This window comes from Manacus candei, unplaced genomic scaffold (assembly GCF_025592945.1).
Source record: "Manacus candei isolate 608988 ecotype Guabito, Panama unplaced genomic scaffold, ASM2559294v1 h1tg000047l, whole genome shotgun sequence".
NCBI lineage: Eukaryota > Metazoa > Chordata > Aves > Passeriformes > Pipridae > Manacus > Manacus candei.
In genome coordinates, this window is record NW_026138095.1 from 9,466,145 (window position 1) to 9,536,964 (window position 70,820).

The window sequence follows — 70,820 nt, forward strand, 5'->3', positions numbered from 1 at the left end:
CACATGGTGGAAGACAGGAGGTGGTGGAAATGATGCCAACAATGCCACTGGAGAGTTCACAGAGTGAGTTAGGCTTAGGAGAACTAAAATCACAGACAAGTGGGTAATTTTGTGTTTTTTTCCCCTTTTTTCATAAACCTACCCCCTCTTTCCAGGTTGCTGCTGCCAGCAAAAAGAAAGCACAGCCTCCCAGTACCCGTAAACTTTATTAAATGTGTGCTTTTTCATTCTTAAATTAAATTGAAATCAGTCTGTTTCATACTGAAATGGCACCAAAGGGAGAAGGATGATAGTATCACCAAGAGAAGTGGAGGGAAGAGGGAAACCCCAGAAACTGTTTTATATACGATCAAGAAATTTTTTAATGGTTAAGAAAATGGGAAATTTCCCCCCTCATCTGGAGACCTGGCACTGTGTGGGTTAGTGGGGGAGAACCAAGGAGGCTGAGGATCAGTGTGGCTCAAAATCACTCTGAGCAGGGTGGGCAAGGCCAAATCATCACTGGGAATTTGACTTTGACCCCAAAGACCACCCTGAAACCGAACAGAGGAGTCCCCAACACTGATCTTCAAGGCACCTTGGTGGTTATATTCCTTCTAACTGTGTAAATTATTGACTGGCAGCATTTCCAGAGGAGTTGGTTAAACTCCTCATACCACAAAATCAGCTCCAAGGTCAACGTGGGCACAGCAGCCTCGTCCTTGCCTTTCCAGGAGTGGCAGCAATGGAATTTGCAGCAGCAGAGGGGCCTGGTTTTGTCTTGCCAAACTTCACTGGTAAAGAAAACCCCATTTCTGATATTTTTCAGGTGTGGCCAGTGGAAATAGAGTGCAAAGGACCTTCCCACAGCTCAGGTTTGGCTGGAAGCTGCTGCTGCACTGGGTTAAAGGGAGGTCTCATCTTCAATCGCCTCTCTGAATTTACAAGCCTGTCCAAAGCACGTCACCAACAGCGAGAAAAACAGTGATTTTTGGAAGACTTTGGGGCAATCCTTGTGCTCAGCACCCCTGAGCCCAAGCTCCTGGTGGTTTCAGTGCAGGAGGGCTGTGGTGCCATTTGTGGGGCTGGGCAAGGTGCTGTGCAGACCCCAGAGAGCCCCAGGGGCACTGGGACAGTGCTGCAAGTGGGGGAGATGGGGCTGTGTCTGTCTACTCAAAGATCATGGCATCACAGAATGGTTTGGGTTGGAAGGGACCTTTAAAAGCCAACTTGATCCTGAACATTTTCCAGGGATGGAGAATCCACAGCTTCTCTGGGCAACCTGTGCCAGGGCCTCACCACCCTCTTTGTAAAAAACTTCCTTGTGATGGATTTGGCATTTGATCCTGGCAGGATGCCCCGTAAATGTTGGTGGGGTTTTTGTTTTGGTCTTAAAACAAATGTTCTAAAATCCAAATGTCTCATGGCATATAAGCCTAAGCTTCATCAGTGCCTAATGGCAGATTTGATGATTGAGACCTCTGAAGCATTTTAATACACTCATTAGTATCTCATAGTTAATGTATAGATTTTTCTGCTCTAAATAAATAAATAAAATAAATAAATAAGCACTTTACAAGTCACCTTTTTATTTCTAGCTACTTTTACTTTCCCCTCCAATGCACATGCTCAGCACTGCAGGCCCACGAGGGGTGCTGTTTTCAACAGTTTACTTCCAATTCTTCTTAGGTTAAAATAATCTAAACTTCATGGCTGGATTTTCAAATAAGCCTAAAGAGTTTAGGGGCTTAAATGCTATTAGAGTTCAAAGCAATTTGGTTGCATGACCTCTTTTTAAAAGCCATTGTTCATACGTGGAAGGATTTTCAAAAATACTTAGGGCCCAGATCAAAACCAATCAATCACAGTCTCAGATCCCTAAATAGTTTTACAAGGTGTGCAGCAAGGGAATCAAACCCTCGGAAATGAGGGGAAGTAAAACATTCAAGCATTTAGGGGAAAGTATGTCTGTGTGGCCGGGTTCAGTGCGCTGGGAAGAGTGTTTTAAAGGCACATATGATGGCCTTGGGTACCATATCAAAGCTCTGCTGATTTACTGACAGGGATTTGGTGGCAATTGTAGAAACTCATTTGTATGAATGTGCTTGGTATTGCTGTGGCTTGTGAAATATGGGCAGAACGACCTGCAGCACTTTAAAGCTGCTTTATAGGAGTCTAAATGTGGCTGTATGGGAGACAACAGCAATATAACTATATTGATTTTTTTTTAAAATCATACCCATAAGTGATATTTATCCTTGTGTGCTGGTTTTGGCTGGGGTGAAGTTAATTTTGTTCACAGGAGATGGTATGGGACTAGGGTTTGGATTTGTGCTGGAAATAGTATTGATAACCCAGGGATGTTTTTGTTATTGCTGAGCAGTTCTCACACGGAGCCAGAGCCCTTCCTGCTCCTCACCCCACCCCACCAGGGAGGAGGTTGGGGATGGACAAGGAGCTGGGAGGGGACACAGCCAGGACAGCTGATCCCAACTGAGCCAAGGGACATCCCAGACCATATGGCATCATGGTTAATACATAAAAACAGGGAAAGAAGGGAAGAGGGGATTTTTGGAGGGGTGGTGTTTTGTCTTCTCAGGTCACTGTTATGTGTGATGGAGCCCTGCTGTCCTGGGGATGGCTGAGCACCTGCCTGCCATGGGAGGTGAGGAATGAATTCCTTGTTTGCATGCATGGCTTTTGCTTTACCTATCAAGCTGTTTTTATCTCAACCTGCAGGTTTTCTCAGATTTCCTCTTCCAATTCTCTCCCCCATCCCACTGGGGGAGCAAACGAGCAGCGATGTGGGGCTGAGATCCCAGCTGGGCTTAAACCAAGGAAGCTTGTCCAAGGCATGTACTTATTATCCCAACCTTAGTTCTCCTTAAAATACCAAAGAAATGACACCCTTAAACCTTTTTTTCAGCTGGGAAGACCTCAGACTCTGTGCCTCACTGGTGCTGGCACATTTTGGTTGTGCCTGGGAGTGAACAATGCCTTGTTCTCGCTGCCACCTTGACTTTTGCATTTGAATGGAAGAGCACAGAGTGGGAGGGATGGTGTCCATCTCCCATTTCTGCTCCAACAAGCTTTGCTTTCAGAATGTTTTTCCCAATAACTGCCCCCAATCCTTTTGGTTACACCATAAGCCCATTCCCCCCTGATCTGTCCAGCATGGGCAGAGAGCAGGTTGCTCCCCTCACCTCCAGTGACACACTGGGGAGACCATCACCAAGAGCCCAACAATCTTCCAGCTTCTTCTGATTTGAGCTGGAAGGGCCCACGACCCCATAGAGCCAAAGCTGTGTGACCATCTCTGATGTTCTTGTGTCATTTCTTGCATGAACATCGAGGGGCTGAAGGGAGGCAGGGAAGAGAAAGGTCTGTTGGGGGTCTGTGTGTGGTGCCTCGTGTGCCTTTCTGCCACAAGGTGTTTGCAGAAGGCAATCAGGCAAAATGTGTATCCAGATGAACGTTGCCAAAAAGGGGCTTAAAAAGAGGCACAGTGGAACAGGAATGGTGGGCAGGGGGTGAAGGGATCAGTGGAAGTAGTGAGGGTGGTACTGAGCCCTGCCAGGCTGAGCACAGCCCAGCTTTGGTGCCACCAACCCATCACTCCACCAGTCGGGACACAGAAACCTGGGCTCAGGTAGAGTTTTGGGATGACAACAGTGGGAGAAGCTCCTGGAGCCTTGCAACACTAGGGAAGTTATTTTAATTCCCTTGGGAAATGGGCCTGCCTTGGGAAACCCTGAGGGTTTGTGTCTTTAGGGGACAGGAAGGTCCCAGGACTCTGCATCCTTGGGAACAGAAGGAGGTGTATAAGGATGAGCTGGAAGGTGGCTTGGAGTAGCCAGGAGGGAATGTGGCTCAGCACCTGCAGTGAACTTGGTGCCATGAGGCTGAGTGGCATCCAAGCTGTTTTCCTTAACTTGCCAAGGTGGAAATGCCTCCCTCTTGGGTTAAATCATAATTTCAGATCAATTCTCTTTGGACTCCTTGAAATCTCTGCTCTGTTGTGATTTTATTAAGATCCTGGCTGGTGTGTAGGCAGCCAGTGAGCTTCATCCCCTGGCTTCTTCTTAAACCAGACTCCCAGACGATCCCCCACTTTGTTTTACCCCATCAGGGTCTTTTGAAAGCTGGACTCACCCTCCTGTTGTGTTTATGCAGCACCAAGAGATAATTGGGTACTCCTTTAGTCCAGAAAATGCTGAAGATCAAGAACCAGCAGATAAATGAGCTCATGGCAACACAAGATCCTGCTTCACTAATAGATTTCTGTCGCTGAGACATTTCCATCAGCCAAAAAAAGGTGATAAAGGAGATTGGTTTTGCCTGGCAATTTTTAAAGCCCTTCACAACCAATGCTCTTGTTCCTGCTTCTCACTCAGCTCTCAATTAGGAAAGAGCTATTGCCTTCTCATTCCCCTTTCTGGACATGCATTTTGTTGACTTTTTCCCAACCAACCCTTCTTCTACTGTATTTAAGACTGGCCCAACTTAAAATATTCATCATTATGGCTTAAATTGCATCTGCCAGTCACCAAGAAGTTTCCTACATACGTGTAGTGGAATGGTGGGTCCCCCATCACCTTCAAGACTGGTGTGCCACGAGCATCCTCTCACTGTGGACTTTCCCATCCCCAAAACCCCTTCAGAGGGGCCCCCTTGGAAAAGGATCCTGCTGTCAGTGTAGCAAAAGGGATGCAATAGGGAACTCTGGTTTAGAGCCAGCTCCTGTGAATGAGGTCTTTTGACTACCTGGCAATTTTCATCACAGAGTCAAAAGAATCATTTGTTTCCTTTCACTTTTGGCTACCAAAATTATTTTGTCTCAAAACAAAACAAAGGATTATTGGTTTTGGCTTCTATAAGAGGAAAAAGAAGTTCGGTTGATGAAAAGAGCTTGATTTAGTGGGGGTAAAGGTAAAACAAAAAATTGGATAAATGAAGAAAAATTGAACAAATGTTTCATGCAATAAAAAACCCCCTAGGGTAAGGTTTGGAAAGCCAAATTAGGTATTAAGCCTCTTTTGTTTTATTGTCAAAAGCGGCGAGGTCTGGCCTAAAATGGCACTTGCAAGCCAAAATCTGGATGACCTTTCAGGAAGACCCTGAGCTCCCCCAAGCACCCTCTCACTTCTAAGAACTTTACACCTGCATTTCTTTTACAGAGGCAGTGCTAAACCTTGGGCCCATGGAAGGAAGCAGCCAAGCTGCAGGTGATGTCGACAGGACCAGGTTGCTCTTCACAACCTCCTTTTTGTGGAGGGTGGACACACCACCTCTTCTCTGAGAGAAGCCAGAAGACAAAGCAGCGATAAAAGAAAAGAATAAATCAGAGCAAATCATGTTTCAGCACAACTATTATTTTTTTTTTCTGTATTTCGCCCCTCTCTACTGATACGTAAAAAAAATATATATATTATATTATATTTTCCTTTTCTTAAATTATTTTTTTTTTCAGCCTCAGTCCCAGCCAAAGTCCTGCCCCGTCATCTGGTAGAACTTCATGTTGAAGGGCCGGTAGAAGTCCCGCAGCCTCTGCACCACCTCCTGGTCGATGTCGGGGTGGGTCCTGCCTTTGGTCTTCCCCAGGCAGTGGGGTTTGCTGCTGCCTTCCGCCTTCTTCAGGCACGGGAACCCCTTGGTTTTGTTGAAGTAGAAGTGTTTGTCGGTGATGATCCTCTTGAGGCCCAGAAAGTCCTGGACCCTGCCCAGCTCCCCCGCGGGGTCGCTGATCAGCCTCTCCCCGCTGACGAAGAGGATCTGCCCGATGGGGAAGTAGAGGAGCCAGTTCTCCAGGTGCTTGGCGTAGATGCCAATCTGGATGGCGCTCCACGAGGTGTCGATCAGGCCCGTAGTCCTGTTTTTGAAGGTCAGGCTCTCAAAGGTGGGGATGTCGGGCTTCTTGGAGAGCGTCTGGGTGTAGTCCGAGATGGCTCTGGTCACGGGGTCCCGCACCACCACGATGAGCTTCGTGCCCTTGGACATGGAGGAGATGCGGGCGGGGGCCTCCTTGGTGACGAAGTAGCTGGGGGTCTTCTCCATGGTGATCTGCCCCTCCAGCGTCCTGGGCATCAGGTCCCTGGGATGAGGGGACAGAGGGACATGTTAGTGCCAGAGCTCCCTGGGTGGGGTGGGGGAGCTGGGTGTGGGCAGTGCTGTGGGCATGTCCCAGGTACCAAGGGGAGGATGGTCCTGAGCATCACATCTCCAGCCCAGCTCTTTCCTTCTCAGGAGACCCATAATAGTCTGATTCTGCAGAGATCTGAGCTTGTTCCTGATTTCCTGCTTCCTTTACCTACCCATTTACCTGGAATTAGACCTGAACTCACCTGGCCTCTTCAAGGCCTCCCCTCTTGATGGGATCCCATCTCCCTCATTGCAATGGCACTGTGAGAATACAGCACATCCCCACAGTCCTAATGCCCTATCCCTTGAAATTCCTCCCTGCCCACACTGGGCTTTCCTGCACAGTGGCTTAAATACCCTGGAATAACAGTGAATTCCTGGAATAACAACACTCCCTTCCTGCAGGACAGAGGGATTTTCAAGGGCCTGGATGCAAGACTTTATCTTTTGGTATTTTCCAGGTGGCAGCACATAAAAATGTGCAACATCAGCTCCCTGACCTCAGCAATTTCCTTCTTTCACCCCAAGACATCCTACACACAGGCTGCTTCGGGAAGCTGTCCTAGATGGGAGTGGGAGGGGACCTGGGGCTCAGGCCAGGGTCCATCCTGTTCCAATGTGCCTGTGAGACTTCAGAGCCCTCCTGGCCCAGGAATGGGTGTGGTTTGCTAAAGGACCACAGGATTTGGTGGCAGGGTAACCTGAGGCCCTCCGTGTTAAACAAGGCAAGGTGTAGGAGCCATATGAGCATCCGACTGCTCCTCCTGGGCACTCCCAGCTCCTCTCCTTGCTCCTCCTTGCCTGCCACACCACGTCCCATCCCCTCACACACATCACCCTGTGTATCACCCCCAGACAGGACCAGCATCTACAAAACACCAGTGATTCACACCACCATCAGCTGGTTACATGAACCCACCCCACCTTCCGGGCTCTCAGCAGCGTTTCCCTCTCCGCAGCTGATGTTCCGACGGTCCCGTCCTTCCCAGGGGGAATGGGAGATGGATGGCAGGTGGCTGCAGCACCAGTGAGGTTCACTGCCATGCCACCAGCAGTTCTTATGGCAACTGCAGCCCCCCACGCCCTGAGCCCTCAGCTTTGACCCCTCTGAGGCCGTGACACCCGTGCTCAGTGATGAACTGCTCCGTCCTGCAGCAGCAACAGCTGCTTTGCAAACCTGTGCAATATGCCAGCAAAATTAAACTCATCTATCAAAAAAGCAACAATGAAAAGCCAACAATGGCTAAAAACACCAATAACAACCAAACCCCAGGCTGTTATGTTACAAATGAGAGAGCAAGGAATGACCCTTCCCCAAAGCAATTCCCTTTGCAACCATATTACACAGAGGCTGAGCAAAGCCATGGTCCTAGAGAAGCCAGATCTTTGCTGAGGGTTTCTCTTTAGGGGAAACTCCAAGAATTTGGGCCACTCAGGATGGAGAATAAACGAGCTGAGGGGTATGAGAGAGCTCTCACACATCCTGAAGGCTGTGAAGCCATAAAGGGAATCACTGCTGAACTAAAGGTGGCCCTTGCCAAGCAGACACATAATTCTACGGTGGAATTTGCCATCACTTGATGCTGAGAAGGCCAGAAGCATAAATGGTTCAGAAACAGACTGGTCAAATTTATGGTGGCTGAAATAAAGTGGTGGCAATGAAATGTGGGAGACCCTGAGCCACTTGAGTCATGAGGAGCCCCCATCCCCTATTGCCCTCAACTGGGAGGAGGTAACAGGAGGAGACCTCCAATCCCCAGCCTTCATCCACTTGTCTGTGGACACCTGATACCAGCCACCATCTGGAAGGAGGCACTGGGCTGGAAGTGCCCTTGCTCTGGCCTGGTGCAGCTGGTTGGATGGGGTTTTGCTCAGGGCAGCCTCACTTTTGGCAAGGGCATGGAGAGATAGGACAAGGAGTGATGGCTTTAAAGTGAAAGAAGACAGGTTTAGATTGGATATTAGGAAGAAATTCTTCCCTGTGAGGGTGGGGAGGCCCTCAGGTTGCCCTGAGAAGCTGTGGATGCCTCATCTCTGGTTCAAGGTCAGGTTGGACAGAGCTTGGAGCAATCTGGTCTGGTGGAAGGTGTCCCTGCCCCTGGCAGGGGGTTGAAGCAAGATGATCTTTAAGGTCCTTTCCATTTTATGAATCATTCTGTGAATCATCTTTTTCCCCCAAAATGCATCAAACTCACATTTCTCTGATGTAGTGGTGATGCCCTGCAATGATTGAGTCATCTGGAAGCACCTGAACCCTTGGAAGGGCGAAGGAACCAGGTCATACCCCCCTCTCCACTGCCTGCCAGCTTAGTCCCCATTGGTCCCTGCCCCTGTAAGAGCCTCCTGCAACTCAGAGTTGCTCTTGAGCAAGAGCAGGAGCTGCTGAACCAGCAGCAGGACAAGGGCAGCAGGATGGCACTGACTTCTGTGTGTGTTCTGGTGAGTGTTGAAATCTCAGCTGTGCCTTCCCAAGGAGCAGATTAACCCCTTCCATGGCCAGGCTGCAACACAAAGTGTCCCTCAGTGCCCAGGAATGAACAAACACCTCCACTGCTGGGACAGCGGGCAGGGACACACCAGGAGCCCCGGGAATGTGCTACCACAGCACTGGGGAGATTAATTAATTACAAAGGGCATCTTTCATGGACATAAACAGTTGCCTGGAGGCCTCCTCGGACTAATGGCATCTGGGTTTTATTGCAAAAGAGCCACTTGAAAAGACAAGAACCACAAAAATGTTTCTGGCAAGAGCAGCCACCAGCGAGCCCTGCCAGAATAAATGGATTCTGTTATTTTAATTTTAGTAGAGCCCGGAGCTTTATTTAATTACTTAATAGGGGAGGAAGACTTTCCTCAAAGGGAGCATTTCAGCCAGGCATGTGTATTCATATCTGGCCTTCCCCAGGTCCACACTTTCTTCCCAGCACTGGTGTCCAAGGTCCAAGATGGCTCATCCTGTGTCTGGCCAAAGACCCTGGAGGTAGCTCATGAGGGGGGTTGTGACCCCTTCCTCACCCCAATGGGCTTTGCAGGACTTCATTTTGGTCATGAAACAGCTTGGATTTGCCTTTCCTGGGAGCTGCTGCTGCAGCAAAGCCTCCAGCCCCTGACCAGAGCAAGACAGGCACAGCCATAGGGTCAGCAGCCCCGGAGGATCAGGATGGGGTGGTGATGGGCAAGGGCTGAGCACCAGGATTAGGGTGACAGGTCCCAGTGATGCACATGGGGCTGCTCAGGGATCTTCTGATGCACTTGGTTTGCCAGTCCTCAATATGGGCACGTTAGTGCTGGGGTCACACTGGGGCATCCCAGTAACTGGCTCCAACCCTCAGGCACTCCAGATGTGGGAGCTGACCTTTGGTGCCATGTTTATTATGGCTTTTGTAGCTCTTTGTGGACTGTACAATGAAGCCTTTAAAAAGCTGGACTCTCAAGTTTCCCAGGGTGTTGGCTCAACCTCCACCCCAGAGATCAGAGTCCACAGAGATGCCCTCTGATCTCAAGTCTCTGTTCTTATCAAGAGCACAACTCCAGGGAAGAAATCACGTCAAAAAAACAGAATAGGATACGGGATTCCCTCCTCACAAGACTGAGCACCCAGGGGTTGTGTTTCTGGCAATTCAGCTTGGAGGAGCAGAAGCAATGATAGGTGTTGGTGGTGTTTGCCACCAGGTTGTGCTGGGAACACACCTCGGCTCCACCAGGGGCTGGGAAATGGGTCAGAACAGCTGGTTTGCCTCAGCTGACCTGTGCTGCTGTCCTGTCAGCTCCAAGCAGCAGGAGAAGCTGGTGACTGGCAAGAAAACAAGCACTGGTTGTTCCAGAAATGGGATTTTTGGAAGGGAACAGCCTGTTTCATGCAGGAGGAGCAGCCCTGGGCTGCTGTTTCCCACAGAGGTCGGAGCAGCTTTTGGTCACTGGATTCAGAAAACCCGACGTGAGTTTGCTGTTTGAAGTCCATCTGCTGCTTTGCTCCCAGCTGGACCGAGCCCTGTCCTGCTCAGGACCTCCTGGGCTCCTTGGCAGCAGGCAAGGCATGAAGAGCAGCTGTGGATGGACTTGCTGCAAACCTTTCCCACATAAATCTAGCCCAGATCTCTCTCCAAGGGAGGCTGACGTCAGTAGATAAGGGCAGCTCCTCACCAGGCCTGATGCCACTGCAACCCAGAGCAATAAATAAAGCTACTGTGATTACAGGTCAGCCCCATGGGCTCTCTGGGCTCCAGTAAAACCTGCCCCAACCACGTGCTAAGTGCAGGATTCATCTCCTCTTAACCCCAGAAGGTGAGTTCCTTCTCCCTGGCAGTCCTTGTATGACTTTTTAAAAATAATCAACCTGCCAGAGCCTGGGTATCCAGGCTGGATGGACTGAAAGGATCTTCCAGAGGGAGGTGTGCCAAGCCTGATGCCATAGAGAGGAATGATGGTGTCATCTCCCTACCCTGTGCTGGCAGGGTCAGCACTGCCCTGCATCAAAGGGTCTTGTAGCCCCTCCTGCATCTGAGTGCATGGCCAGGTCTGCCTTGAGCCTGTGCACTGCCTGAAATGGTAATTACAGTGTCACTGGGGAGGAGGAGGATGCAGGGAATGGGTCTGGACCAGCATCCTGGGGTTTGCATCCTGCAGCAGGGCAGGTCCTCAGTGCCAGAGCAGGGAACAGCTCAGGGGGAATGAGCAGTGAGGGAGAAAGATCATCAAATGCTGACGTCCTGGTCCCAGCAGCAGCAAGCTGGGGGTGGCACACGCTCCCCCTGACAGCCTCTGCTGTCCCCGGGGCAGTCACAGGTCACTGGGTGCAGGACAGGGGAGCAGAGGGATCTGCAAGCAACACAGCACAGGTACAGCCTGAAGGGCAAAACCACCACCACCGAGTCCTGAGATGCAGAAAACTCCACAGCTGGGGCATGTGCCTGGCAGTGGCAGCTCAAGGACAATGCCTGTGTCCCTGGACCCCTCCAGCAATGCTGCTGGGCCACCTGAGTGCTCTCCCCACCCACCTGCAGCAGCAGCGAAGGAGGAGCTGCTGTGGCCGAGCCCCTTCTCCCCACACTGATATTTACCCTTATCTTTGGCCATGTTCCTGCTGCTCTGGCCTCAACCCTCAAAGGGCACACAGGACAGGAACTATCCACAGGATAAAGGATGGGAATGAAACAGAAACATGAAGCCAGAACTCCGCAGAGTCTGTTTACACAGCCCTGGGCTTTCCCAAAGGTGCTGGTGACTTGGCCTATCAGGATCTTCCCATTACACAGCCCAGGGGGTGCTGTGGGGTTATGAGACACAGTAGAAGCAGGAGGACACTGCTGACCCCTACCCTACACCCCAAGATACCTTCCCTAGCCAGCCTGGGGCACTTTGATCCAGCCTCAAGGTGCTTTTTCCATCTTTGCCAGTAGCCTGAGCTACTGGTCCAAGCAGTGGGATACACACAAAGAAAGGGTGGGGAAGGAAAACCCCTGGGCAGGTATTAGAACATCTCAGGAGCCTCCCTGTGTAGTTGTCAATGAATGGAACAACAAACTTAGGGCAAACTGCAAAGGAAAAATCTGCCCCCTGCTCAGCTGGTTTGCTGCAGTTTGGTTTTGCTCCCAAGGCAAAGTCCAGGGTTTAGCTGGGATTTGGAGCTCCCCAGCCCATAGCAACGGTGGGAAAGGAAGTCTCTCATGGTGGCAAGTGCTGTTTTTAGGGAAGTGCCACTGAAGAGGTCATCGCAGGAAAAGCCGTATCAAAGAACTGTTGCTCTTTCCGAAAGAGCCCGACAGCTCTGCAATCAGCTGTGGGACCTTGGATCCCACAGAAGAGCCTTTCTGGCAAGGAAGGGCCAAATCTGCTCCCAGAGATGCAACACATGCTCGCAGGGAGGACTGGACCCTCTGGGCAGAGCTGGAGAAGCAGAGCAGAGAGGGAAAATCAGCTGTCTGAGGGCATTTATTTCATGTCTCACTTCCCTACAGAAACACTGCTGGAATTTCTGTCCCCAGGAAGGAGTCAGACACCAAGTGATGGGCAGGTGACACAGCTGGCAGTCCTGGGGGAAACACAGAGCCCTCTCTAGCATGAAACTATGCAACAAGGAGGTTGGGGAAACTGAGGCACGGCCAGCACTGTGGCTTGGTGCAGCCTCATACCCCCAGGGTGCTGTGCACCCCTCCCTGGGCCACTGCAGCCACCAGCAGGTTGTCTTCTCCTCCCCCCAGCATTTCTCTTTTTCTTTCAGAGCATTTTTAAGTAGTGACTCTGCAACAGAAATTTATAAAAAACCCCAAACTTGCTCTCACAGGTGCTTCCCTCCCCCTGCAGCCCACACTCCCAGAAGTACCATTACAGCATGTACAGGAGATGATTGAAAAGAAAGATGCTCTGGCAAGAGTGATAACTTGATGTAACCAGGAGCGAGTCTGTATAGATAAATTAAAAAAAAACACTGCCTAAAGAGATGAATCCCTCCCTCCCATGAGACCAGTGGCTCAGCCCAGGGGCTGTGCTGCCCTGGCAGCTCTAGCAAGGCTCTAAATTTGCTTTGATGAGCTGTGAGGGTACATCAGAGTTGGCTGAGCCTCCTGCTCTGTCTTCCTTTAGATCTCGGGTGAAATCAATACATGGAAAGAAGCATTTCAGGAAGTGGAGAAAAATGAAAAAAAAAGAAAACAAACCCTCCAAGAAAAGCTGTGGGACTGAGGAAGCTGAAAGGAAAGGGGTAAAGGATCAGAGAGGTCTTCAAGGAAAAAAGAAAATCACTCGTGTTGCTGGATGTAAAATCAAAACCAACTGGCATTAACAGCAAAAGGACACCCTTGCCATTGGTTTTAATGAGGATGGATTAGGTTGAGCTTGGAGCAAAACAGAGAACAGGAATAGACTTGGGAGAGGACAGTGAAGACCGTGGGTGTCTCCTACCCCTACCCATCCTTTTAACTGGGTAAAGATAATACTCAGGGAACTCTCAGTACAACACAACCATCATTTCCTGGAGGACACTGCACCCTCACAAAACAACTGCAGTAGAGTCAGGGGCCTTGGGATTTCCTCTGGCTCTGCCCTTCTGCCCCCACAGAACCACTGCAAACTGTGCAGGGTGAGCACATCACCTGCTGGGATAAACGTGGCCTTGTTCCCTTGACCATGGCTGGAAAGGTGTCTGGGAGAACTGCTTCATTTCCACAAGCAGGGAATGATCCCTGGGTAATTTGCTTCCCCAGGATGTGCTGAGGAGCCTCCTGGCACCGTGGCATGATCCCTGTGCCCAGCACAGCGAGGTCCCTCCCAGCACACAGGTTTTTCATCATCTCCAATAATCCAGAGGGGTTGAAAAAATTAAAGCAAACATGAAATATGAAGAGAGTAGGTTTGGATTGATTATTGGGAAGAAAGTCTTCCCTGTGAGGGTGGTGAGGCCCTGGCACAGGTTGCCCAGAGAAGCTGTGGCTGCCTCAACCCTGAGGCCAGGCTAGATGGGGCTTGGAGCAACCTGGGATAGTGGAAGGTGTCCCTGCCTTTGATAGGGGGTTCCAATGAGATGAGCTTTAAGGTCCCTTCTGACCCAAACCATTCTGGGATTCTGTGAAAACAGGCCCTCACTGGACTGGGATGTGCTGGGATGAAAAGAGCAGTTCTCAGAGCACATGAGAAGTATCACCACTTTTAGGAACTCAACAAAGCAGCCCAAAAACAAGATGTGGTGGCAGACCTGAGTGTGGTCACCTCCCCCTGTACCAGAGCCCAGGCTGCAGGGACAGTCCCTGCTGGGTGCTGCAGGCACAGCCCTGGACACAGCCATTGCTGCTGGGGACAAACGTGGCACACCACTGACATGCCACCTTCCCAAATACAGCACTCTGGAAGAGGCAGGGCCTCTCCTGCCCCCAGCTCCCAAATGTGCCCTCTCTGTGTTTCCTGCTGGCACACAGGAGCAGCCTCAGGAGCTCCCCAGCTCGTCCTTACGGCGGATGCTGGAGTTTATTTGAGCAAGGCCTGGTATTTATGTATCTCATTACATCTGCAGCCAGCAGCATCTGTTTCCACGCTGTATCTGTCAAGCAGCATCTTATCAGCAGAGCTGCTTTCCCTTCCCTCCCTCCACTCCTTCCAGCCAAGCTCCCTCTGAAGTTTAGGGCTGGCTGACAGCCTAACACAGGTGCAAACCTTTGCCTAAACCGCAGCCCACAGGGTCCCCCAGGTGTTCTCCCTGTCCCCATCCAACCCCCCAGCAGTGACCGTGGCCAGTGGTCCCAGCCCCAAACCCGCAGGGGTGACACAGGGACAGGGCAGGCAGCTGTGCCCATCCAGGCACCCACGCTGTGCCCATCACGAGGGCTGAGCCAGGCTCTGGGGGGTCCTCAGCAGACCCTCCCCATTGCACACCGAGCACCGTGGGCAGCTCCGCTCCCTGCACCGGTGGGTTTAACCACCTCAGGAATCTCCCTGCCTCCAAAACAGGCTGGGGCACTCAGCTCCCAGTGCAGCATCTATGGGGGTAACATCCAGTGCCACCCCCTCCCGAGGTCACAGCCAGGAAGCCTTTCCCCTTCCGAAGGAGCTGAGAAACCCATCAAAGGAGCGCCGCGGAGCAAAGAGCTTGTTTGCACGGAGCGCTGCCGATAACTCCGGAGGTGGAGATTCTTCCTGGATCTCGGGCTGTGACCTCGGTCAGGAAGAGCAGGAGCAATCCTGGGCCAAGGGCAGGTCGGCTGGGCAGGAAGCGGCAGCGTCCCCAGGATAAGGGGTTCGTCTGCCCCCAGGAGACCCCCGTCCAGGGACCGGGCACACGCGTGACTTCACGTTGGCTTCCCCGGCCCCGGAGCGATGGACCGGGAGGGCTGGGGAGGGTAGGGGAGTGTTTGCACGCAAAGAGGGGCTGCACGGGGGGCTCTGCTCGGCAGCCCTGTGCCCCCACTGTGCTTTCAGTGCTCAGCTCCTGCCTCGCTGCCCCCCCCGGGGAGGGAGATTGCACTGATCAGAGCTAATTACAGCACGCAAACCCTCTGCCTAATTGCTCTGATTAATTATTGATAGGCAGAGCTCAAGCTCTGAGGGCAGCAGGTAAGCAGGGAGCCTCCTGCTCGGGCAGGTGTCTCCTGGCTCCTTGTGCTGGGAGGTGATCCTGCTGTCCCAGCATCCCGTGACCCATCTGGGAGAGGGAAACGTACTGAGAGGCTCCCAAAAATCCTCTGTGCTGGGAAACACATCTGGGCATCTCCTGGAGACCACCAGTGCCTAAGTGCTATCGACAGGCAGAACCCCCCAGATGCCATTAGCTGTGCAAGCCATTGATTTTCTCTGCTGGAACAAGGAACTCATCGGAGCTGAGGCAATCTCAGGTGGCACCACCACCTCCTCCAAGCTGACCAGCTGGGCTTTGGAAAAGGGGAGTTTTGTAGTTCTTTTCTCTCCAGTGACTAAATCTCCTGGTAAATGCCAGCCCTGTGCCTACCAGGAGAAGATGAAGAGCTCTGGAGCCCTCAGCCACAGCCCCCTTTTACCACACCTCCATCCTTTATATGGGAATGGAGACACCACTGGGCAGCTTCTAAAGGAGTTCTCTCTGTTGGGTTGGGAATGGGCTCATCAGCCATCTCTGCCACTGTCCTGCAGTGGTTCCCCATCACCCTGCTCTGTAATCCAGCCTTAGAGCTCCTCTTATGGCATTCCCAGCAGCTTTGGGGAGTGGTTTGGGGTTTGCCATGCACTGGGGAGCACAAACCCTGCCTGTCCCCGTCAGACCTGGACCTGGACCTGCACTCATCCAGCCTCTCCAGCACCACTCCCCCAGTGACAGCTTAACCCAGCAGTGGTTGGAGCTCCAGGTGGAAGGCACGAGTTGTTTGCCAAGTCCCTGCAGCACCAGCTGATTCTCACACGGGAGCAAATCAGGCCCACAGTGATTTCATCATATTTCCAACGTGGTTCCCAAATGAAAAGTGAGTCTTCATTTCCCAGCTGGATTTGCTTGGGTAAATTCAGGCTTCTGGTGGCTGGTTCTGTTGGCTTTTGGGCACTGCTTTATTGTAACTGTGGTCCCTCTAAATGAAAATAGGCACTCCTGCGGTCCCTCTAAATGAAAATAGACACTCCTGCTCTCTTCCACAGATGCCTCTATTACTGGGGGATGAGAGGCTCAGCAAAGTGAGTCTGCAGCCCAGGAAACATCCATGTCCTGGGCTGCATTCCCACAGTGTGGGGTGAGAGATGGAATTCTGCCCCTCTACTCTGGTGAGATCCCACCTGGAGTACTGAGCCAAAGTCTGGGTCCCCCAACATAACAAGGATGTGGAGCTGATGGAGGGAGTCCAAAGGAGAGCACAAAGATTCTCTGAGGGCTGGAGCCTCTCTGCTCTGGATCCAGGCTGGCAGAGCTGGGGGTGTTCAGTCTGGAGAGGAGAAGGCTCTGGGGAGATGTTACAGCCCCTTCCAGTGATCCAAGAGAGCAGGAGAGGGACTTTAGACAATAGCCTGGAGTGATGGGACAAGGGGGAATGGCTTCTGACTGATAAAGGGCAGAGTTAGATGGGATATTGGGAAGAAATTCTTGGCTGTGAGGGCAGTGAGGCCCTGGCAGTGAGGCCCTGGCACAGAGAAGCTGTGGCTGCCCCTGGATCCCTGGAAGTGTCCAAGGCCAGGTTGGATGGGGCTTGGAGCAACCTGGGCTATGGAAGGTGTCCCTGCCCGTGGCAGGGGGTGGAATGAGATGATCTTTAAAGTCCCTTCCAAACCATTCTGTGATTCTCTGATTCTGTGGCTATTTTACAACCTGCTGACTCCCCCTTTATGCCATATTATGCCAAATGAGGATTTTCCAGCTGAAACAACAGACATGACCCTTTTCCATCCTTGCACCCTGCCCTTCTCCCTCACAAGTGCAAGTCAAGAGTTCCCTGTTGCACTCCCACCATGCACAGGGTCAGTCACTGCTGGAGGGGGAAGGCAGAGGACAATTGGTGTGTGGCTGGACACGAGGTCCAAGTGACTCAGCATCTGATATAATTAAACCTCAACCTCATTCTTCCTCCCTAAGGGCACCCCTGAAGTCTTACACAGGTAAATTCCCCCAAACATCCTCCCAGGAGGTTTTGGAGGGACCAGGACTGCACCTTCCCCCACCTGGACCCGGGTGAACCCTCTTGATGGGCTCAGCCTTGGGATTCCAGGGCAGAGGGGTTTGTACTGGGGAGAACATGGAAAAACCTCCACCCCCAAACTAATAACCACCTCATGTGTCTCTCACTCGAGGATCTCCAAGACCACACATTTCAGCCCTGACTAAGCAAATCATCTTAAAAAGGAAGGTTAAAGAACTGTTTGTTATTGGAAGTGTCTCCCTCTTTATTTTTTGATAAATTAACTCCAGCTTCATTACTTCATGATATATTTCCCTTGACATTTAATTATACTTACCCCAAACACATTAAGCCAATCAGTCTGAACAGCTTCTTATTAATATGCAAATTTCTCCTTTGAAAAGCCATGAATCTGTGAAAAATCTCTTTAGGCTTCAATTAGGCCCATTTGGGAAGTTGGGAAATCCCCAAGAAACACCCTCCTGGCCCAAGGCTGGAGGGGATTGGGGGTCCAGCCCCACAGACACTCCCCAGTGCCCGGTTTGGGGATGGAGGAAGGGGATGCTGCCACACACTGTAGCAGTTTCTTAGGCCTGGAGACAAGAAGGTGGGAGGTTGAATCCTGCAAACCAACATGGTGTTGCCAGCTTATCCCCATCCCAGCCTCTCTCTGTGCCATCCCTGGAGAGGCTGTGATGCAGAGTGACCCTCTGCTGGGACCACAAAGGGCAGCTTCGCGTGGGAGCTGCAGAAGATTCCGTGAAGTCTCGGCTTTCAGCAAAGCAAACAGGAATCCGGTTCCCCCGGCGCCACAGGCAAACGGGACATGATTTGCATTAGGCAAATAAATTGAACCACACAATTAACCATCTGCCCTGCAACAGATTTGGGTTCTGCTTTGCAGCATCACTTCCAGCCTCCCTGCTCTCCCACATCCGCCCGAGCGCCGCAGGATTTTCTGCTGGGAAACCAACGGGGAATAAATTCACTGAATCATTCCTATAAATAATTGGAGAGAAACATCAGTGTAGGTACCACAGCTCTGGCAGCCTTTGGCCTCCTGGACACATTTCCCGTGGATTACAACAATGGGCAAACCTCAAAACCGCCTCAAAACCTTCCAGAGCCTCCAGTTCCCACCAAAAGCCTTTAGTTGCTAAACCAACACGATTTCCTGGGAGCTGCTGAGTGCCACATCATCATCTCAAGAAAAAGTTACCCATATCATCCCATTTCAAAAAGGGTTGCAGTTTTATTTATTTTTTTTAAAAATACAATTTAGTGTAGTTTTCTTTTTTTATTCCCTCCAGTCAGACATCAAGATCGGAAATACATTGCAATCAGCGTACTATATAAATAGTCCAATTTTGGAAAACGGCTCTCATGAGCAATAAAGAAACCCAATTTACTATGCACTATAATAAAAATATCTCTTTTAGCATATAAATCAAACTGAAGTGAACAGATAAAAAAAACAAAAATCAAAATCAACTCGGCCCCCCCTGTTGTCTGCCCACGGCCCAGGGGAAGGGCTCGCCTGCCCTGTGTCAATATAAGCAAGAGCAAATCTGTTAAAAATTGCAGCCACCACTTTGTTTTCTAAAGGTCCCAGTTTATCCTTCAGCAGAAGAAGGAGGGCTGGGGAGAGGTCGGCCAGAAACACAATCCTTTCCTGTATAAACACTGTAGCCTGCGCTGATTTTAAGTGCATCATATGGTATATATTTTATGTGTGTATAGAGAGAGAGGGAAAGGGAGATTTTTCAAGCCAGTCAGAGACATAAAGTGATCTTATATCATCTAAAACCAACAATCATACTTGGACTTCTGGCAGTTTTCCTTGCAGTCTTCCCTGCCACCCCCCTGCCCCTTCCCCCCCGGGCTGCCGGAGCGCGCTGCCGTCTGCCCCCATTATTTTTCACAAAGGCATATAAATCACTGTGGAAACTCTTATTATCTTATTTTCCCTCTGCTTCTCTCTTGTCTGTTTTGAGAAAAATTAATGCATTTGTCTCCAGAAAACTGTGCAGTCTCTATAATTCAGTTTTAAAACAAGCACAACTAGCAAATGGATAGACCTCGGTTAGGAAACTCATTTTTCATGCGAGTAATTGAACCCTTCCCTTCGATTTTTCCTTTGGGTGTTAAAGACAACTGATGCCTTCCTGGAATTTGCTGAGGTCTCAGAAAGGTGGAAAGACAAGACAGACAGACAGAAAAAGCAGAAGAGAGAAAGAGGAGATAGAAAGAAAGAATAAGATGAAAAGAAAAAAGAAGGGAAGGTTTGGGAAGGTTTGGGAAGGGCAGGTTAGGGCAGGGCAGGGCAGGGCAGGGCAGGGCAGGGCAGGGCAGGGCAGGGCAGGGAAGGGAAGGGAAGGGAAGGGAAGGGAAGGGAAGGGAAGGGAAGGGAAGGGAAGGGAAGGGAAGGGAAGGGAAGGGAAGGGAAGGGAAGGGAAGGGAAGGGAAGGGAAGGGAAGGGAAGGGAAGGGAAGGGAAGGGAAGGGAAGGGAAGGGAAGGGAAGGGAAGGGAAGGGAAGGGAAGGGAAGGGAAGGGAAGGGAAGGGAAGGGAAGGGAAGGTTCTTCTACAGTTTGAATATAATCCCTCTCCCTGGTGCTGAGGGTTCCTGTGTGGACCAGGCATCACCCCTGAGAACAGTATGTAGGACAAGGGCTCCTGGATGGAATGATGCACATCCCCAGCACAGCTCCTGAAAGCATCCTGATCCCTTGTCAGTTCTGAGGCTCCATTCACCACTCACACAGAGGAAGCCAAAAATAATTCCAGAAAAGCCACAATCAAGTGAGCTCTCAGGCCAGCAAAGTCTATTGTTCCTTTGTCTCTCACTATATTATCTCTGTCCCCTGGGAGCTACATTATTGCCTGCAATATATAATGTGATTTGCTTGTTTTCCATGTCTGCCTCATTTTTCTCAGGCACAAGCACAGGAGCACCTTCAGCCATGCACTGAGCACAGTGTGTGTGTTCTGGCCATGGAAGAAGAGGAGAAGGATGGGAGAGGAGCTGGGATGGGACCTGGAGCTGGAGAGGGGGCAGTGGGTGAGAAGTGCAGGCAACGTGAAGGGGGACAAAATGTTGGCTAGAAATTAGAAGGGCATGGAAAAACCACTGAATGTAGGTGATCTGGGAAAAACTACTGTTCTTCCATCCTCCTTCGCTCTGGAGAAGGAGAAATCCCACCAGATCTCAGAGACTAAAAGTCAGGACCTAGTGAGTGCAGGGACTAAAGCAGCTAAATTAAAGCAGCAGAAGTTGGAGGTAGGGAAATAATATTAGAAATGGGCAGTGGATGTAGCAGGCTGGGACCACATGGACTGCATGGCCACACTCAAAAAAGTTCTGGACATCCTTGTGACCCTGCAGGTTAATGGACCAGCTGCTGGGGTTTGTTGGAAGCAAGGAGGGTCCATCCCCCAGGATGTGGTTATGTTGTCCTAACAATTCAACAGAGACTATTATAAAGTTTAGGAAATTACTGTGAATATAGAGCTGGAGATGGGGTGTGTGTGTGTGTGTGTGAGGGGGGTGTGTACACATCAGCAGAGAGGTGACCCAGACACCTCAAAGGACCTCACTGTTGAGAACAGAGGTTGTTCCTTAAATTATGCTGAGAAGTGCCTTCTTTATATATCACTACACATTTCCTCCTGCTGCAAGGCCAAAAAATCCTCCATCTGTATTACAAGAAAGGGAGCCTGACCTCAGGCTATGATCTAAAATATATAGAGTCACACAAGTTTACCCTTGCAGTGATTCTTCATCCTTCCCGTGCCAATTCTTTGTCCTTTTGCTAAATGAAACTTTAATGGCTGGGAAAGGGCTCCCTACTTTCATTCCTGGAGCAAAGCAGTCAAGTGCAAAGAGGGCAAAAGTCTCCAGAAAATAGAAAGCTTCAAAAGATTCTTCCTGGCCTAATTTGCAAGTGGTGGGCAAGGCAGGGGCTGTTGCTGAAGGAGCTGCACAGAGCACAGGCCCCTCTGGCCCTGCAGTCTGCACAGAGAGTTCAGCCACAAGGTCGTGCATCAGGAGCTCTTTCCTGTGCTCAGCGATTCCAGGGAATGCATCACTGTCTAACCTGGCATCGAAGTCATCTGACATGTTTCAGGAAGTTTTAGTTGATAGCAGATCTAAATTTCATGAGTAAATGATACAGGTCTGGCTGCTCTGTAGGTTTGTGCCACGCTCACCTTCAGGATGCTGCACGGGGGGAGGCTGGGGGGATGTGGAGGCTGTGGCTTGGACATCAGCATGACTCTGAGGTTGTTAGGAGTGAATACAGCTTAATAATGGGAAAAAATAATAATTTAAAAAAAAAAAAAAAAAAAGAAAGAAAAGTCCTCTCCAAAATGTGAATGGATGAAAAAAAACCCAATTAGTGACCTCAGCTTCATGAGTCAATTTGAGTCATTTAGACCCAGGTCAATAAACATTCCTCTTCCTCACTCAGCACTGCACTGGCACAGGCTGGGGTTTCAGATCAACTCCTGAAGATGACTCCCATCCTCTCCTTTTCCAGGGCTGCCCTGCTTAGCAAGATCAACCCTCCTTCACCCTTCATTTCTCAGCATCCCCAAAGAGGAGAAAACTCAGCCTGAGTGTGTTCCCTCTTTCATTGCGTTCCCCCTTTCATTGTGTTCCCCTGGGAATATATAAGAAAATGCAGGAAGAACTGGCTAAGCCCATGCTGATACTCTGTACAGCAGCAGGGATTTCAAATCCACGCTGACACCATGGCCCACTTCAACAGTTGGCCATCACCCTGTGGTGGGGGCTCACCTTGGAGGGCAGCAGCACCAGTGGCACTCTTGACATGATGTGATCTCTCCATCACAACATGGAGAACCATGGAGGGCTTTGGGAAGGGATTCTGTGCCTTGGGAGCCCAGGTCTCCCATGGAGCAGTGAGATTTCTTCTCTTAAGCCACTTTGGAAAGCCCAGACAGGACCCCTGGAGATGAAGACTTTGCAGTGGGATCAAAGAGACTCGTGGAGATAGCAACAAGGATTAATGCTTCTGCAAACACACTGTGAAAGCTTCTTAGTTATTCCAGTGGGGCTTTCTCCAGAGGGGCCTAAGGGAGTTGGGCACTTAGAGCTCACTCGGATCCTTTATTTAGTTTGCAAATCCTGCGCTGGAGCAGTGCAGCAGTGTGACCCCTGAAGCATTACTTTCTGAGAGTGCCTGCTTGAGTGAAAAGCTGAATTGATTCTGGCTGTGTTGGTGGCCTCCCACAGCTGCTCTTTCTCCGTGTTGGAGGGAGCAAGGAGGGAATGAGGGGGCCGGTGGAAACAGTTGAGGGTACAAAGTACTTAAAGAAATAAATAAGGGACCAACCCAAGACTGAAACCATGTGGGCTGTGTGTTCAAGGGAGCCACTGAGAGTGGCTCTGATTCCTTCCACAGGGGTTTATGCTGGACAGCACGTGCTGGAGGATGCTGCTCCTGGCAGATCCAGGCTGTGAGTGACCTCCAGCCCGGCGAGCAGCATCTCTGATCCTCCCCAGTAGATTCCACCACCATCTCTAAGAAAGCTGCAGGAATCCCTTATTTGAGTTTGGTTACTCTTCACATCTCCCTGTACTTTTTTTTTTCCCCCATCACCAGCCTTTTACAGTTAAAAACTGTAGAAAGAAGACCCGGGAGGGGGTTTTGTTCCCCAGCTCGTTACATGTTCATGGTGTCCTAAATCATTCCTACCACCACTTCTAATCCTACTGTGGAGGGTTCCAGCTCGGGGAAAGCAGTATGAGGAAGCTGGAAAAAAAGGCAGAAAAATAAACAAAGAATCTGTTTCTGTGCAACTGCTCCTCACGACAATAATAACAACAATAAAATAATAATAATAATAGAAACACAGTTCATGGTCAGGCTGCTTTCCAAGCCTTCCCACTGGGTCCCCTGGCTTTCATTTCATGCCCCTCCCATCACCACAAACTGGACAGGGAGCCCCATCCACTGAGCCCCCAGCACAAAGCAAATGGGTTCAGCATTGTTGGGAAACATGGCACACATGTGACATGCTATTGTCCCTAATTTGATTAATGAAGCCATCACACTAACAGCCATCACACTCCCCCCAGCACCTTGTTACTAACCCATGCCAGGAACTTCCCAGCAGAGCATTAATTCCCCAGTACTTGCCTTTCCCAACCTTGTCAGGTAATTGTTTATGAAAAGATGAATGTATACAATAATACTGGGTGAAGGGAGCTGATGTATGCAGTGTTAATGAATGAAATAATCAGTTTGGTAATAACTGGCATGTGTATTTGTCAAAAGGGAACCAGCAGGACATTAGCATTCTGCAGCCACCCAACCTTTATCTCCTGGTCTTGTGTTTGACAACCGCCCCCAGATAGTCCATGAATAAAATACAGAGTAGTACCCAGACATAATTAAACTGCCAATGTGGATGTACCTAAATGAACTTGATATCTTAATGACACTGGATAGCGTGCGGATAATGAAGGCGGCATGAAAGGGACGTGCATAACGAGCACAGACACCCCGGCTGGCGCTGAGGCAGCGCCCGTGGGGACTGTCCCTCGCCAGGGCCGGCTCCTGGGCTCCTTCTTAGCATGTGGGGCACTTCTTAGCACGTGGGGCACCTCCTGTGATCCCATGCTGCTCAGGGGAGCTGTGCCAGGGCTCATCAATGCACTAAGGACAGAGCGCTGCCCCTCTTGGCGTGAGGGCTGGTGCCCTGCAGTGCTGCTCAGGTTGTGGTCACAGAGGGGCTCTCAGACTGGTCCCCTGGCACGTCTTGCCCTCCCCCTCCAGATATCCCTCCCTTGCCCCATCTCTCTGTACCTAACTCTTACTGCTCCTCCAGAAACCTCTGGCACGCTGCTGCACAGCGCAGACGTGATTTTAGGAGCACTTTACATGATTAGATTACCAAACATGTTCCTTTTTTATTTTTTTTTTCCAGCACGGAGATGGTTTTCGAGGAAAGTGGCCGGTCCTTGGGGATGGGATGCTCAGAGGATGTCCCAAGATAACTCAGCGGCACGTGCAGAGCCACAGCTCCTCATTCCCATTATCCACAAACATCAAGCCAGATGTGTCCTCTCCCAGCACCCATGGGTGCAATCCTTCCTCCAGAGGATGCTGGGCACCCCTGACAGCGATTCCAGCTGCCCCCACAAAGCTGCTCCAGTGTGATGCTGCAGGTCACGGGCACTTGCTCCCAAAAGGCAGGTTTCATTCCTCCCCCTTTGGTGTAGCATCCCACTGGGCTTCTACTCCACCCTGCTCCGAAGGTAATTGTTACTTATTGCTCTAATAACTCTAATTTTAGCAACAAATGAGCGCTGTACAAAGTATCGTTCTTATTAAAGAAATAACAGTGGGAAACTGGAGCACGTGCCTTGGGGGAAGGAACACTCCCCCCAGCACACGGGATGCAGCAGTGCTGGTATTTGACAGCAGCAGAGTCCCTGCATGCTGCTGATAGAATTCCAAGATATTTGAACACAATGAGCTCAGCGTGTAGGAAAGCAACCGGCTCGATAGGGCTCTGCTCTGATGTAATCAAGTGGGGGCCCAGGGATTGTCACAAAGCCAGCATGGGAAATGTGACCTGGAGCAGGTCCTACCTCCCTCTAAATAGGAGACTGGGAAAAGTGCTTAATGCAAATGAAAAAAATTACAGCGGGTTTTGGGGAAAACATCTTAAATACCTGTCAGTGTTCAAGGCCAGGTTGGATGGGGCATTAAGCAACCTGGTCTAGTGGAAGGTGTCCCTGCCCATGGCGGGGGGTTGGAATGAGAGGGTCTGTAAGGTCCCTTCCAACCCAAACCATTCTGTGATTCCATGAAAATCCAGCAGACAACACAGCTGAGCCCAGCACAGGGAGAGGCAGCACTGAGAGCAACACAGTGGAGGAAGCACAAGCAAGTGCGCTGCAGGATGGAGTATTGAGAGGGGTTAAAAACCATAACCCCTGTTTGGGCCAGGAAAAGGGAAGAGGTGGCACTGGTGTGATCCAGCCTGCTCAGGGAGGTGATGAGAGTAACTTGGACATGTGCTCACCCCCAATGACAGTGAGAACGATGCAGCCAAAGAGCTCTGGTCACTGCCAGGTGAAACCTTCAAGTTCCTGCACTCAGCCCCTTCCCCCCACTGGATATTTGGCCATGCCTGCCAATTCTTTAACCATTGCTTTCCTTCAGACACCCCCGTGGTGCCCCCTCATGAGACAGTAATGGGGATTTCATTAGATTAAATAACTCCAATGAACCCCAGAGACCAACAGCACTTTAAACACGGAGCTCGGAGTCAGAATTACCGTTATTTAACATTGATTAGATTACAAGGCAAATCCAATTTTTCCCTAACCATATGATGGCTCTGATTTGCCTGGCGGGAGATGTTAAGGACGGCATTCCTGGAAATCTCTGCTGAGGGGGGGCCACGCCTGAGTCAGCAATGTCGGGGTCACCCACGGGCTTGTGTCTCCAAGTCCTTCTGTGGAGAGTGTGAGCAGGGCTCAGGGAGTGTCCCCATTGTCCCTGCTCTTGCTTTGCTCCAAAGCTGGGGGGGGGGGCAGGTGGATCTGTATCTGCCACGTTGGCTTATCACCCCCTCCAGCAGGAATATCACCAGGAAATAATTGGGCCTTTTTGACCCACGGCCTGCCACGGCTCAGGCCATTAATCACCGCCCAAAGCTCCCTCCTGACTCTTTCCCCCCTGAGTCCCAGAGCACGGGATGTGCCTGGTGGCCGTGGCACTGCCCACTGCTGGTGCCTGCAAGGAGAGGAGGGTGGGAGAGTACCCAGCTCTCTCCCTTCTCCTCATGCCCAGGATCCTGTTGGAATCTGTTTTATGACTCTGGGCTTGGAGTTGGTTGGGTGAGGTTAGTCAGGGCAGGAGTGGGACCGGCTCAGGAGGTGTGGGAGGTGCCCTCTCCCTGAGGACAGCACAGGATGGCTTTCAGTGAACACTGCACTTCCCTTCCTAGGGTGTGCTGGGCATTTAATACCTGGCCTGGGAGAACAGCCAGGACAGAGCTTCCTCTGGACCCCTTGGCTGATCAGGTTCGAAAGCCAAGAGGTCAAACAACCCCTAAATGCATTCCCTACATTGGGCAATCCCAGCAGCAGCAGGCAGGCAAGAGCACAGCCCTCCCAGACAGACAGACAGACTCCCACGAGAGCTGGCTCAGCTGCTGGTGTAAATCTCACTGGTCTGATAAATCCAGCATTAAACTGGGGATGTGTAAGGAAAAAGGAAATTTCTGCTAGAGTTGGCTCCCAGCAACAAGGTGGCCCCGACCAGAGGCCAGACCCACCAGGGCACCCACCCTGGGCTGACCACAGGCTATTCAGCAGAAGCTCCCAGGGATGGAGGGGAGGAGCAGGATGCTTGTCCTGCCAAGCTGGAACACCCAGTGGGCTCCAGTCTGGGTCCAGACTCCTCCATCCCACTCACCCCCAAGTGTCCCCAGAGGGGTGATGGCCAAGAAAGCCCCCAGGAGCAGGCAGGGTTGAGCACAGCCCTGCAGGTCACCCCACCTTGGGCTTCTTCATCTGGGTGTGGGCTCACACCAGCTTTTACTGGGCAGCTTGATTTGACCAACAAAACCAAGCACTGCCTTCAGGGCTGTAATAAAACCCAGAGTCGCTCATAATTTTAAACCAGATTTGCTCCAGAGGAAACACACCCAAATTCCTTCCTCGCCTCTGCAGTCACCACCCTTGATGCCTTTCCCATCTACCTTCCCAGGGCTACAATGTGACCAAGCCCGGGCAGCTTCTGAAAGAGAGCTATGAGAGTCTATGGGACATAGCTGAGAAAACAGCAGGAGCATGTGTTGGGGAGATGATTATATTGTCCAAAAAGTAATAATAATTTAAAATTCCAGTGCTGCAATAGCATATTTCTCATATACCAAAGGATCCAGAGGTGTTTGCATCTTTCTTGGGAAAGGTGGTGGATCCCAGTGGGTAAATCAAGCCCATGGCTTCTCCTGCAGCAGGAAACTGTGTGCCATGCTGGTGCCTGGCTCCAGAGGGTCCAGTGAGCTGCTACCTCACCACATAGCCTGGCAGAGGCAGGAGGTGATGAGGAATCAACCAGTTTCTTCCTCCTGCCTCTGTTTTGGGGCAGGCTGCAGGGGAGGGCAATAAATGCTGGATTTTACTCTCATAAAGCCCCCTGAACAGCCAGGCTGCAGGGACGGGAGCACCAGGCACGGGGCCACATGCAGGCATCAGCTGTGACCCGGCAGTTCGCTGTCACTTGGCCAAACAACTCAAGTGCAATTAGGCAGCACCGCGCAGACGAAGCTGTAAACTCCAAACCCAGCGCCCCGAGCTCGGCTCGCCCGCCCTGCCGCATCCCACCGTGGGGGCAGCGGGTCCCCGGGCTGTGACAGAGGGCCACGACCCCCGGGGTGGGGAGGGCAGAGCTCAACCTGTGCCACAGCAAACAGAGCAGCCCCGGCGGCCGGGCAGGCTGTGCTGACCCCGAGCCGGGGCACCGCGCACGGTCAAACTCAATTAACTGCTGAGCGCGGCATCTGGGTCAGGCGGGGCACCCCTTCCCCAGCCCGGCCCCTCCGGAGCCTCCCGGGCTGACTGACTGTGTGTCCTACTAAATTCTTTCGGAGGCTCTTCCTTCCAGAGGGTTTGCTGGTGCTGGGAGGGCGGGTGGCAGGGCCAGGAGCAGGCGGAGCATCACCGTGACTTGTTACGAAGGCGGCTCTGGGGCTGAGCACCTCTGCCCTGGGTCTGGTGCCTGTGCTGGGCTGGGCAGGGATCACACCCCGGGCGTGTGGGAACAAGATTTCAACTCGATGTGACTCCATATCCAGCCCTCTGGGCATCTTCTGCATCTGCCTGTGGTTGGAGCAAACACAGCCCAGAGAGGGTGATGCTGGAGGGACAGATCCTGGTGCTCACTGGTTGCAAAGCTGGCTGGGTTTAAGGGCTGACATTCTGAGCAAGCACAAAAAAATGCGGTCCATGAGTGGGTGTGAATGGCTGGGAGACAATATGTGTCCCAGGGGAAGCAATGAGCTTAATGTTTTGAGAGTAGCTCATCAGCATAAACCCATTTCACAAATGGGGAAACTGAGGCACAAGACAGAACAGGCCCTTGCTCACCACCACCCAGCCAGCTGAGTGTGTCCCAAAGCCTCCTCAGCTGCCCTGGATGACACAGGAGATGGGCAGCACGTGCTGTCAGGGCCATGATGTCCTCAGGAGCTCAGCTCTCCTGTCACTGCAGGTGCACAACAAAATCCCACCTCCTGCCCAAGGAGGGTCCAACTGAGCAGCTGGGCAAGAAATCTTGTTCAGCCTGTTTGATGTCTGGGCTTTCATACCTTCACCTCTTCGCTGTGAAACGGACCTCCTGCCACAGGGAGTGGGACCAGGCAATGCAGCATTCCCATGGCATCTTCCCTGGAACACACATTGTCTCCCAGCCATTCACCCACGGACTTTCTGTCCTTGCTCAGAAAGTCAGCCCTTAAACCCAGCCAGATTTGCACAGGGTAGAAGACTGGGGCTTGTGCCCTCCATCCAGGCAGCAAAACCCTCCAGCAGATGGGCAGGAATGAAGAGCCAGGGCAGCAGTTGGACTTCAAACCACTCCAAATGTTTGCAAAGCAAATGTTGGTCCTGGCGGGGCTGCAGCAGCCCAGCCCACAGGTCAGTGCCAACCCTGCTGCCATGGCACAGAGGAGCAGCCTTGGATATCCTGGAAGCCCATAAATCTGAAGGGGTGCTTCAGAAAGTTCAGCTGTGCTTACCCAGCTCTCACCAGCCTGTAAATGATATATCTTTTTATTCTTTGAACCAACACAGTTCACACACATCCAGGCTCTTCAGCACTAGAGCTGATGGGGAGCAAGGGTTTGATGGACATTTATACTCAGATTACCCAGACCATGGTGCAAAGTGCACATGTGCCCGTGCTCAGCATCTTCTCATCTCCTCCTCTTCCTCTGCATGGCCCTGCCTTGCTGGGAAGCTGGCTGGGACAGGGCACACAGGGCAGCTGGGTGCTGGTGGAAACAACCCACAGAAGCCAAGGCTTCCCAAGCCCTGCACAGGAGGTGTCTGCACCAGCTGTCAACTCCAAACCACACTCCTCTGGCCCAGCTCTGCATGTCACTGCCTGTGCTCTGCCTGTGCTCTGCCTGCTGCAGGCAGTGAGATTTGCCTTTTGTGTTTTTCTCCTCCTTTAGAGATGATGGAGGCACTAACAACCTTTATCACACAGGTACAAGACTGCTGAATACCAGGCAAACATTTATGGGCAAATACTCATATTCACAGCAGAGTTCAGCAGTGCAAGGGGGCAGGGTTATTGCACAACATTCGCTTTATGCCTTGCTGTGACATGCAGCTTTTGCACAGAGAAAAACCTCAAACTATCTTTCAGAAACAACCACTTCCCAGCCATCAAAAGCCAACCACCCTGAGCTCTGTGGTGGGTCTGTGCCAGCAGCACAGTGCCCAGCAGGTCCGTGGACAGGGAACAAAGATGACTGGAGCCAGCTGAAACAGCAGAGTGAATTTTTAGGGGCAGAGACTAGAACTACCTGAGCTGGAAGTTAGCCCAGACAGGGGGATTAGCACCCTCAACCCGTGTGAGAGGAGTCAGGGGAACTTTTCCTGACCTTCAGCAGCAGGAACAGGTTGAGGAACATCCTGCATAGTTGTTGCAGAGCAGCACCAGGGGGATAGGGCTGGTGAAGCTCAGCACACACTGAACACCCACAGCTGATGCTTGTACCAGCCAACCTCCCTTCCTGCCACAGTCAGAGGAGAGCAGCAGCAGGTGGAGGTACAGGACAAGAGGTCCCATGTGCTCAGTCTTGCCCACATGTGCTCTTCTACCTGTTTCCCCACTGGCAGAGTGGAGCATCCAACATTCCACCAATGCTGCCAATGGTCATGGCACGGCACTAACCCAAGGACCATCTGCCAGACCCACAGCTGTGCCCTGGCTCTGCCAACATCCCCTACCAGGGAGGTTTTGGGAAGTGAGGAACACCAGAGATAAGGCCTCTGACCCAGCACTTGTGTCTCAGAGGAGGGAGATCTCCTCCACTCCTGCCATCACCAGTTTTACCTGCACAAATCCCAGTGTGTTAATGGCACAACAATAATTGCACCCAGGATAACCCTCTGCTCCCCCTTCCAGGCCTGGGGAACATGGGCACAGGTCACCCAGGAGCAGGGGAAAGCTGTGCCTTGCTGCACCAGGAGACCCAGGGTCCTCCAAAACAGCTTCTTACTGAGGGTTAAACAAAACTTGGCAAGGTCCAACCTGGACTCCAGCAATGCTGGAAACCAAAGGGATTGAAGGAGCAAATTGCCAACCAAGGGAACAACTATGGAGGCAAAGTCCAGATCCAAAATGGGGAAAGCAGCATGTCCAGCTGCTGGACACTGCAGAGGCTTGAAGCACATCAGCAGTGTGGGGTCACTGATCTGGAGCATGTTTTGGGGGTCTCAGCTGAGCCAGGAACCTCCTTTGCTCCCTGCACACCACCTCTCCTGGGTACTGCATCTCCTGCCTTTCACTTGCTATCCCTGCACTGGAGGGGTCAGGACACAGAGCTTCCCCCAGGTGGGAAATCCACGTTTCCTCACTTGTTTTACTGAGCTGGAACATGCCAATGCTTGGGGATTTCTCTCAGATTGGGCTTTCCAAACAGACCAGTTCAGACAGTGCAAGTGTGTTTAAATAATGTCAAAAGATGCTCAATGTTACAAGAGCACGAAAGCAGAAGTGAAACAGTAATGATAAAACACAACACTGAGAGCCCAAAGCTGCAGATGTGAGCACACAGACCCACATAAACCAGGGATAAACATGGAAAGCAATACTACTGGATTTGATAATTTTCCATAAAAGGCTTCCCCAGAGAGCACGGGCTGTGGGAGGGAGCCCTCTTCCAACGGGCAATGGCAGAGAAAAATCAGCCTGGCTTTTTGGGATTTTCAGCAAAAAAACAACCCCACTAAAGAGAGATATATAAAAATAAATAAATAAATAGCCAGCTTCCCATCGTGGTGTGCTTGAACCTGAACATCTCTCCCCATGGAGTGTGGGAAGGGCAGTTGTGGTCAGACCTGATCTGACTGTTCACATCCCACTTTCCAGCCAACAGGAACTGGAGTCAATGGGTACAACTGGAACACGGGAGGCTGCTCCATCTCCCACAGTCGGGAGCCAGGCAGGATCCCACTGAAGCTGCTGTGCTGGCATCCAAAAGCTGCAGGGATTGGTGCAAGGAAGGTGTCCAGATGCCTGGAATGGCCCCAGTGGGAATTTCTTATGCGATGGTTGGGCACAGCTGCTCGGCCGTGGGGAAAACAACCACACAAGGCTTCCAAAGCTCCCCCTGGGGCAGTGATGGGGAGTTTCTCCTCCATCTCCCACCAGAGATGTACTCAGCAGCAGCCTCGAGCCTGGGGGAGTTTGAGCAGGGATCTTTATGTCTCTGCAACAGATGGTGTTGCAACAGAAAGAGCACGTAATGAATCTCCTCACTTCCAGGAAGGAAGAAGGATGGTCTTGCCGTGCACGAAGGGAACCGGCAATTTCTTTCACTGAAAGATTTCCTCCTGCACAATCACATCATTTGATGAAAGAAATGCCAAGAATAATTCACTTCCTCGAGCAACTCTATTTATATTCTCACTGCGGTCACCGTCCTGCTCTCGCGCCCCTCGGCAGCCACGGGGCTCAGGTGGGCACAGTTTGGAGCTGAATATGTTCAACTCCAAACCATCAAAACCCGAATTTCCTGGGGGGTGGGTTAGGCAGGAGACAGGCAAAACCACCAGCTGCTGTCACAGTCCCTGGGATGCCTCCAGACCCTGAATGAACACCCCCACTGCCCCACATGGGGCTTTGGAACGGGGTAAGACCCCGGTATCCAACTCCAGCTACACGACTTTAACTGCAACCTAATCCACTTCCCTCCCGTAATACCTGCACATAAAGAGAATTTGCCAAGATTTATGGCCACAACACCCGCCCCTGCTGCCTCTCACCAGCCTCTGCTGCTTCCCTGCAAAAGCAGCTTGGGTTACCTCGGGATTCTCCAGGGGAAAAGCATAATTAGCAGCTCAGGAGTTTCAATGTCTATGTTGATGAGGGGGCTCATGGGGGGTTATTCTCAGGTTTTCTGATCACTTGTTGTTCGCTCTGAACTCTTTGGAAAGGTACCAGCTCCCTTCCCCCTCCCCAGACCTAACTGCTCTTATTATAGACTTCAAAAGGTCGGGGTGAAATCCTAGCTGGGCTGTGTTGAACAGACATACTGGTGGTGATGGTGTGGCCAGAGCACGGCCCTGGACCCCAGACTCCATGTAATGACTTCCCAGGAGCCCCCCACCCCCCGAAGGCAGCACAGCCTGGCAGCAGGACAGGCTTACGTGCATAGGTGAGGATTTGCAAAATCCGGCCTTAAAGGGGGACTAGTGGTTTAAGCTGCTTCTCTCAAGTGTATCCCAATTTTTGCCATAAATGGGCTCCTGCCCCAGCCAGCTGGAGCTCTGTGCTGCTTTCCTCAAGAGCCGGCTCTGGGAATTTTACTGACAACATCTTGGACAGTCGAGGCCATATTTTCATGATTGCTCAGCACCAGCAGGCAGGGCCAGGGGAGCCCCATTTCCCAGCACCCCAGGCTCAGGCAGAGCCATAGAGTGGATGGGGAAGGCGCTGATCCCCTCCAGGGACCGGGTGTGAAGCAGTACTGAAAAGGAGGATGGGTCTGTTGAGTTCTGAACCTCCCTAATATATATCCCCATGCAGACCCCAGGACCTGGAGAGAAGAGTCCAATAAAATCCCAAGTACTCATTTTGATGCCTTCTGATATGCCAACTCAGGAGCTCATTCCATCATTAAAAACAGACACAAACCCTGGATTCAAATTTATCCAATAACAGAAAACAGAAGGGATACATAGAGATGCAAAATGCTTAAAAGAATCACCAAAAATAATAACCCCTTTGGGGTCTTTTTAAGGAGTAAGAGGGGGAAAAGCCCAGCCCCAGGTCTTTGCAGGTAGATCTTGTGAGGAGCATGTGCCTGGACAATGCCATCCCTGAATGGTCCATCCATCAGGTGTCCACTGCACCTCACAGTGAGAGGACAGCCAGCCTGCCAAGGCTGTAGAACCTCTGTCAGCAGCTCTGCTGGGGTTCACCTGCTTTGGGTGTTATTTAACCCACGGCACAGCCCAACAAGCTCAGACTCCATACACCTCCTCCCCTCTGTGTGAGGTGAGGTGCCACAGGGCCACAGTGCTGCTGTTCCACCCCTGCACAGGGCAGTGACTTCCCTCCCATTTTACAGATGGGCAAACTGAGGCAGGCCAAGACATCTCCCCAGTCAACCCTCAAACTATTTCAGGTCTTTACTGAAGTACCTTGGAGTGTCCAAGCCCAGATCACTCACAAAGGCAGTGGCAAAGTACATGAGCACCAGAACGAGTCTTATACAATCTCAATGACCCCAACCCTGATCTCACCAGAATTTCCAGCATGCTCCTTCTCCCCCTTGCTCTTCCCCAGCAAAGAGACCTCCCTTCAATCACCGATAAACCCACCTCATCCTCCATCTCCCACGTTTCCTTGCCCACACCACCCAACCAAGGCATGCACTCTCTGTGCCAGGCTCAGCCCATCTCCAGCAGTTGTTTACAGTGAATTACCTGTGCTTTGGGGCCAAGACCACCTTTTGTTCCCTTTTTATACAGCACCTGGCCCTGGGAGCTCGGTATGGGAGGTGTCTGATTGCACAGCTAATAAATAAACAAGGGCCTTGATCCTCTTCAGCGTGTGGCTGTCCAAGGCTGCAATTTCCAGAGAAACTGCTGCAGGCTGCACTTGAAGCTGTTAGTAATTCAGATGTGTTTGGGAGATGAGATGTTCCCAGGGCAAGGAGAAGGTGCTGCTAAACCCGACGTTCCTACAGGCAGGCGTGCAGACAAACAGGGAGTGAAAACCCCAAACTGGCTCAAACTCCATGTCCAGCAGCACAAGCCACGTTCTGGGCCTGAACACAGGCAAAGACCTGGTGTTTCTTGCAGAGGCAGCAAGGATGGCTGGAGAAAGGTGGAGAGATGATCATTTAAAGGCAACTACTGCTACAGCACATCCCTTAGGCCAGGGGGTTTGACAAGGTCTTTCCTCCCAATGGCCACCTGGTCCTGCTCCACCTTCCACAAATTGTACTCACTGCCCTGACATCCCCCCTGGCATCATCCACGCACTCCTGCCCACCGTGCCTACACTCCCACCCTCCTTCCCATGCTTACACAGCACTCAGAGACTGTGCTGCTGAATTATGGTGACCTCAAACCCCCAGGACCTCCAGGCCATCCACTGCTGCAGGAGTGGCCTGACTCCTCCATCCCCAGCTCTGATTTCACCCAGATTTGAGGCACAGAGGATGGGAAACGGCACAAGGAGGGATGCAGCTGCTCACAGCTGCTGTAAGCACATCCCCTCCCAACAAACCTCCTTTCCTCCATCCCAGACCTCTTCAGCAACTGAGATGTTCTCTGTTCCCTTTGACTCAGAAACATCAGTGCCTGCCTAGATTACAAAGAAACAAGAAAAAAAAAAAAAGAAAGCCTCGGAGAAAAATCCCAAGAGGACATTAATTAGGAGCCAGAACTCCCCAGCTCTGGAAGCATCAGGGAGGAGCGATACTTAAACTCCCAACCTGACAGGGTAACTTTGAATCATCTTTCATCTTCCCCTGGATCGAGTGTGATCTAATGACATTAGCTTGGCTTCGCTCTACTGAAATTGGCATCGGTGCTACAGAGGCAGGGAGATTAAAACATACGAAATAAATGTTCCTGGGGTGACTGACAGTATAATGACATTCCAACAGGCAGCTCAATCAGCGCGAGACTAACAAAGGATCAGAGGGAACCAGTCAGATTCGCAGTATCACCCGCAAATACAGATATTTTCTTTTAATCCAGACATTTCTTTTACATGACTGGCTCAGCCCCTGTTCTCGGGAGTTTTCCCCAGGCTGTACAGCCGTGTTGGGGTGGGGGATGGCAGTTGAACTCTATTAAAGCCCGTGCTCACCTGCTATTGAACTCTGTCAGCTCAATAGCCTTGTTCAGGGCTGCAGCAGCGATCTCGGCGCTGAAGTCAATGCGAGCATTGTGGGCTGCCCCCTCCCTCCTTTTGTCCCTGTATGGAGAGGGGACTAAAAACCCAAACCAGAGAAAGCTCTTTTCGGCACTCACAACTCCCCTTGACATGCAACCCCCACACGGGCACACACGGAGGTGTCACACTCACCAAATTAACCCCCTCAGATGGTTGTTACAAAGTCAGCCCCTCGGCAGGACAGCTGCCCCTTACCCAGGGCTGGAAGAGCCGAGCCGTTATTCCACTCCATTTAATGGATAGTGCTTCCATGCACTGTGTGTCACCCAGTAGGTGACACCACTTGCTGTCATCAAGCCTGTGCCTCACGAGCCGCTGCCCTACAGGTACCACCAGCTGCTCCAGGAGCATCACCCTCCATCCTCACAGCAGCTGCTGCTGGAGCTGCTCTTTTGTTTCCAGGAGGAACCGTGGTTCCCCTCATGCCCAAAACCCTACAGTCACCCTGCCATGGTCCTGGTGTGGCATCCCAGTGACAGCCCACCTCCACGCTCCGGTGACAACGGCATCAGCTGCAGAGGGTGGCTGGATCTTCCAAGCCACAAGCCTGAGTCCCTGCAACAGCCACCAGGTTTTTGTTCCCTGGGACAGGGTTCTCTCCCCGCTGCTTCCTGCGGGCGCTGAAAGCCAACCCGAGTGTTTATACCTTGTAACGATGCTGTTTAGTCTGACTGCTGGGAAACAGCAGTGCACGTGAAACCTAAGCCTCTGATGCCAGAGATAAGGAATCGGGACCCCTGGCAAACATCTGGCCATTTCCCCGGCGCTGAACCCTCCTCAAAGATCACAGCGGACCCGTGGAGAGACACGGGGAGTTTTTTAAGTGAGTATTTTTAACAGGCTGGTAACTGGTGACCAGCGGGCTGACACCGCGGCTCTGCCACGGCACCGGGACCCCGTGTGTTAGTAAAGATTACTCATACAAGCAAAGCCAGCAAGATTAGGTCTCAAAGGAATAATCCCACACAAAGAATTCACTGTACCTCAGCCTCCACAGGGCTAATAAAAAAGGAAAAAAAAAAAAAAAAGATGAAACTCAGTACATCAAATACCAGAACAAACAAACTGCAGCTCATGTGCCAACTGCTAAAACATAATGATTGCACAAAGAGCGCTCGGGACAGCACCTCCAGTGAGTAAGAGCTGCAAGAGCAAGACCAAACCTCTGGAAAATTAAATCCCCTACATCAAGGGCTGTACTATGCCCTAAATGCCTGTGGCTCCTCCTCTGTCTAGGTCTGCACTCCTCGCTCAGGGACTGCTTCCAGAAGCGGGTCTATCCCACTGCCATCTGCTCCTCAAGGCTTCGAGAGCATCTTTGATAAATGAGTTTTTCTGCATATCCACCATAAATTGCAGTAGATGCCACCCCACAGCCATGTGTTTATTTTTCAAAGTCAAGGCTTGATTAGAGTTCTTGAGGTTTTTCAGATTCGTTTTTAACGTTTCCTCTCTGCTACAGGGTCAGCATGTGGAAATTGGATAAGCACAGACTAAAAATATAATTCTGTAGACAGCTTCAGCCCACACGAAAGGAAATCTTTCTTCTCGGAGAACCCACACTCTGCTGCCTGCAGAAACCCGTCGTGTTCCTGACACCGGCGGATACACAGGGAAGCTCATCCCTTCCACGTGTTAAGACTTTTATATAAACACTCGGACTGTCAGTACTATCCTACTCCACATTTCAATACCGTCACCACAAGCTGAGCCAAAATCATCATCTCCTCTCCGATAATAGCTGGGCTTAACACCAAAGTAAAACAAGCTCCAGGGGTACTCGAAGCCCTCTCCTTTTCGCTTGTTCATTCAAGAAAGCCACAAACACAGACACACTCCGAGAAAGAGCAGTGTCGCCCCCACCCCAACCAATCCCTTCCACAGGAATCTGCCAGGAGACGCTGCTCTGTTAACTTTAAAACACACAAGGAAAACATCTAAACAACATCAGTGAGAATCTTCTTGGCTTAAACATTTACTGGCTCGTTCGAAAAGGGGCACCTTTTATTTTGTTTAAAGCAACACAAATTCATTGAAAACCGAACCCCATCTACCTTTTTGCTCATTTCTCAGGCAAGGTGAGCGCGTGGGGTCACGCTCCTGGAACTGGCATTTTCGGTTACTCATTATTGGGATGCTGAAATATTTACATGGCAAGCAGGTTTTTTTCTCTGCACTGACTACAGGAAAGCGGCTTCTAACGGCTGCATCGCTGGGCTGGGGGTTGTGGGAGGTGACGATGCGATGGTTTGCAAGGGGAGGCAGCCGGGGCTGCGGGGCGGCTCGGCTGGGAGTCAGGTTTTGTAAAGCCCCTCTGCCCTGAGAAAAGTAGGGGAGCAGCAAGAGGTTGGAGGGGCCGTGTTCCTCTCCGGGAGGAGGTTACCTCTGCCTCAGCATCCCTGTGCATCCCCAGGGCGATGGGGCGCCCACCGCTCTTCCCATTGTGTGCGGGGTCCACCCCCGGGCGGCAGGGGGGCACCCCCGGAGGGACCCTGAATGGGACGGGAAGGCTGGGGGTGCGCTGGGCAGGGAGAGGAGAGTCGGGGAATTCAGGGATGGGGTGGCGGAGGAGAATGCGGGGAGAGACGGGCTGGGCGATTTGGGAGCGGGGACGGGAGGACGGGTGGAGCGAGGGGCTGGGGGGGAAGCGTGCCCGAGGAACTGGGGAACGGGCACGGGGGCTGAGGTGGGGGGGCGAGGCGGGGAGGATCGGGGGATGAGAAAAGGATCGGCGAGGGGTTTGCGGAGCGGGGACAGGGCTGCGGGTCCGGGAGCCGCGGGTGGGCGGCGGGTCCGGGCGGCCAGCGGGGGGCACTGCCGGCTCGGCCACGGCCCCATCCCCATTCCCGGCCCCATTCCCGTTCCCGATCCCATCCCCGGCCCGTCCCGTACCTGTACCAGGCGAGTCCCCGCTCGTAGTTGCGGTCGAAGAAGTGGGGCTCTGCGCCCACGGCGCGCACGTCGGGGTGCACCCGCAGGAACTCCAGCAGCGCCCGCGTCCCCCCTTTCTTGACGCCGATGATGATGGCCTGCGGCAGCCGCTTGCTGCCCTCGCCCAGCAGCAGGGTCAGGGTGCCGGCCGTGCCTCCCCCGCCGCCCGAGCCGCCGGCCCGGCTCCCGCCGCCCCCGCCCGGCACCTCCGCGCCCGGCGCCGCCTCCTGCCTTCGCCGCCGCTGCTTCAGCCGCTGCAGGAGCCGCTTGCGCCGCGCCGCTGCCGCCTGCCAGGGGGGCAGCTCGGCCGAGCCCCCCAGCAACCCTCCGCCGCCGCCCTCCTCCTCCTCCGAGGCGGCGCCCGCGGCGATGATGGGCCCGGGCAGCGTCTGGCAGCGGTCGGCCAGGCAGTAGAAGACGTAGAGGGACATGAGCAGGGAGCAGAGCATCACCAGGAACTTCTTGAAGATGCTGCGGGGCAGCGGCTCGGCGGCGGGGGGGGCCGCCGCGCTCACGGCCATGCTACCCCGAGGCGGCGGCCGGGCCGGGCCCTGGCCATGCTCCGCGGCCGCCCCCCGGCGCGGCCCCTCCGCGCTGCGCTCCGCGGGGCCGGGGGGCTGCGAGCTGCCGCATCCCCTGCGCGGGGGACCCGCCGCGGCCGCGCTTCAGGGGGGCATCCCCCGGCGGGGGGGAAAGGGGGGAGCGGGGGCGGGTTTGGGGGGAGCGCGGAGCCGCCCCCGCTGCCGCTCCGGGGGCTGGAGGGGGATGCGGGACCGGGGCTCGGCGCGGGGCTCCCACGTGCGGCGCCCGCCGCGGAAAAACTTCGGCGGAGACATCGCCGGGCTCGGGGCGGAGCGGGGAGGGCGGCGGGGCCAATGGCGCGGCGGGGGCGGGGGGCAGAGCCGCCCCCGGACCGGCCCCGGCAGCGCCGGGGGGGCGGACCCGCAGGGAAGGCGCTGCCGAGCCCTTGCGGGGCGAGCGGGGGTGTCCGGGAGGGTGTCCCAGGGGGTGCGGGGATGCTCTGGAAGCTCTCCCGGGAGAGGCGGGGGTGGCCGGGAGGCTGTCCCGGGGGTAGAAGAATGCGGGAATGTCCCTGAGCGTCTACCGGGGGGTGCGGGGATGCTCTGGAGGCTGTCCCGGAGGGTGTAGGGATCCCCTGAGGCTGTCCCGGGGGGGTGCGGGAATGCCTGGAAGGCTGTCCCGGTGTAGAAAGATGCGGAAATGTCCCCGAGGCTGTCGCCGAGGGTAGAGGGATGTGAGAGCCCCCTGGGAGGCTGTCCCAGGGGGTGCGGGGGTGGCCACGAGGTTGTTCTGTGAGTAGAGGGATGCGGGAGCCCCTCGGGAGGCTGTCCCAGGGGGTGCGGGGATACCCCGAGGCTCTCCCGCGGGTGCGGGATGCCCCGTAGGGCACAGAGAGCTTACAGAGCTAGCACAAAAGCTATCTGGGTTAGCTTTTCCCTCGGTGCTGTCCGCTTTCCAGCCCCAGCGGGAGCTCCCGCTGCCCGCGGACAGGCTCTTTTGGCAGCCGAGCTCGGCGGGACTTTTCCGTCCAGCGAGTGCTGTGTGTTCAGCCCCCGGTGTCCGTCTGACTGTGCTTTGTCCACCTGCCTGTGGATTTGATTTTTGAACTCCCCCCCTCAATCCTGCCGGACCTGAGAACAAATTCCCGATTTGCCCAGTGATCGCATCCACCCTTCCAGAGGCAAATACCTTCACATGGAGGAACGGTCCCTGTCAAACCCAGTGAGAGCACTGACAAGAGTGTAAAACACAGTCGTGGTATCACAGCTACACCGAGCTCTGCACTGAACACACGCAGGAAGACCTGGAATCAGCCTTTTCCCTGCTCTCTTGCACGAGTTGCCCTCAGGCTGGCTGCAGAGTCTGGCCCGCAGTTGGTAAGAAATATCTACAAACACAACACGATGTTGCTCTCGGAATTTGCTCTTCTCCTCTGAGAGTACATAAAATGTGGAAATAGCTCTCAGCTTCATGCCTCGCCTGCCTGATTCTACGGGCTTCATTATTTCATTGCCTGTGGGAATGCCCTTTTAATTTGAAATGTTTGTCATAGATTATAGAATTTTTAAACAAACTTGCACATGAAACACTTGACTTAGATTTTTTTTTTTTCCCTGCTGTTTGGTGTGGACCTAGCTGAGGAATTAAACTTCAACTGCTTGGAAATAAAGCTGGTGTATCCACAAATTATTCAATGAAAAGGAGAGGAAAAATTGCAATGAATTATAATCAGCCATCTGCAGAGCTGGCTGCCTAATAAAAATGTGTTTCCAAATAGTAAACAGGCCAAAATTAATAACAAATGTTATTTGCAATGAATTATTCTATTAGATCTTCTCCCAACTTTATGGCATTTTTCCTCTCTAAGAAAAGAAACTTATCTCGAATATATGAATTTCCAAACCCATACCCACCCCAGCTGCAACGCAGCCAGATCACTTTATCTAAAATTAGTGAGTGTGATTCCAGCTCCGTATGTTTGGTGACTTCAAGACACTGTAGCATTTCAGGTATTTCAATGCTCCAACATGTAAGTAGATGCCTGGTGTGTTTTACAAAAGGCTATAAGCAGGTTAGGCCCCCAACACCTCTAGGCAACTACTTACATCATTAGGAACCTAAGTGCCTTTATAAATCTGTGCTCTGATCCAGCTCAATGAAGTCAATGAAAAGAGTTTGCTGACATCAATGGGCTTTGGAGTGGGCCCTGCAGAAGGAGCAAGATCAATGCAAAGTGGTTTGACTTCTTTATGCTGGTTATTATGATACTTTTTTTTCCTTAGACACTTAGAACAATGCTACATTTTCTGTCTGAATAAATGGTCCTTCCAAATGGAGAAAACCAGAAAAGAGAAGTGAAATTGGTGTGAAAGAGCGTAGAGTGTGTATCTGCTGGGCTTGTATCACAGGTCTGCTGCTTGCAGCATTTTTCCTGGAAACATTGGTGAGAATCTCAGCTTTCCTTTAAAAAGTCACTAGTTGCCTAGGGAAAATGTGACCAGAGCCTATTTAAAAAGTTTCGGTGTCTAGAAAGCAATAAGCTAAATATATCCTTATTTAAAACAGCCCCACGATATTTAAGGCAAACTTGTGATTTTTTTTCAGACCCTGACTCATCGTTTCTGCCTGCTGGGGCTGAAAAGGGACCAGAGGCTCCAGAGCCAACAACAGCTCTCAGAGAAGGAAGGTGTCTTACACCTTAGAAAGGGCAATACAGGGAAATAGTGCATAGTTCCACCCCTCTGTACCCCACATTGCTGTAGGCTCTGTTAGTACAGCTGCAAATCTGAGATTCTTTCTCAGCAGACAGGTTTGGGCCTTATTTTTGGAAGAGTTTCTTTCGCTACAAAGACCATTTGACGAACATTGTACTATAAAGCCAGAAAAATTATGTGGCTGACGTCATGGCATCCAGCGCTGAGAACTTACACTTCTTATCTTTTTTAGCCCTGCTGCAAAAATAACCCTTCTCAGGGATAACTTAGAGGAGTTTTTATGTCTTAGAGCTTGGAGCAAAAGGTGCTTTTCATTTTACTCAGCCTCTTGCTCAGCTGACTTAACATTTTTAGCGCAGCCTCTTTTTTTTTTTCCCCCTTAAATTTGTGCCACGTTGATCGATCTGCCCATCTCAGAGCCTTTCCCTGCACCCATCACAGACCCAAAGCCTGGCAGCAGTGGGGTGCCTCGGGGTGCTGGGATCCCTGGGGCAGCTCTGCAGGCCGTGGTGGGCACATGGGTGTGTGGGGACCCTCCCTGGAGGGCTGGCAGGGCACAGGGGAGCGGGGCCACCCCGGCGTGCAGGGCTGTGCGTCGTACCCGTGACTCGGGGCTCCCTGGCACCAATCCTGCTGCTGGCATGGGCTCAGCCCCGGGATGGTCCTGGCAGGCTCTCCTCTGTGCTCCTGTTTGCACTTGCTCCTCGTCTCACTTGGTTGTTCCTTTCCCCTTTTACCTATTTCCTATTTTATTGTTGCTCCCCTCCTGCCTCCCCCCATGAATGCTCTGCTGCAAGAGTCATTCCGGGTGGTGCTTCTGAGAGTGATAGGGCTGGAGCCAAAATCCCCCTCCACCAGCACCACCAGCAAGGTTTCCCACTCCAAATGAGCTGGTTTGGGATGCCCTTCATGGGGGCACTGAATAAGCAAACCAGCTCACCAGGAGAGAGCCCTTTGGCGAACGAGTCTTCGAAGGCTTGAACTGAGCAACCCAAATCCTCTGTGGCTTTGGCAAACAGGAGCTGAAGGTTTTGCTTCCACCATCTATTTCTGGGTGCTTCCATACAATCAGGAGAGGGGAAAGCTTCCAGCTCGGATGCCTCGTGCACGCACAGCCTGCGCCGGCCCCGCTGGGACGGGCTGTATTTTTTCCCCTTTCCCAGTGACCCGTAGCACAGATGGGATCAGGGGTTAAACTGGGAGTATGGTGGAAAAGGGACCGGGGGAGCCCGAGGCTAGCACAGCTTAACAAGTGATTATGAGGTCTGAAGGCAAAGGGAACCGCTGCCTGTCAGGAAGCTGCTGCCGAAGAAAACATCCCATTGTAGGGGGGAGATGGAGTATGGGACAGAGGGGAGAGGAACAGATTGATCACCGAGGGGCGATGTGACCCCGCATGGGCTCCTACAACAAAAGCCCCTTCATCCAAAATGAATAGGAACAATGGCTAATGGGGACAGGCCAGCAGTGGCCCAGGATCTGAGAGCCTGAGGAGAGGGAGGAGGCGATGGCGGGTCCTGTTCTACCCAAATCCTCTATTGAGCTCAGTAATCTCCTGGGCTTTCCCCAGCTCGAAATCACACAGAAAGTTCAAGGACTTTTTGCCTTCAGATTGTAGGGACACGGATTGTCCTGGAGAGCTGGAGAGGTGTGCAGGGGGGGGTCAGCTGCTGGGAAGTGCCCTGGAGCAGGGCTGGGGTGCCCTGGGATGTCCCCAGCAGTGGTGGCAGCAGCACTGTGGCTGCTGGCCTTGTCCTGGTGCTCGCTGGCTCCTGAGTGGGTTCCAACTCTACTGAGCTTTTTGGGGCAGAGTGTGGATGCACAGATTCTGACACAGAGAGGTCTCAGCTGAATGCTCCTAAATAATTATAAAAGGAATTGTGATCTTCCTCTTATGGGGTCAACAGGGCCTCCTTAGGTGCAGCATGTGCTGAGGGAGTGCAGGGCAGTGGTGGAGCCATGAGGGCACTGGGAATGGGAGTTGCATCCCCATGGAGCATCACTACAGGGGCTGAGCAGGCAGAGATGGGTGCTGGAGATGTGTTGGAGAGCTGAGCACTGTCTCCAGTGGTGGGGGTTTTGTTGAAAAGATATCTTGAAATATTGAGCCAGAGACAGGATGCTGATTTTATTTCTAATAATTCTGGGGTTTTTTTTTAAGAACAAGAGTATCCACAGGAAATATCATATAGCCCAGGGAAAAAAAAAAAATTAAAAAAAAGTTTTAAGGGAGTATTTTCACCCTGTACTCACATAACTTGACAAAATTACCTGGCCTGTTGCAGAACTTGCAATGCCTGTGCCCAAAAAGCAGCAGACTTGGAAGCAGAAAGAGGATGAAATCTGAGTCCTGCTTTGGCTGAGGCAGGAGGCCACGTCACTCTGTACCTCATGCCTGGCATGGCACTGTGTCCACCTTGTACCTGATACCTCCTGCCCAGCAGGGATGGAGAACAGGCCAACTTGATTAGGGAGCTGGCACAAGACCTGAGGACATCTGGGAGGCCTCGGGTGGGGAGCATGAATTAATAAGAACCGGTAAGAGGAGGAGGCTGAATGGGATTCAGAGCCCCGGCGGGAGCTCGGCGCTGGGAGCCACGGTGCCCAACTGCTGCAGGCAGGGTCCTGATTTCTGGACCTGCCCTTCCCAAGGCAGCCATCCTGCTCAGGGTGATGCCTCTGCCATACAGGAGGGCAGAGCACGGGGGCAGCTCGTTGGTGGCTCAGCCTCCTGTGCTTCCCAACTCCACAGCGAGCTGTGGACCCCCAGGGCCAGCAGGATCAAGCCTCTCCCCTCTTTACTGAAGCCACAGCTCCCAGTTGTGGGTTTGGTGACCTATCACTGCTCCAGGCTGCTGTGATGGTGGGACAGGCTGGGACACAGCAGAGTCAGGGTGAAGCTGGCAGCCTCAATGCTTTGCTGTGATGCTCAGCTCGGTGCCTGCTCCCCCCAGCAACTTCTGCAGCCCACCAAGGGACCAGGGATCCCACCAGGGGCAGGCCCAGAGGAGGAACAGCCCATGGGCCTCAGCCAATGGCACTTACTGCAACCAGTGAGCTCAGGGGGCTGTCACCACATCTGTTTGATGCCTCAGCCAGCTGACACACAAAGGCACTTGGGTCAGCATACCCTATGGGCAAGCAACCACCCATCCTGGATGTATAAAGGAGGATCTTTGCACCATGATAATCCCCTCTGTGGAACCCAAGAGCAGGCAAGGACCCCTTTACCCCAGGCACGGCAGTTCCACGGGGCCATGGTGGGAATTGCTTGGCTGCAAAGGGCTGTGAGACTGAAAAGCAAGTGCATGGAGAGGTCTGAGAGCCACACTGAGGGTCTGAGTGGTACAATGAGGGGTCTGGGGAACAATGAGAGGTCTGGGTGCTGCACTGAGAGGTTTGGAGGCAACACTGAGAGATCTGGGTGCTTCACTGAGGGGTCTGCAGGCAGCAACGAGGGGTCTGGATGCCACATTGAGGGGTCTGGGTGCTCACTGAGAGCTCTAGGAGCTACACTGAGGGATTTGGGTGCTCATTGAGGGGTCTGGGTGCTGCACTGAGGGGGCTGAGAACTACACTGAGAGGTCTAGGAGCCACACTGAGGGGTCTGAATGCTCACTGAGGGGTCTGGGTGCTCACTGAGGGGTCTGGGTGCTCACTGAGGGGTCTGGGAGCTGAGCCCAGCTCTCACCTTGGCTTTTATCGGATGGAGGAAGGCACCATGCCATTCTGTGGACATCCACCCCTCCCCTGGCAGCAAGGGGCTGTGGGAAGAGGTGGATTGCCAGCTGGAGAGCCAGGAGAGGCAGCAGGGGTGGGGATGCTCTGTGCTCAGCACAAACCCACACACAGGGAAGCCGCACATCAGAAACAACCTGTTACACTCCAGTGCTTATGCACGAGCAGCTCTCATCCATGGAAAAAACACTCGGAGCAGCCCAGCACTGGGCACATCCTGAGGTGTCTATGCCTGCAGTGCTGGACACCCTAAGCAGTGGGATGTTGCTGGGCTGGCAGCCCAGGATGATGAACACCTCCCCAGCATTCCCAACAGCCCTCAGCCACTGCAGGCAAATATTTACAAGAGCTCTCCAAGGGAAACCCATAAACTGCTCCCTGGTATAGCTTCCTGAGGATCACTCCAGACAGCTATATTAGCTGGAACATGAAGTAGTTACACTCCTGCTGCTCTTCCAGTGCTTTTGAAACAGATACTTGTCTCTTTTATTACCTTTGTTTGTGTCTCGTTTTATTTGTGCTCTGCGTGCTTCCTTGTGCTGGGTTTGATATGGTTGTGAGTGGCTATGGGTTGGAACAACAATAAATATCTTCCAGGCCTTTTGGGCTTTTTAATATCATCCTCTATTAAAAAAAAAAAAAAAGAAAAAAGAAGAAAAAAAAAAGAAAAAAGATCCAAACCAGGCAATGGAAACAATACTGGGAAAATTAAATCCTAAATCTGCATTTATGGTTCTACATTAAACACACAGGGAAGGCTGGCTACTGTTGATAAAACTTTTTGTTTCTGTTAAAAATGTGCTTTTGGGGAAAGTGGCATGTTTTATGGGTAAGGGTTGGCTTTGATGAAGATACATACTTGGTAAGGTTTTCCCAGACCGGGATGGACACACCATTTGGAGAAAATGATCCCAGTGACTGGACTGGGGACCAGGTGCACCCTGTGAGAGCTGCCCACACTCACATCCAGGTTCACTTTGTCCCTCCATAAAATGCCTTGTCTCTTTGGGAAAGCTCAGACAAGCAGCTCTGAAGTTAAAGGGAAGTCTTTTAATTGACTTTATTGGATATCAGGCAACGCTTGGAGAGCACTGAAGGCTGAATCAGTCTCCCAAAAGGCTGGAAAAAAAGAGCCAGAGATCCACCAGTGAAGGGCTGGGTGCAAAGCCTGTGAGCTCCTCCCTTCACAGCAGGTTTTAAGGAATAATTTGTCCTCTGTACAGAAATGGTACATGTGTGGGTTGAACGTGGAGGCACTGATTTGATTCTCACGCCTTGCTCTTTCCATGTGATCCCTTTGGAATATCTCCCTCCCTCAGAAGGGCTGAAACCACAGCTGGAAACAAGAGGACCTGATCCAGAGCCCCAAGGTGCTCCTGGGGTGTTTGAGACACCTGGAAACCACCAGAACCACAGGCAGAGAGGGGCAGTGATGCACCTCCAGCACATCAAATCCCGGGGTGCCCACTCCTCTGGAGACCCTGCCCTGCTGCTCCCACTGCTCTGTCCCAGCTGAGAGGAGCTGGTGACAGCTCCTCTTCTTGGCTTTTCTGGGCTGAAGAGAGCACTTTAAAAGGAAGCAGAGCAGTAACATAGCATTAGTTCCTGCTGGAAGGGGGAATGAGATGCACATTCCTGCCTTGTATGGGAAATTTGGCCTCCTTGCATCACCCTGGGAGTTTGGGCTGAATATTGTATTCTTAGCACCCCATCCTCAGACAGGCTGTGCTCCTGCCAGGCTGTGCTAAAACCTGCTGCCAGCCCATGCTAAAACCCACGGAGATGGTTGGGCTTCAGCAGAGGGTGAAGTCACGCCTGGAGAACTCGCTGGGGCTTCGAAGCTGGGCTGGGGGTGGCTGAGCAGTGGCAAAAGCCACCTTAAACCCGCCCAAAAAACCCCTGGGAGGGGAAAACTGCCCTGCTGTGTGTTTGGCAGTGTGTCCACACCCCCCTGTCGGTGTGTGCAGGGGGATTCACACCTGCACATGGATGAGCCCATCGCTCCACTGGGATGAAGTCTGGATATGAACAGAGCAAGGTGTGACTTGTGGCCCTGAGAACCAGTCCTAAGTGAGCACTGGAGGGGCTTGGAGGCAGTCCCAGGACTGAGCTGTTGTCAAGTTGGGAGCACAGCATCCCAGTGTCATTTTAGGCCTAATTTGCATGTAGAGCACAGTGCTGAGTGTGTAATTACTGAGCTGCATAGGCAGCCGTCAGCCCGGCTGTTTCCAAACATGATCTTTAGTGCTTCATGGAACACAAGCAGACACTTTCCCTCAACACAGCTGCCTGGGAGGCTTGGCTAAGGGAAGTAGAGGGGCTGGGGGGAAGTTGGACAGGTCCACCTGACCAGCCTCAGCTGGACATGCCCTGGGAGATGCAGTCACCTCCTCTAGGCAGGGAAGAGGCCTGAGAGCAACAGGTTAGTCTGGATGTGTCACCATTGATGGTTTTTCTTGGCCTCCACATCTGCCATGGGCTAACCAGGTCTGCCATTCTCTGCCCCTTCCCAGTCACCAGGCTCCCTCTTCCCACTGTCTCTACTCCCTTCCTGGCCTCCACATTCACCCAGGGGCCCTTGTCTCCCTGCTGGGGTGTGTCAGAGGCACCTGCAGCACTGTGCTGGGAGGGCTCAGGCAGGAAAAGCTCATTCTTGAGGTTCCCCTTCGTGGTGTGAGCTTGTGTCCCAGCTCAGAGGTACCCACATAGATACAGAAGGGAAAAGTGAAGCTCAGGGTCCAGTGTGTGTGTGTGCAAAGGGATGCTCCTGCCTGTGTGTGAACATCTGTGCTGCATGCACAGGAGTGCAGGGGGATGTGTATGCAGCTTTGTGGGGGGCACCTACATGTTTGCACTTCGTGAGCCCTGTGCATCTGCATTTCATGTGTGTGTTCAGGCGTCTCTCTGCATGGATGTTCACAGAAAAAGGGCCTCATGCTCATTTAAGACACATCTATGTCTGGGTGGGCGTCCCATGCCAACAGACAGCAGAGTTCTGCAATTCCAGAGCCATGATGAGCAACAGCAGAGTAAACAGAGCATCATCCCATATCTGTGTCACTGTGGGGTTTCTTCTTCCACCAGCCTGGTTCCCCCATCCCGTGTGCTGAAGGGGGCAGTGGGGAGGGGGGTGACGGGCACCCTGTGCTCCTTCAGGGTCAGCCAGAGCATGGGCTGTGCTTTCCACCCGCCTGGCTCTTTGCACCAATGGATTTTTCTTCTTTCCATCTGTTAATATCAACAAAACCTGCCAGGGCACCTCATCACCGGGGCTCCCCCAGAGCAGACACCACATACTTGGAGCATGCAGTCAGCTTTTCCAGCCAGTCCTCACGGCCGGCGTAAACCGACTAAGCACCGTCAGAAACCACTTTATAAACTGAGGGCGGGAAGGGGGTGATTGATGTCTCCACACTGGACATGACACAGCTTCTACACTTCCCTGTATTTATAATATTTGTGTATTGCCCCTACCTCAAAGCCTGACAGGGCCGGGCCCATTCACTTAGAGATGCGAATTTGGCACAGCCTGACATAAACTCCATCTCTTCGGGCCACCAAGGGAGAGCTATTGTTATAAACTTTCTCCCCCCCCACACCCTCCTTGGCCCCTCTTTTCCCCCCATTCCAGTCACATTATTTCTTTACAAGCCAACAAGAACAGAACCAAATGTTTCACATCTGTTCTCGCCCGTCCGGCCATTTGCATGAGAATCGCGGTCGGTGTTTCAATGAGCACAGCTCGCTGGCCAGCAATGGGGACAGGGACAGCCACCACCAGCCCCTCGTGCTCCTGCCAGATGTCCTGGCTCTGCACAAAGGAGACGGACCCAGGGCATTAACAAATCACCTTCTTTTGGGATCTGATCACTCCAGAGATATGTCGGGTGATTTTCCTTTCTGGATGGTGTTGGATGAGCCCCACCCTTGGGTCAACCCTAGGGATATGTCAGGGGATTTTCCTCTCTGGATGGAGTTGTGGAGCTGATCCTCACCCTTGGGCAACCCTTTGGAACCTCCTGTTTAAGGGATTTGGTGGTGGTGTTCTAGTTTTCCAACATCACCATCATGAAGGGAAGGTGATGCACCAGCCAGGCTAAAGGCAGGGACATGTTTTGTTTACTTTGGTAATTTTAATGGTAGATCTTCTCTGGTGACCTGGCACCATTGGGAAAGATCCTTGAAAAGTTTCACAGGGAGTTCCCATTTGAAAAAAAAACCAAAATCCAAGCACAAAATCTCCGTTAATCTGCTCTTTTTCTGCTTGCCAAAAGCATCTTCCTCCCTACCTGCTCTTCCCCTGCATCCCTTGCCCTGCCCTTCTCCAGCTCTGTTTGGCTCCTGCCCCTGCCCTGAGCTGGAGGTGAGACTCAGAGATGTGATTTTTGGAAGCTGTTTTTTCTCTGGGCCTTATGAGCTGCTGGTTGACTGACACAGGAATGGCTGAAAGACTTAAGTTGTCAACATGAGCTGACAAAAATGCCTTGGAAATTCCAGCAGGGAACCGTAGCACGGAAACCCTTCTGCACCATCCACCTCCCCATTTAGTGGATGCTCTTAACTCTCAAAACCACGGGATTCTCCCAGGAAAATTAACATGTAAAGAGAAGTTTTAAAGGCATGGTGGACCACAGGGCCTCTCAGGTTAGAGGCTGTGGTTGTGACCTCCAAGCAGCTCTGTACAGCCCTGGCTTGGGAGATGTTGGGTGGTTTGGTGCTTTCAGCTCTGCTGGGCCACTTGTGCATGTGAAAGGCTTCAAGGTTGGAATCGTGCTCCAAAATGAAGATTATTCCAGGGGGTAGTTACTGGGTACAGCCTGTTGGGTCTGTGCATGGGGCTGTCCCACCTCAGGATGGTAAGCTGATATCCATGTGCTGGCATCCCAGCCCTACCTGTGCAGCTCACAGTCCTTCCCATGAGCTGGGAATCACCCCGTGGGGATATCTGGGAAAGGCAGGGTGGCCTCACGGGAGCAGGCATCTGCCAGGGTCATGATCCCCAGCTGCAACATCCTCCTTTGGGCCTGTCCAAGCATTTAACTGTTTTTTTTGAGGAATCTCAACCACAAAGGCAAGACAGATTGTGTATCGATCCAGCTCCCTGCAGTCAATAGCTGCAAACCACCCACAGCCGTGGCAGGAGCCTGATCGGTGTCACTGAGAGGGGCTGGGCTGGGGGACAGCTGTGTTTGAGGGGCAGCAATGCCCCATGAGACACCATGTGCCACAAAGCCCTCCCTGGCTCAACCCCAGCCCCATCAGGGTGGGCTGGATGCAGTTGGCCCAACTGAGCCCACTTTGTGCCCACCTCGACCTCCTCTGTCTGCTCTGCACAGCAGTGGTGGAACAAACAGCAGCTGAGGGACTGGCCTGGTGCTGTTCCCCCAGCCCAGACCCTGCCCTCAGCTGCAGCCAAGCCCCAGCAGCCCTGGGTGATGCCCTGGGCCAAGGCAGGGAACAGAGCACAGGCAGCCCCAGCCCCTGCCAGTTCAGGGGTGCTGCAGCAGAGATGGGTGCCCTCAGCACCCCCAGGACATCTCCACCAGTGTGGCCATGGCCTGGGCACAGGGGATGGAGCACACCCCCAGCTTTCCTGCCAACATGCAGAGCTGCCCATCCCTGGACTGCTGAGGCTCCAAAGAACCATCAGAGCCTGGGATGTGCTGCAGGACGTTGGGGGTGGTGCAGATTTCCTGCTTGGATATCATCTCCATAGGGTACAGTGGAACCAGTGAGTCAGAGCAAATCCCTGGGGATTCAGAGCACTGTGAGCACTCCCACACTTCCATATTCCATGTCTGAAGGGCAGCCTCAGGAAAGCCAAGCATTCCACTCATGTTCAACTGTAAGATGTGGGACAGGAGGGCAATTGGCATTGGCTCCACAGGCTTTGTAGCAGGGAAGGAGAAAGTTTTGGAAGAGAGCATATGCTGCTGGCTGTGCCAGTGAAAGGGGACAGTGCAGGGGTGCAGGTCACCTCCTTGTCACATCTCTCCCAAGGTTTCTCCATCCAGCACAGGGATCAAGGTGTCACTGCCATCAGCAGAGCCCGCTCTGCTCCACAGGCTGGGTGTCCCTGGCAGATGTGGGTGTGCAGCAGGGACAAGGACAAGGCTTTCTGTCCCAGCTCAAATGCAAAGGGGAGTGAAAACAGAGTACACCGAGGCAGCAGATGAGTTTTGGGGGACTGCTGGTGTGTGGCACCTGTGGCCAGAGGCAGGACCTTCCCAGCACATCCCTCAGCTGTGCCTTTCACTCCCTGGCTGGGCCACTGCTGCGAGACACACGCTGACCTTTAGGGACCAAGTATTTTTTCAGGCTGCTGCCTGATGGGCCAAGGGTCTGGAATGCACAGGGGGATCCCTTTGAAGCTGACATTTCTCATCGAGCTGTGTTTTCTGCCTTTTGCTGGAGAGATGTGTTCAGAAAGGCTCATCTGTGCTTCCATGGGCAATTCCCATGAAGAAGAACAACATGGGCATTTCCACCAGTGCCTCAGAGCTTGGGGTAAGTGCTTTTGCAGTTGGGGCTCTGTGGTCTCACCTGACCATTCAGAGTTTATTTTGATATAATCACAGAATAGTTTGAGTTGAAAGGGAACTTTCAAAAATCATCTAGTCCAACCTCCGTGCCACGGGCAGGAACACCCTCCACTAGCCCAGGTTGCTCCGAGTCCTGTCCAGCCTGGCCTTGGACACTTCCAGGGATGTGGCAGCCACAGCTTCTCTGGGCAACCTGTGCCAGTGCATCATCACCCTCAGTTTGCCATGATGCAGCTCGGGCATTTGGAGAGAGGAGGCTGGGGAGGGTGATGAGCCTGCAGTTGTCATGGGTCCTTACCTCCCTCTGGAAACAGCCTGTGCCTTTCCCTTGCCAAGAAAACAGCTCCATCCCCCCACCTGCCCCAGTCCTTTCTCTTTCAGATGGTCTGCATTTCAGAAACCCTCCTTTTCTTAAAATAAAACCAGCAGAGGCAGCTGCAATAGTCACCTACTCCATATTCATGCTGATGGTGATGCCTTGCGTGGCTTCATGGTACCCAAACTCCCCTTTCTTGAGCATCCAGTGAGAGTAGGTACATCAGACTGGAAGGTGCTGAATATCACAGTGAGGTCTGAATTCATGTTAAACAAATAAATAAGGTGGGTTCGTTGTAAGAGATGCTGGAGAGAGGATGTGCAGTATGTACTTGTGAGCACAAGAGGGAGAGCAAGGAAGGAAGAGAGTTCATGAAGGACAGGGACGAAGGAAATGGACTTGATACCTGTTTGTAAACTGGGTCAAGATTAATAATGATTTGGGTAGTCTTGGCTCTGGGCCCAATCCTACAGGTTTTGCAAAAGCATATAAAGAAAAGCAATTTCTGCCTGGAAGAATGAGCTCTGATTGACAGAGTCTTCACTTTACACATGCCCTGAGCCCAATTTCCACCTGCACAGAACCAACTGCATGAGTGAGGATTCACAGGCTCCGAGCTCAGCAGGTTAAGCCAAAGCTCTGGTTTAATCCTACTTGTGCCAGTCAAGGTAAGTCTTACCCAAGGAATAAAAAAACAACAAACCAAACCCCCCAAACCTGTGAGGTGTCTATTTTTATTTCACTGCTTTATACTCTATCTGCTTTGCTCTGCCATTCCCTCTCATCGTTGTATCTGAGCAGACATGGAAATGAATGGCACCAATGGTTTAAGTGATTTAAGAGAAGTGATACAAAAAAAAAAAAAAAGGAGATAAACTGAATTCTGGGGTTGGCATTTTGCAAGACCAGCTTAGCATTTGCTTCCTGGACACAAGGTTGAGTAGCTGAGCAAAAAATCTTGCAGGAGTCCTCTAGGAAAGAGGGAGTGATGGTGGAAACAGGACCAGTGCCCGGCATGGGGGCACAAACCCGGTCCCAGGGCAGCATTCCTGAGGCAGTGGAGTCCTGGAGAGCCTGATGAGAGGTTTTGAGAGCTATTTAGCAACACTGAATTGGGACTTGAAGCAGAATTAATTGAGCTCAAATTGCATCCTCCCAGCAATCCTCTAATCTGCTGCAGCAGGAGGATAATGACATCCCGAGAAACCGGCTTCAAATATTGAAACTTGCCGAGTTTTAATAAACAGGCTGCTTAAAGAGAGGATTAATACTTGCATATAAAATATCGTCATTTCAAGACTTATTCTCATATGGGAGCCTTTTGCTTCCAAAAGGAGGGGGATCTCAAGAGAATTTGTGAGCTACACGCACTCAAACACACACACACACATGATTATGCACCCAAAAGCACACGGAACCAAGCTGCTGTCATGTTCCCAAATTACTTTTCCTAAATTGTGTTTATTAGTCCCAGGCAGTTCTTAGCATGCAGGAAGTTTAATAAAAGCTCCTTTCAAGCAAAGACCTCAAAATGCTCTGGAAAGAGCAACAAATCAAATGTCACATCATCCCAGGTGACACGGGGACAGCGCTGCAGCCTCTGAGAAATGAGTGGTGGGTGGCATACACAGAGCAGCCCAGGAACAGAAGCACCTCTGAGTCTCACCCTCTCCCTCTTCATTTCATGTCTCCCATTTGCTGAGATCTCTGTCACTTGGAGAGAATTGAGAAAACGGGATTTTTGCAGGAACCCTTTTGGGAATACACCCTGTTTTCCATGTCCATGTGTGGCACGGTGGGCTTTCAGGATTGCTGTTCAATCTGACAGCAAATGGGTTGGATTCCTGGAAAATATCCATCTGCCCTCCCCATTCCATGGCTCCTGTTTGGGTTCAGCTGGCTGAAAACGCCAAATGCCTTAATGCCAAGTGGCTCCCTTTGCACTCCTGCCTGCACCTTGGAGCAGTGCTCCTCTCCACAGCTTCCCTGCATCTCCTCACATCTCCCTCTCTCCTTAGGCTCCTGTGCTAATCTAATAAAATGGAGCACAAGTTCTCCACCAAGTCTTATCCATCACCCTCAATTTACATTTTATTACCGTGGGTATCCAGAGCAAAGCAAATAAACTGTAGCTGTTCTCTCTGTTGCTGTCAATAATATTGTCGCTGCCGCCGACCCAATTAGAAGCATTTGTCTGCCCTCAGTAATAAGCTCAGAGGTCTCTGTCTTTCACCGGGTGGTTCACAGGCTGCTGTGAAATATTTATGAATGATCTTGGGTGACATCTGTTTGCTATTTTGCTGGAGATGTTCCCAGTGAGTGGCTGACCTGGGGAGCACATGTTGGTTCTGGCAGCGTGGGCACCAGGTGAGCCCTGGCTGGTGGATCAGCACAAAAATAAACCAAACCAGAGCTCATCTGCTCCATCCTCGAGTGGGTCCTGGTTGCTGCCTTGCAGGATGGCCCTGGGCTGGTCCAGCCACGTGAGAGGCATCACCTGGGATGATGTGTCTCAGGCTCAGCAGGCAGCACTGGGTGTACCAGTGTTCCAGCCCGTCCTGGGGCTGGTTTCCTTCACACAAAAGTGCTTTTGACTATCTCTCTTCATCAGATGCTCCTGGGAGGAGGGGAAACTTTGTCCCAGAAGCAAATACTTGAAGGATGAGCTACTAGAGGTTTGGGCAAGGCAGTGAAATACCATGGCCAAGCACCAAAGTGTCTGTGCCAGGAATGAGAGCTATTCTGCTGACACAATTTTGTGCCCCATGTTCCCGGATGCAGTGACCTGGGTGAGGGCAGGGGGTGCTTGGACCATGCACCTGTAGGAACTGGACCCGCTGCTGGGGCTGGCACAGGACAGGCTGAGCAGGGAGCAGCTGTGGGGATGTTGCACCTCCACAGAGCTCAGCCAAGTCACCTTGGCCAAATCCCCGTGACCACAGGGAGAAAGTCTCCATAGCAAATCAGAAATGCCCCAAAATGTCATTGTGATTGTCCAAGCGCTGCCACTTAGAGAGGATCCAGCTCATCTTGTTTTAAGCAATTACCTGAGGCCTCTAAGTAGGTATTTATTGTCCTGGCCTTCCCTCAGTGCCTGCAGTGAGTGATTTGCACCTAAATCTGTGCCTGAGATGGGATGTGCACTCTGGAAATGCCTGTTTCTCTTTGGGGAGCTGTGCTTCCCACAGCTTCCCCAGGGTACCCCAAACCCCAGGATCCACAGCATCCCACATAGCTTGTCAATGTTGTTAGAGAGCTGGTGACTATTCAAAAGCTTCCTCCCCATGCTTTGGTGGCCTATCCATCAGGAGATGTCTGGCTGGCAGGATCCCCCCATGGTGCTGCCTCAACTCTCAGCAGTGTTGTGGGGAGGAGAGGAGGGCATTGGGGAGGTGGATGCTCTGCCTGGAGGGGCAGGATGTGCCCCAAGGGCTCACAGGACTAAGGGGCTGCCCAGCAGGGAGGCTGGCTGGGCATGTGGATGGATAAAACCCCAGTAAATCCCCCAAATTACACCCTTCTCACTGCAAGGAGAAAACAGAGGCTGGGCTGAAGCTGTAATTTGCACAGGAATAGCTGAGCAGTTATATTTATGTGATGTCATGAGTCTGAGTGCAGCTTGTTCCCCACAGCTCTTGGTACCACCAGCACTCTCTCCTGACACCCCATCCACGCTCCATCCAAGCCTCCAGCCCACCCTCAAACCTTCCCTGAGGTCACGCTGGAGCTGTCAGCAGCAATACTCATTAGGAGGGGAGTTAGTGACAGAGATGACATGCTGGTGACACTCTGGGAGAGTTGTCAGCTTGTCACGAGATACCCCTGTCACCACCATGCCTTGGAGAGGTGTTTTCCTGCAGGATAAGCCCTGGCAGACCCTGTGACACTGCAAGTGTAGGGGTGGTGTGGGGGTACTACTATGAGACATGCCAAGGGCCCTGGGGTGAGTTGGTGTCAGAGTCAGGACTGGGATCAGCTCTGGGGACCTTGGATAGGGGCAGCCCCACCACCATGGGACACAGAGAGCCATGAAGGGCAATTTCCCCTGGCAATATAAAGCCCAGGGTCTTTCTGTTAATCTCAACCATCATTTGCATCTCAAGGGTAGAAGGAGCTAATGGACAATGCTGGACCTGGGATCAAGTGAAATGACCCACCAGGAGGTGCCCATCTGGCTGTTCCTAGGACTGAATCCCCCGTGGGAACCACAGAACCTCTTGGTTACAGACCTGCCTGAAGCACTTCCCATTTTTCTACCCAGGGCTATGCTGTTAAAGATGCTCCTTCCCTCATTCCTGAGCTCTGGTTATCCACAGATGAGGTTTAGGCTTTGATGGTCCCAGGGACTTGTGTAGATCCTGTCTGTGTGTGGGGGCTTTATCTGGAAAGTTTCTGGTGATGTTTCTGAGGACTTTATGTTTTGAGCACCCACCCCTGCCAGCTCTTCAAGTGTCATTCAAAAAGTCAGGAACGGTGGAATAAAAAGAGCAAAGAAGAGAGTCTTTCCAGCAGTGCCACTCCGGGTGTTTTCCAGGCTTGGCAGGAAGGATCCACCACCTCCTCCTACCCCTCAGCTACCCCATGGAGCTGTTTTAATTGAACACCTCACAGACACCTCTTCACATCAGGCAGTTCCTCGTGGTGACTTTGCTCGTGGTGGAGGGTGCTGCTGCTAACACTTCGTTCCACCTGAAGTACATGAGGATGAAAGATAAGTGGAAATAATTTTCCACTGAAGAACATCAGTAAAATGTATGAAAAGTGCCTGTCTCTGGACCATCTGGCTGCTGATAATACAATATTAATAACCACAGTCAATTAAGCTGAGCCTCCCTCGGGGAGCAGGGTTTCAGTTGGGCAATGTCACAAGGATCGATGTAATCCAAGTTCTGATGCCATCGATAGCAGCTGGCCCGGGAGCCAGGGAGCCCAGGGGGGTGTCCAGGCACATTCCCAGATCTCCTGGGAGAGGTGCTGCCACCAGCAGATGCTTTGCAAGGATCCCTGAGTGAAGAAGTGCTCAGGGTGAGCTGCAGGTGCTTTGGGAGCCCAAGCTGAGGCACCAAAAGCCTCATGTCTGGAGAGAGCCTGGAGTGAGGGAAACCACTGAGAGGTGATGGTGGGCACTGTGTGAGGTGCTGGAGGGGGACTTGGATCAATCCACAGGCAGATGGGAAGGGTTCTGCACTCACTGGGATGAGCTGAAGGGGACATCAGTTGTGGACATCCCTCATTTTGAGTGTGGACATGCCCAGTGGTGGAGTCACAACTGCTTCAGAGGAGACACAACTGTCCCTCCTGTCATCAATTGTAAAAGGCCTTTCTTTCCTCCAAGTCAAAGCTTTTTCTTGTTTCCTTTATGATTTTTAGTGGGTTGAGGCTTCTGACTTGGCAGGGCTCTGCAGACAGGTGAGAAGCAGCTCAAGGAAGAGCTGCCTTCATGGCAAGGACTTTTGTCACCTTCTGTCACCACCCAACATTGTCCCTGATGCAGCTGAGCCTCAGCACACAGCCTGCCCCTTTGCAGGGCTCCTGCTCTCCATCCAAAGCTCTTCAGGATCCCAGGAGCTTCTCCTGCTCTGCAAGAGTTTCACCAAAAAACCCTATCCCAAAATAGCCCAAAGGTGAAATCCCAAGGTGAGAGGCAGATGGTGCAAAGGATGGATGAACACAGATACTTTACTCACCAGGCCACCCATGACACCCAGAAATATCCAGGATTTATATGGCTGAGCAGGATAATGCCCAGGTTCCCCAGTAAACCAACATAAATCCAACAGCAGCTCCCCAGGGTTGTTGTTCTTTGGCTTGTGAGGAGTCAGAGCCTGAGGTGTCACTTTGGGAAGCACCTCTGCCAGGCAGGATGGTGCTTTCCAGCAGAATTCCTCAAGGATTGTGCACACAGACTCCAGAAGTAAGTTTGTAGTATAAAAAAATCTCTTTACAGCCTGCCAGGCAAACTCCTCCTAATTGGAGAAACTTGCTTTCAAATTTGACTTTCGAAGCAGAGAATTTAGCATTTTAAGGGAGACATACCTTGGTATGGCCATTATTTTTTTTTTTTTTGACATCTCACAAAAAATTTGAATTTGGAACCATTTGGCTGGAAAATTCACACTGTGAGAAAATTCAGGGCTTTCAAATAATACCTTTCCCAGCAGCAAAAGATTCATTGTGATTGACAAATGGTGCCACATGTTAGTTTTCGCTCAAACTTTCATATTGAAATTTTTACCAGGTTTGACCCAGTTTCAAAAGTACTGCAAAAAAAAAAGTGAAGTCTGAGGGGCGCAGGGCGCTCTCAAACTTGAAAGGGTGAGGAAAAATCTCTCTGAGTACCAGAGCAAAAAATGTGCTGGTGTTTCAATGCAGTTCAATGTACGTCTTTTCTTGTTGCTTCGACCCATGGAGTTACTCTGGCACTGAGAAGTGCTGCTGAGGACAGGCAGGAGCTGATAAAACCAGGATGTATTGGAGGATAACAACTCCTCCCTGTGCACTTCCCATGGGCTGCCAAGGTGGGCCCTCTTTTGGGAAGAGCCTGATGTCTTTGTGGGGGTCAGACCTCTCGTGTCCATCCCCAGCATGGCAGCTGACCCTGGGCAGTTCATCCTTCTCCTCTATTGCCTAATGAGGCTGTAATTACACACTCCTAAACAAAGGTGCCTTCATGTGAGCATGTACAGCACTCACAGCAAAGAAACTCCAGGCACAGCTGGAGCTGTGTAATAAAAAACATATTAGTAATCAACAGGAGGGAACAAAGGAGCAGAAGGAGTTCAGGTGAGACTTCACACACACCAATTTCTCAGCAGCACCTTCCAAGGGAGATGAACCTCCCACTGAAGTCAAGGCCAAAGAGCTGTTACAGAGGAAAAAAAAAAAATTTGCTTACACTGAAAATGTATTGTGTGGCTCATTTCACAATGGTTAAAGCAATTTAGAGCCATCAGCAGGATCAGAGCGAGGGATTTGCTCTGTTTGATCAGACAAATCAGCCGTGACGTTGGATGTCTCTGCCTGCAGAAGTTCAAACGCTGGGGCTTCTCCTGTGAAGCCCTCCCTGCTCTGCTGAGAGCCTGGACACATCCCATGCTGGGACAAGCCTTTCTTTCCCAACCACCCCAGGCAATCTGCTGCCTCGATGCAGGGACTCTAAAGCATAAGATTGGATTAGGCTGTTCTTAGCTTGCCTCACTCCCAATGTAGTGTTGCCAATTTGTACGATTTTATGCCAAGCCTTGTGATATTTGGGATTTTTCTTGGAGCGTCAGTTCCTGGAATAAAGCGATTACAGAAGAACCTCCTCACTGCCTCAGCTATAAAAGTACATTCCTGTGCCATGTTGTTACCAGAAGGGTGGAAATGGGGAAGGAAGATTTTATCTGGGGGAGCTAAAGGCTCCTCTTCCACCACCCAACTTTCAGGGATTAGTGTTAAAGCTCCTGCATGTTTTAAGTGGTGTTCTCTGATCCCTGAGCATCTGGAACAGTCCTGGTCAAATTTACCTTGGAACAGCAGGAAAATTTTCTACCTATGCAGTGCATCCATTTCTGGAATGGTGACAGAAGACCATCAAAATGCTCCTGTGGTGCTGACCAGGCTGGGCCAGCCCAGTGTCCTGTCCCTGAGACAGCAGCTCTTCCCCAGGACACTCTCACAGCCTCAGAGATCTCTGGCTCAGAGACAAACTCATGGACAACGGCAACCATGGAATCCCATTTCGAGATAAGATGTTATTTTTACACCAATTACAAAGTTATGGATCAGGCTAAAGGGTGTTTAATATGTTGTAATATTTAGGCACACTTGGCTCCGCTGTTTATTGGGGCTGTTTGTAGCAACATGTGATATGTGCTCACTGTGCAAGTATGTGACACGCACATAAACCCAACACAGATGTGCTGGGAAGCACCAGGGAAGCTGGGCTGGCCCGTGGCATGAGGAGCAAGTGCTCCTGCCTGCAGTGAGGGCTGTGGGAGAAGGGAAGAGAGAGGAGGAAAAGAGATAAACTCGTACCTGCCGGGCTTGCTCCACTCAGCTGCATCTCACTTTAACACAGTGTTTTCTTTTGAGGTCTCGAAATCCCATTGCACAATATTGTAAAAATGTCATAAAATATTTTATTGCCTCGTACCACTGAAATGCTGCCAAGAGCCTTAACCCCTGCAGTGCCTCCCTCCCGTGGATGCCCAGAGTGTCCCCAGTCAGGAACCAGCTCCCTTTGTCTTATGGTTGAGCTTTGAGGAGGTTGGAGGGGGTTTGGGGGCGTGGAGGTGAGAGCTGCCACACCACTGCTCCAGTGAGGCTCTCAGGCTGGTGTCAGCTAATCTGGGGCCCTCCTGTGCCTCTGTCTGGGGATTTCAGCTGGATCAGAGTTAGAGGGGAGGTCAGTCCTGATGCTTTCATTCCTCACCCTCCCCCCCAGTGCCAGTCCTGCAAATACCAATGGAAATGCAGCCACTGCTTTGCAGGTTCCCTGGGTGTGTCCCACTATTCTGTGTCATGCTGAAGCCGTTGATCAGCCATAAAAAAGCCTTTTGGAAGCATCTGGAGTCAAATTACAAAGGTACAGGAGGTGAAGGACCAGCCCTTACTGCAGGGCCAAGGCTGTCCCTTAGGAAGGTGATGGTGCTGCTGGACAGGTGAGCTGGGAAAGTCACTTCTCAGCACTGGGCCTCGTTTTCCCAAGGTGTGCTTGGGGATAAACAGCTTTATTGACCTGCTCTTGGGAGCTCTTGGAAATTCACTGCTGAGGAGACCATAGTACTGCTCTTGTTGGTAAGTGGTATAATTTATGAGAGTGATGGTGGATCTTTGGAGGTCAGTGGTGACATGAGAGTGACATTAGACCCTTCCCTTAAACAGGCCATGCAAATAAAGGGCCAAACTGGACAAGACCAACAGAAGATTAGGAGGCTCCTTTTCCTCAAAGCAGTCCCAGATGGAAAACCTGATGGTTGTGGAGTCCACCTCTGCACAAGGTTGGGTTTCCTTCAATCACTTATCCTGTGTATCCAAAACATGACCACCTGGGCACTCCATCCCTATCTTGACAGACACTGTCATTAACTGGAGAAATATCCCACATAAGCTGGAAGATTCCAGTGAGCTGGGGAGGCCAGAGGCCTCTCCTCCTGCAGATGTTGGGGCTGTGCTTGCCAGCAACCAGATCCTGGCCTGAGTTTGTTATAAAGAAAGAGCAAAAATTAGCCAGCTGCTCTCAGTGGAGATTTTCATTCCTTTTTCTCCCCCTTTAATGAAAGAAATAATAACTCCATGAAAGGCTCAGGCAGGACTTATTCAGACCCAGGGGAAATTCACCCTGCTGAGAGGTATAGATACCAATTAATTCTCATTTAAAGCCTATTTTGAGTGGTACTACATGGGTGTAAATCTTTCTGCTGGTGTTCATGCTGAAGTGAATTTTCAACCTGCCCTGAAGGGTAAAAATTCAAACTCTCTCTTATTTCATAGTTCTCAAGGACACAGAACAGGCAATACCACCTTTTCTATAACCTTCCTGGGCTGTAGGTAGGCTGTGGGATTGAGTCATGGGCTAGAAGATTCCTTAGGAGAGGCATTCTTTGCTGTAATGGATCTCAGGGTAACTCTTGGTTTGCAGGCTGCATCATCAGCAGTGCCTCCCACCCTCTCCCATCTCCTGAGCCCCACAGACACACTGCCAGGGCTTTAATAAGAGACTATTAATGCAATTTTCCCTTGAGTTTGTGCTGAATCTCCATCCCAGGGGCCAAGATGTGCCGGGGAGGAATGTGGGGATTTTATCATTTGCTTTTCTATCCAAACAAAATGCTTTCCCATAAACATGGAGAAGGAAACCCCGCTTGGCCGAGCCCCCTTGGAAGAAGTGTCTGCACTGGGAATGTTTATATGTTTCCTCTGAAACCTAAATTAAATCAAACTGAGGCTTTGAGTAGCAACTGCCCTAGTTGTGAGCAGCACCAGGGCTCTGTGCTGTGCTGGGGCTGAGCCTGCACCCAGCACAGCCCCATCCTGCCCTGCCAGCCCTGCTGCAGGCAGCACACGGACCTGGCCCTGGAGGTTGAGCTGGGCTTTCCAGAAATTAAGTTCTCCAATGGCAAAGACCTTCCTGGAGCTGAAGACAGCAGCTGGAGGAAGAAGGCACTGGCTCCTGCTTGCTCTTGTTTAGTGTTCACCAGGGCTCTTCACAGTGTCTTCCCAGTGAGCCCAGGGTAGCCTAGAGCTCGTTGTCCTGCCCACGAGAACTCAGGACTTTTTGGGAGCTTCTGGGTTTGCCTGGGATGTCCCAGTGTCCTGACAAAGAACATATAACTGTCCCTGCCTCCTGTCATCCCTGGGTACACCATGGAGGGCTCTCCTTTAGAGAACCCCTCAGTCTGACTGTGTTGCCTTCATTTCAAATCATCTGGGGGTTGTTAACCGGGGATACCCTGACCCCCCCACTGAGCCTGACTCCTTCACAGCTGGGTGGGATCTGAGCCCCCTGTGCCACTCAGACTCAGCAGGAGCTGCTGCCCAAGGTGACAGACCCTGCTGTGGACACAGCCTGCTCGTTCTGATGAGAGGTGCAACTGGGGGATAGAAGGGTGCTCTAATTTCCAGCAGGAAATAAGGCACAGGATGCTCCACTGCTGGAAACTTTCAAGGTCAGGCTGGATGGGGCTCTGAGCAACCTGGTCTTGTGGAAGGTGTCCCTGCCCATGGCAGGGGGTGGGACTGGAGGGCTTTTAAAATTCCCATCCAAACCAAAATGTTCTATGTTGCTATAACACCATGGGAAACGAGCAGGCAAAGCCACCCCCACGGCTGAGGTGCTGTTTCCAGTGTCAGCAGCGTGTCCTGGGTGTGTGAGCCCTCCCAAACCAGTGCAGGCTGTCTCTGGGCTGGGATGCACCCTGCACTAACCAATGCCTGCTGCAGGGTCCATTGTTTGTAACCACTGGGGGAAGGCACTGGCAGGTATTACTGCAAGCTCTTTGGAGCTGAGGTTGCCTTTTTCAGAGCTTTAGGATTTAGGAGGGCACAGTCTATGCAGGCAATAGGGATGCAAATTTATGTTCATTAGCAGTGTCTAAAAATCCTCTCTGCCTGAGCAGAGCAGTGCTGTGATGTGACAAGGACCACTGGGCAGCGAGGGCCATCTCCCACCTTGAGCTTTGGTCCCTGTGTCATGCTGGGCAGGTGTTGTCCAACCCCTGCAGCAATAACAGCACCACACCAGCCAAACCCAGCAGCTGTTCTGTGCTGGGGCTGTGGTACAGCCTGTCCTGTCACATCCCACACGAGCACACGCACGTTCTCCCAGGGCACATCTGCCCACAAAAGCAAACACCTCTGCAGTCACTGAATCAGCCACAAACACTGCAGAGGGAAAAACACGCAGGGGCAGCAGCTCTGAGAGGTGAGCAAGAGGAAAATAAAGCAAATACAGGAGTGCAAAGCTCCTCCACATCAAGCACTGATGGAGTGAGACATTGAAACCAGCGTCAGTTCCCATCTTTTTTTTTTGTAAGGTGTATTTATGAAACCTGGGGATGACAGCAGAGTCCAATATGGGATGCACAGCACAGCTCACAGAGTGAAAGCAGATGGTGGCAGTTAACACGGGCAAACAGGAACGACCAGCACAGAAATATAAACATACTCATGGCTTTGGGGAATCCATCAGAGATTCATGTAGGCACGAAAAGGATGGATCTTCAAGGGGGGCTAAAGCAAAAAGCAACGCAGCTTTTATGGCCTCTTGCTGTTAACTGCTCTGCAATTGCAGTGGTTTACACCACGAGGTTCTTTGTGTTCTCTCTGGAGGTGCTGCCACACGGAAGCAAAGCCGACCAACCGGCTCTTCTGAGCCTGGGAATTAAAACCTGCTCTCTGATTAAAACCCCCCTGCGCTTGCTCTGCCTCTGTCTCGCTCTCTGGTCGCGCTGATGCCGCGCCAAGACAAAACCTGTGCTCGTCTCTCATGAAGAATTGCCTCCCCTCTTGGGCCCAGCACCGTGTCACTGCTGAGCGGTTCCCACCTTCCATCATGCAAAGTGAAATGATTAAAAGAGAATTACCGGAATTCCCTACATCTCCATCAGGCATCAGACTTGGTCACTTGGAAAATTAGTAATGAACGTCGTTTGTTAATGTCACTGTTAAGTGATGAAGTTTCGTGTGTTTAACAAGCCGGGCCTATTTTCTCTTCATTTCCACGTTTGTTTTGGAACCTGCTAATTTAATTAAATCTCTGCTGTTGAGGAGCCATTAAAGGTGACCAACCGTGCAAGATACCTGCTGTGGTGCACCAGACAATTAAAGGGAATGGGAGGCAGCTTGGGGGAGAGGAGCAGGTCCCTGTGTTGTACCAGCACAACATCTGGGTTTATGGGGTCATGCCCTGCAGAAGGAGTTGTAGGATATTTTAGCCCATTGCAGAGGATATTCCAATCCCCTTGTAGTCCTAGGGCAACGCTCTGAAAAATGCTCCTTGGATGGTTTTGGCCCTAAAAACATCCCCCTGCAGCATTTTGTTTAATATGTAAGATCATTAAGTGTCTGGCTATATGCAAAGGGTTTTTTTTATTCCCCTCTGAAGAAAAAAAATGTCTGAAATGAACCAGAAGTGTAAATGTATGGTCTTTGCTTTGGGGATCCATGCAAAGGCAGGGAAAAGAGCAGGGAGGGAAGGGGAGGCATCAGACATAGTTCCAGAGTTCCCTTTTCCTCTTCCCCTGACCAGGTACCTTGATCACCTGCAGGTTCAAGACTCTGTCAGCAGAAATCAGGAAGTTCTAAGGTTCCAAACCCAGCCTCAGCAGCCTCACATATTTTGTACTTTGGAAAGAGCAAAGTGCTCACCTTGCAGACAGCATCCATGCCTCCTTGCAATCCACACACACTTCAGGTTTTCCTTTCAGAAGGAATTTAATCCTTGCCATGACACAGCTCCTCAGGACAGAACTCAGGGGAATTTCCCATTAAATCCCCCTGAGGGCTGTCACTCTGTCCCTCGGTGCAGTGCCCCCACTCCAGTGAGGGCTGTGCCCTTGGGACGTGGTTGGGGGATGCTGCTGCTCTGGGGGTGATGCAATTTGGTCCACATGCTTCAGCAGAGCACAGACTGGCCCCTCCAACAGCACTTCCCCAGAGAGGGGATGTTTCTGCACTGGCTTCCCATCAAGAACAGCCACAGGCAGTTTTAACACAAGGTCCACCTGATGCTGGGAGGAGTGAGATGTCTGGGGGAACCTCACCTGGCAATGGCCCAGGGGATGAGCAGGGACACATCCTGGTGGTGTGCAGCCTTCCCAAGGTGAGTGTTATCCCAGGATGAGACTCACAACTGTCTGCCTTTCTTCCCCCTTGGCAGAATTGCTTCTCTGGGCAATAAGACCTGATCCGAGCGAATGGTTGGTAGGGAATGAGATGGAGATTGTGCTGCTCTGAGACATCATTAAGCAGGGAAAGACTGAAATTATCACATACTGCCTGACAAAAATACAGTTCTCCAGAGCCCAACATGGGCTGGATGGCACTTTTTCTCCTCACAGCCTTTGGTAGCTGCTTCATTACTTCCCAGAAGGAACTGGTGAGAGCTGAGCCATGGCTCCTGCTGAGCAGAAAGTCAGACTGTCTCCTGCATCCCTTCATGGTGGGTCTGTGCTAGTTGTTGAAGCCAACACAATTTATCTAGCTTATAAAAGAGACTGATGTTCCTGTGAGTGGCCTGAAAGCAGAGGAGCTGGTTTGCAGGTGAAGCTGGAAAGTCCAAACTGATCTCCTGTGGCTCTCACCCTTGAGCTGCCCCACTGAGTTCATGTGCAGAGGGCAGCATCCCCTCAGCAGCATCCCTGACTGCTGGGGCAGGAGATGGGGAAGCCTCAGGGGATGGTGTGAGCTCAGGTGGTGCAATGAGTGGGCACAAAACACTAGTCCTCCAGCATGGACTGTGGCCCAGGTGCTCCAGAAAAATGCCAGAGCTTGTTTCCCTAAGGACAAGCAAAGCAGGAGGCCCACGTGTGTGTCGTGGAAAAAGACTTCAGGTCATCCCTCTGCCTGGTGCCTGCCTGTGGCTGTGCCCCTGTCAGGGGGATGCACCCTCTTTTTTGCACCAGGGTTGGATTTGGCCAAGACTCCTCAGGAAGCGAAGAGGGATCCAAAATGCAAATGTAAATAGATGCTTTAAAAAGCCCTGGAATATATACAAGCTCCAGCAGGAATGCAGGGAGCAGCTGCTGTTTTTCTCCTTGGCCCTCTGCTAAACATACACAGGCACATTTTGTTGGTTGTAAATGTTTAGAGAAAACAGTTACTATTTGACTGTTTGAGGACCACTTTGTATCAGCTGGGCACTTGTAGGAGGACCGTGGTGGTGATGAGCTGCACATGTACAGCCCGGGCTATCAAAGCCTTTATCCCAACCCAGACCCAGCACAGCTCCTTTGCTCTCACATCAGTTACAAAGAGCAAACACAAAGCAAACTGTTGAAAAGATTGCCCTTACTCCCAACAGGAATATCCCTAAGCTCCTTGTGAATTCAGTGATCACCCCACAGAGCTGGTCCAGCATCAGGGTAGAAATCTGCTGGCCCCACAGGCAGCAGGCTTAGCCCTTATTCTGCTCACTAAGAAAGCAGAGGTGGGCTGAAAGCAAAATCTCTGGGTCCAAACAGCCTTGGATGCTGATGGAAAAAACCCCATTCTCTTTCCTTCCCTTACATCCTTCTCAGCCATTCAAGAATTACCATCCAGCTTAGGATAACACAGTGATTTGGGGAGAGGGGAAGGAAAGTCAATGGGTTGATGTCCATATGGGTGACAGAGAAAGGCAGGGACACCTGTAACCCTGTCTTAGGCTCCCTTGTCACCACACTGACCTTGCTTAGACATCTAACATGCCTGAAGATAGAAGAGGTCATCCCACCAACAAACTGAGATGTGACTGTACATGGGAATTTGGGCCCAAAGGAAAGGAAAGGAGAAGCGATGGGAAAGAACAAAATAAAAAAGCCACAGGAGCTGCTGCAGAGCCCAGCTGAAAACCTGTACAGCCCTCCCTGTGCCCCAAACAACTCTGCCCTCCCGTGCAGAGGAGCAGAAGGCACTTCAGCCCTTTCATCCCTCTGCAAAGCGCTCACGTCTCACCCCGGCCCAGGCTGGAGCTCTCCTCCAGCTGGGACAAAGTCAGGCAAAGCAGAAAACAAACATGTCCTAATTGCAAGTGGCACCTCCTGCTGCGGGTGGTCTCCAGGCAGAGAAGTGTGACATTGTCTGGAGCCCCCGTGCGTGGCGGGGGCCGCCGTGTCCCGGCCCGGGGGTCTCGTCCTGCTGCTGGGTAACAAGGGTTTAATGGGGGAAAGGACGCACTGGGCTGTGCAGAAATCAGCCAGGAGCTGGCTGCAGTGGTCATCATTAAAGGTGCACAACTGGCTCCTGGAGAACAAAACGCCCGTCTCTCCCAGCAGCCCTCCCAGCGCAGTTTTGGTGCTGGGCCAGGGCGGCGCAATTGTTGTTTTGACGGACGTTGGCTCGAAACAAGCCCTCAGTCAGTAATGAGGCTTCTTCAAACTGCCTGGGACTCCGTTTGTTCTCCTCTCAATTAACGCTTTCAGAGGAATAATGCAGATTCTTTCCCAATTTGGGGGTCGAGGAGGGGGTGGGATGGAGATAGCGCTGAGAGGGGGTGACTGGTTCATCGGAGGGAAGGACAAACCTCCAGCTCTTTGAGTCCAACCCAGCTTTGCCTCTTGGACAGTAAAACAGTTTAATGTCAGCAAGTGAGTTCACAATTAATAGACTTTGACTGCATGTCATTAGTGAGGAAGGTCATGGCAGATTCCAACCCCACCACGCTGCATTGTCCCGGCGTTCATCACCGTTCACCGCGTGTGCCGAGAGCTGCAGCTCTGCACGGGCAACGGGGAGGCAAAACTGCCTCTCTGGGGAAAACCAGGGGACATCCCATGACATTGTGGTGCCTTGGATGTGTCAGCAGAGAGGCCAACTAGTCCTGATACAGAAGTGGGTCATGGGAGAAATTTTCCTGCGCTTAGAGAGGGTCTGAAACGCACCAAGGTTGGGTTTGCCCGGCCAGTGTTCAGCCTGGAGCCAGCTCACATCAATCTGTGTGTTCCCACCAAGGGCTGTGCAGATGGTGCCCAAGGGCCACCTGCTGCCACCCGTGTCACCATCCACTGCTGTCCCCTATGGACCACATTTATCCACTCCTTCCCTTTTCCTGGGGGGGAAATTTCTACCTGTTTTCTAGCCATAAGTTGCACTTGTGCCAAGGCAGACCACAGTATGTGCCAGCCACTGATTTATCATATGAGAAAACACCTAGAATTGGTGTTTTACCTGTTTTATGGTGGTTTCACTCTGATGAAACACTCTCCCTTTCTCCCAGCCCTCCTTCCCCTCCCTCCTGCCTGAGCCAAGAGATCCCAAGTTCCCCAAGGCACCCGGGGCAGGAGCCTGGATGCTCTGGCACAGACAGAAACTCTCCTGAGCTTTTACATTACACAAAAAAAAACCCCAAAACCCCCCAAAACAGGGTATTTTGGGGCTGCAAGGCCTGAGTAGAGAGTCCTGGGATTGCAGTCTGAATTTGGGACCTCAAATTTTTATTTGCCCTGGGATAAGTGTGCAGGACACGAGGCAGGGAAGTGCTGTGGGCAGCATGGAGGGATGAAGGCACTTGCCATGGGGAGCCAAGAGGGGCTTGGGCCAGCAAAGGGGTCCCAGAGAATGAAGTGGCATTGAAAGGAAAGAATAAAGAGAATTGTTTTGCTTTGGGAGCAAAAGATAAAGGAGTACAAATGAATCTCAATTGGTTCAGTTCTTAAAACTGATCTTCTTTGAAGGAAAAATAAACAGTTCTGAATTTTTTAAGTTTTGTGCTTGGTTCCTTCTGTGCTCAGTTCTCTCCAACAGAAATGTTCTCTGCACTCTGTGCTTGATGGTCATTTTCTAATTAGGCAAATGCCTTTTGGGATCTTTTTTTCCCCCAAAAATGAAAACTCAGTTCTCCTGGATAACTTAACTTCTTATAAAATATTGAGAATTAAGAACTAATGGAAAAAAACCCCTAAAATAAATATTTTATGACTCTGAAAAGCTCCCAAACTCCAGCATAGAAAGCTCCCAGATACTGCTGTGTTTCTTTTTTAAAGAGAAAAAAAAAAAAGCTTACTGCTTGGAAAAACTCATAACTAATTTATTTATACCCTTGGTGGTCAGGGGCAGCAGACTGGGATGAGGGGAGGGGTGGTTTTTAGGAGAAAACCTGGAAGGTGGTTTTTAGGAGAAAAACCTGGAAGGACTTTGGCCCCTTAAAAATATCAAATGTTGGTCCTGCTTGATTGACACTTTTGCTACACAAGTCACTTAGAAAATCCTGATCCTGGGAAAGCCCAGGCCTGGTTAATGAGATGTTTGAAGGGGTTCAGACTCCCTGTAGGATAGAGTTGAGTGCTAGTCAGGGGCCAGGGGAGCTCCTGCTTGCACGAGGCTGGGAATTCCTGGAAAACCTCTGAGTTACCTGCTGGGAACATCCACGTGTCCCTTCTGGGGACAAGGAGTAAAGGTCACAACCACGTTCCCAGGGAAATGCCCACATCTGGGTGCTGTGAACCCACCCACGTGCATCTGAACAGAAAGGCTCAGGGGTGTTTTCCTGTTTGAACTGGTTGGTGTTGCTACTGGTTTTCCATTTTAAAATTGCAGAAAATGCAGGTTTGGTGACAAATCCCCTTCCTGCACCACTTCTTGGCTAAAGCCAGCCCTGCCTTTCCCTGATCCTAGTCCCAGACTGGGTAAGGAAGCAGATCCAAGAGGTGATGGTGTCAGGGAGAGGTCAAGAAAAGTTTAAGAAGGGCTGTAATTGGGATTAGCCCATTTTTCTCTCCACCTAATCAATGAGCTTCTCTGTATGGATGGATACAAACCCGTTTTCTAGGAGGGAAACTGTATCTGTGTGAGGAGCGTGGCTCTTGATGGATCATCCTGCACGAGGGTGGCCTCTTCCCTGGCCCCTCACAGCATCCCTATGGAATGGCAGCTGACTGATAGAGGGCAGCTAGGAAACTCCAGGAGAGGGAAAGTGAAGGATATTCCCATTATCTGCAGGCATGTTTTGCAGACAGGGTTCCTTTTTCTTTTTTTTCTTTTTTTTTTTTTAATTATTATTTTGAATCTCTATCCAGGGAGAGTTGGTTATAAAGGGAAAAACTGTTCGGTTCATTATCCTTTAATTATTGAAGTGAATGATTTGGGTAAAATGGAGGAAACTGAAAACATGGAGATGATATTCCAGTCCATTAGGCAACCTTGGTTTCCTAAATCAGTATCTTTAGAGCTGGCAGGAATATTTTTAATTTTTTCTGTCATCTGCATACAGGGAGAACTCTGTCATTACAGAAAGGACTTTTCAAAAGCTACACATTTTTTCCCCTTGTTCTGCTCTTCTCAGCAATAATCTCTTGGTGCCTTCCACCCCTGAGCTGCTGGTTTCTGTTTTAGTCAGGGGTTTAATTTAAAGAAAAAAGATCAGTCTGGCATTTTAAAGGACTGCCTGCTCTGCCCATGATGGTATCTCACCTCCTCAGGAAAGCACTAAAACCCAAGCAGGATTCAAGGAAAGAAAAAGTTTCATTTTGTTCAGAAAATATTCAGTAAGAAATAAGATTACGAGAGGGA

At 51.6% G+C, this 70,820-nt stretch overlaps 1 protein-coding gene across 1 annotated transcript; it reads right to left on the reverse strand.

The window, feature by feature from the left end:
- Positions 1–5,036: 5,036 nt before the first annotated feature.
- LOC127475576 (heparan sulfate glucosamine 3-O-sulfotransferase 3A1-like) lies at positions 5,037–38,835 on the reverse strand. The gene is made up of 2 exons (XM_051797537.1): positions 38,260–38,835; positions 5,037–6,070 (listed from the first exon to the last, which is right to left on the reverse strand). Exons 1-2 carry the CDS (start codon positions 38,817–38,819, stop codon positions 5,452–5,454), a joined length of 1,179 nt encoding a protein of 392 aa, XP_051653497.1. The 5' UTR covers positions 38,820–38,835; the 3' UTR covers positions 5,037–5,451.
- Between the last annotated feature and the right edge of the window lie 31,985 nt (positions 38,836–70,820).

Excerpts from the sequence above, each read along its gene's own strand:
- LOC127475576 (XM_051797537.1), bottom strand. The coding sequence starts at position 38,819 with ATGGCCGTGAGCGCGGCGGCCCCCCCCGCCGCCGAGCCGCTGCCCCGC. Across the intron at positions 6,071-38,259 it reads CGGGGACTCGCCTGGTACAG|GGACCTGATGCCCAGGACGC; the intron begins GTACGGGACGGG and ends CCCTCATCCCAG.